Source organism: Lactuca sativa, chromosome 5 (genome assembly GCF_002870075.4).
Source record: "Lactuca sativa cultivar Salinas chromosome 5, Lsat_Salinas_v11, whole genome shotgun sequence".
Taxonomy (NCBI): Eukaryota; Viridiplantae; Streptophyta; class Magnoliopsida; order Asterales; family Asteraceae; genus Lactuca; species Lactuca sativa.
In genome coordinates, this window is record NC_056627.2 from 244522567 (window position 1) to 244594655 (window position 72089).

Genomic DNA, 72089 nt, shown 5'->3' on the forward strand with positions numbered 1-72089 from the left:
ATATAGATCTATACGGGGGTGACACCCCACACCTGAGCTGTTCGCTATAGTTAGACTAGGCCAGTCTAGGGTGACAAACCATACCTTAAACACGTCGGCGTCCGAAAAACGTCATGACAAGCGGATTAGTCATTATCAAGTATGGTTATAACGACTCACTTACAGGAATTAACACCATTATAAAATTTATGGAATACAACATCTGTTGATAACACGGTAACATACACGCACTAGTACTCAGTCTTAGGATTTTGAGATTACAACGTTTTATAAACAGACAACATCGGGTTGTCTGGGATCATTCACTTCATACACTCACAAACATTAACACACATGCATTAATACAAGATCAGACACAAACGTTTCAAACCGTTTTTCAGAAAATATTGGATTTTTTGATGTTTACAAAGTAAAACAAAACATTTTACTCAAACCTGCTTATGAACTCACTAACATTATATATGTTGACCTTTTCAAATTAACCGGTATTCTCAGAAAATTGTTCAGCAAGTTGGTCAGCAACAATACCTGGATATTTTGTTGTGTCTTGTAATCACCATATTTTGGATATTTTGGCATGTAATATTGAAATACAATCCTTGATGTAAGCAATGACAGGTGTAATATTGCATGTTTGATGATGATGATGTTTTGTTTCAATTATACATACTGTGATGACACCACAAAAATGAAGTCACCTAACCCCCCGGACGTTTTCACTTTCTGGTTCGGGTGTGTGAAAGATTGGTATCAGAGCATTGTTTATAGTGAACTGACATATCTAATCATATAAGATATGCAACTATAAATACAATGGGACTAAACTACTCTTAACAAGATAATTAAAATATATACGTAGGTGTGCATTAATACAATAATACTAAAAGTCTCTAGAGGAAATTGAACACCGTGGTTAAACCGAGACATTTATGTTGTCATATTGGGGATAAATAGAGCCTGATCAACTATATTTATTCAAAATACGACCAACATGTGTTTGAGAGTGATCATGCTGGGAAATGAATCTAGAAACTTATCAACGTTGTATCCAAAAAGCTTTTAAGGAACTTAAACATAAACAATTAAAAATACTATAGGAGTATTTGGAATGCTATCTACATACACTCTCGTTACATACTTCTCACCCCTCATGTAGACCCTATGGTCGAATTTCATCATCCAGGAGACCTTTATTTCCCCAACCAGGGGAATGGAGAATGGTTATAGCCGGAACCGGAGGAAGAGCCAGAGGAAGAACCAAAAGAAGAACCCGAAGAAGACCCTGAAGAAGGACCGATAGGACCGGTAGCGGACTCAGATGTGGAGGAGGCTGATGGTAGCGATGCAGATGAATCGGACGCAGAGTCCGAAGTCATTAATCCTCCATACATGGCCAGGGTTCCCCCGTACAGGATGGGTCCCAATGGTCCTACGCCCCCATGGGTACACGAGATCTGGATAAGGAGTCGCCAACAGGGGGTGCGCCCCCCATTCGGTATGAACCAGGACTATTACGAACTAAGTCACGGTGGACCTGCAGATCGAGCCCTGCCAGTAATGGTTAGGAGGACGCGTGACATCGATGAGCAGGCATAGGCAACCGCCGGTCAAATGGTTGCAATGAGAGCTGCGGTTGAGCGTGCGGAAAGGATGAATCATGAGATGGTCAAGCACTACCAGGCGCGATAGGCAGCATTGGAGGCCCGACTTCGGGCCACCGAGCATCACCTGGCCAGACTCTAGGGTGTATCTACCTTGTCGGCAGCACCACCTGACCCTTCTCGCCATGACTAGGATCAGTTTCATCCATTACCACTACTGTTATGATGTCCTTATTGTACTACCGACTTCATGATTAAGTTATTACACTACTCATGGAGTCATTACGCTGTCGGATTTTATTTCCTTCATGTATTGTATGCCTTATAAAGGCAAATTTTCATGTATCAGAATGATTATTACTAATGAAAGCAGTTATATATTTTATCGTGATGTTGTTATCTGATATGTGTTGTATTATTTTTAATTTATGTTGATTGTATGCATTCATTTACACACACAACCGAATCACCAAAACTGGTCTATATACAAGGAATCTTGAAACCAAAATGCACCGAATACTCACCATCTTTCCGTTCCATGATAGAAGATACCTTAAAGACCGATATGCAAAAACCGCAACACACCACCACCACCTCCGCCTCCATCATAAGTTGACTCAGATGCATTTCAAGCAGCAGTTTCAGCTGCTGTTAAAGCAACACTGGCTCACATTCACAATGGGAATAATGGTGGAGGTAACGAGCAAGGAGCTGGAAGTTCAAACTAGGGAATGAACCAAGGACCTACAAAGGTCTGTACCAACATAGAATTAACGAATAGAAAGCCTTGAACCTTCAATGGAATGGGAGGTGTGATAACTCTAAAGCAATGGATGGAAAAGGTTGAATTGGTATTTGAGATTTGCGGATGCCCTAAAGAGTGCAAGGTGAAGTTTGCAGCTTGCACATTTGTCGATGAGGCGTTTTCCTGGTGGAATGGTCATGTGGAGGCCATGACACTCCTAGTTGTGAATGTTATTCCATGGGAGGAGCTTAAGGAAATGTTAATGGTGGAGTACTATCCAAGAGGGGAGATCTAGAAAATGGAGCAGGAACTTTGGAATCTCACAGTTCAGAACTCTGACATCGATGCTTACATCTCGAGGTTTAGTGAACTGTCACTCCTATGTCTAGGCATGATCACTTCTGAAGGAAAGAAGATTGACATATTCATTTGGGGATTAGCCTCTCCAATCCAAGGAAATGTAATAGCAACAAACCCAGAGACGTATAACAGTGCTAAAAGATTAGCCAAGAAGCTCTACGACCATGGTAACAAGAAGGGTGTCAAAACTGCTGAGACCGAGATCAAAAAGGAAGGTGATAACAAGAAAAGCAAGGACAACAAACGAAAAGGGAGAAAAAAACAAGAGTCATCAAAAAAGCAACAAATTGTAGCAGTCAATGCTGCAACAGCTCAGGTTGCCTCAACACCACATACTCTAGTCTCAACTACACAAACCACTACCAGGCAATACTCGGGAACCTTACCCAAGTGTAACAAATGCAGCTTCCACCATCATGGGGAATGCAGAGATATCCACTACACTAATTGCAACCGTAAGGGCCATACTGCTCGATACTTCAGATCTAACCCCAACAGAACCAACAGCCAAACAACAACAACAACAACAACAACAACAACAACAACAACCGTAACAACAATAACAACAAAAATAACGTTAGGGATAGTCATACTTGTTATGGATATGGAGGAACTGGTTATTTCAAAAGAAATTGCCTCAAAGCCAACAACCAAGGAGTAGGAGGATCTGGGAGGGTCCTGACTTTGGGTCAAGGTGAGGTAGTTCAAGACCCGACGGTTGTTACTGGTACGTTCCCACTTAAAAACACTTACACATGCATTTTATTCGATAGTGGAGCTGAGCGGAGCTTCGTTAGTAACAAATTCAAACACTTACTAAATCAACAACCCCAGAAGCTAAACGAAGCCTTCACGGTGGAGATGGCTAATGGGAAAACTGAAACAACCAAAGATGTTTATGTAGGGTGCACATTAACACTAAAAAACCATTAATTTCAAATAGATTTGATACCAGTAAATATTAGGAGTTTTGATATGATAATCGGCATGGAATGGTTAAGCCCTCGCCGTGTTCATATTATGTGCCACGAGAAGGTCGTTCGCCTTCACCTCCCCAATCACGAAACCCTAATAATCTATGGTGATAAACTTGACACCAATCTTCGTCTTATCTCGTGCATCTAGGCACAGAAGTGCATGCACAAGAAAAATTATGCCTTCCTCGCTTATGTTGTGGATAAAGCCAAAGAAGAAGTAAACATTAAAGGCATCCCAGTGGCATGCAACTTCCCAAATGTATTTCCTGAAGACCTTCCAAGAATACCCCCAAAAATACATGGTGAATTTCGAACCGACCTAATACCGGGAGCCACATCAATTGCTAAATCACACTACAGGTTAGCTCCCGCCGAAATGCAGGAGTTATCCAGTCAATTAAGAGATCTTCTGAACAAAGAATTCATCAGGCCAAGCTTCTCACCCTGAGGAGCTCCGGTCTTGTTTGTCAAGAAGAAAGACGGATCCTTCAGAATGTGCATCGACTATCGGGAGTGAAACAAATTCACTATAAAAAATCGATATCTACTCCCTCGGATTGACGATCTATTTGACCAACTTCAAGGAGCTTGTTACTTCTCCAAAATAGATCTAAGATCCAGTTATCATCAGCTCTGAGTCCGACAAGAGGACATTCCAAAAACTGCTTTTCGAACCTGATACAGCCATTACGAATTCGTTATGATTCCCTTCGGTCTAAAAAATGCCCCCGCAACATTTATGGACCTCGTGAATCGAGTCTATCGTCCATTCCTCGATAATTTCGTTATCATCTTCATTGATGATATTCTCACATACTCCCGAAGTAAGGAGGAGCACGGTCAACATCTCCGTCAAATCTTGGAAACTTTATGAGCTGAAAGGCTATATGCGAAACTCTCCAAATGCAAGTTCAGGATTCGTTGTGTAAAATTCTTGGGTTATGTAGTCAGTGAGGAAGGAATTCATGTGGATGCTTCCAAGATCAAGGCCATTGAAGGCTGGGCGATCCCGAAGACGCCAATAGAAATACGACAATTCTTGGGTCTCGTAGGCTACTACCGAAGGTTTATTCAGAACTTCTCCAAGATGGCCAAGCCCCTTACCACTCTGACACAAAAAGGCGTACCCTTCAACTGGATGGACAAGCAAGAAGCTTCCTTCCAAACCTTGAAGCGAGCCCTCTATAGTGCTCCAGTACTATCCTTACCAGAGGGAACTGAAGACTTCGTAGTATATTGCGATGCTTCGAACCAAGCGTTAGGCTGTGTCCTCATGCAGCGTGGAAAGGTGATAGCTTACGTGTACAGGCAATTGAAGACACATGAAGTGAATTACACCACCCATGATCTCAAGTTGGGAGCTGTGGTCTTCGCCCTAAAAAATTGGAGGCACTACCTATATGGTACGAAGTGCACCATCTTCACGGATCACAAAAGCCTCCAGCACATTCTAAACCAAAAGGAGCTGAACATGAGGTAGTCACATGAAGTGAATTAAACCACCCATGATCTTGAGCTGGGAGCTGCGGTCTTCGCGATAAAAAATTGGAGGCACTACCTATATGGTACAAAGTGCACCATCTTCACGGATCACAAAAGCCTCCAACACATTCTAAACCAAAAGGAGTTGAACATGAGGCAGCGAAGGTGGCTTGAGCTACTAAACGATTATGAATGCGAGATCAAGTACCTCGCACGCAAGGCTAACGTGGTAGTCGATGCCCTGAGCAGGAAAGGATACTCAAGTCGCCGGGTGAAGACATTATCGATAACCATCCACTCCCACCTAACCTCACATATCAAGGGATCCCAATAAGAGGAATTGAAGTCGAAGAATGCCACAAATGAAAAGCTGTGTGGAATGGATAAAAACCTTGAAGCCAAAGATGACGGAGCTTACTACTTGATGAATAGAATCTGGGTCCCAAAATTTGGGGGATTTAGAGAGATAGTCATGAACGAGGCTCATAAAACACGATATTTCGTCCATCCAGGTTCAGATAAAATGTACCTGGACATCAAACAACATTATTGGTGGCCAAATATGAAGGCAGAGATCGCCACTTACGTGGACGAGTGTCTCACTTGTGCCAAAGTGAAAGTGGAGTATCAGAAGCCCTCGGGGTTATTACAACATCCAGTGATACCCGAGTGGAAATGGGAAATGATCACCATGGATTTCATAACCAAATTACCTAAGACTATAGGCAGATTGGATGCTATATGGGTGATTGTCGATAGGTTAACCAAATCTGCCCATTTCCTGCCAATAAAGGAATCGTATACGATGGAAAAATTAACACGAATCTATATAAAAGAGATTGTGAGACTTCATGGGGGTACGAGTATCTATTATCTCGGATCAGGATAATAGATTTACTACACAATTCTGGCAGTCGCTCCAGAAGCCAATGGGAACAAAAGTAGATATCAACACTGCTTACCACCCACAAACCGACGACCAAAGTGAACAAACCATTCAAACACTTGAAGATATGCTCCGAGCCTGTGTGATCGATTTTGGAAAATCATGGGATACCCATTTGTCCTTAATTGAGTTCTCATACAACAACAACTATCACACGAGCATAAAGGTTGCTCCTTTGAGGCTTTGTATGGTCGCAAATGCAGATCGCTTCTCTGTTGGGCTGAGGTGGGTGACACCCAGCTGGTAAAAGGACAAACACCAATTGGCACTCATATAGAACCCGACATCATTCAGGAAACGACAGAGAAAATAATCCAAATCAATACACGACTTTAAGCATCGTGTGACTGACAAAAGAGCTATGCTCATAAACGATGAAAGCCTCTGGAATTCCAAGTCGGAGATCGGGTTCTATTGAAGGTCTCTCCTTGGAAAGGGATGATCTTTTTCGGGAAGCGGGGAAAACTAAATCAACGATACATCGGTCCATTCGAGATTCTTGCCCGGATTAGTCTGGTAGCTTATAGGCTGCAGCTACCTGCGGAGCTCAGCAACGTACACCCTATGTTCCACGTCTTGAATCTGAAAAAGTGCTTAGCAGATGAAACACTTGTTGTTCCTCTAGAAGAGATCGAAGTAAACGAGAATATCCTGTTTGTCGAAGAGCCAGTCGAAATAATGGACAGGGAGATGAAGCGTATAAAACAGAGTCACATTCCAATTGTGAAGGTTCGATGGAATGCTAAGCATGGACTAGAATTCACATGGGAACGTGAGGACCAGATGAAGCTAACGTACCCTCACCTATTCTCTCATTCATAGTTTTGTTTTTCAAAAGAACTTCGGGATGAAATTCCGTCTAACGGGGGGATGATGTCACAACTAGCATTTTTTACTAGGAAATTATGTCGTCATATACTCAACTTTTGTGTAACTTGTAATCTAAGATGATGTCATGTACTATGCTCATTCAAAATCAATCAACCATTTGAATCAAAATTCACGTGTGAAGTTCAAAACCCAATTCAATATATCTCATATACTCAACTGTAGGTTCGAAACCCTAAATTCCTACTTCAAAGCCTAATGGACTAAAAACCATTTATTGGGCCTAATGGGCCAATAAACTCACAACTTGGTTATTTGGACTCTAATTGGACCCACTTTCATACAACTATAACCTTTTGGGCTATGTTGTGTCTAAAATATCTCACTTCACTTTTATGGGCCTTATTGGACCTCAAATGACCCACTTCATTCTCATGTGCCTTTATGGGCCGTGAACAACTCTCCTGAACATCATTGGGCCTTGTAATTTCGAGAATATACAACATTAGCCCCACATACTTTTTATTTCTTTCCCTCCCCTCTCCTTCTCGGTTTTGTAAAGATAAATAAATAAATAATCAGAGGATAATTAGGGTCTTTCCACCTAATTATTGTTTAATGGATATCTAAGCACATTACACACCATACAACCATGCATTCCCATATCTCCATGCAATATCAAATCACTCTTTTCCTCTTATTCTAGCCTTGGCCAAGAATCCCAACACTGCCCACACCTATCTCATTTTTCAAACACAAAAATCCTCTCTAACTCTCAAGAAACCTCTCCTTTCCTACAAGATTTTCGTATGTGTTGATCCAATAACATTTCATCCAAAAATCCACTCATCTTGGTAACCTACTTCCATAAGAAAGGTTTAACTTCATGTTTATGTTAAACTTACTTTTCTTAACACATCATTTCATGGTCCATGTTCCTTAGAAACCTCATAAGTTCGAGATCTAGTCAAGAAAGCTTACTAGCACCGAGATCTCTCTATTTTCTTCACCACAACCAAAATCATCAAACCAATGTGAGTTTATATCCCTTATTTTTAGTTTTTACTATGTTTTAGGGGTGAATACAAGTTGTTTTGTGTAGATCTATGTGTATATGCATGATTTTGTGTGTTTTTCATGATATAAGTGTGATTATGTGTTATAAACTTCATGAACTCGAAAATATACATAAATATGATGAAATTTTGGACATAACACTTGATACCACATATTATGCAAAAAAAAAGTTAAAAACATTACAAGATTGTTTAAAAGTAAGAAAATTACATAAGAGGGCCAAAAATGATAAAATAATCAAAAAGTGAAGTCAGTATGCATAACTCATGGTTTTGAAAGGATTGATTTGAATAAATATTAATACTTATATTATTTATGATTTTGTAAGGGCTAAAAGTGTAAACTTTCACAAATGGGCCTCATTTTGGGCTTTCACGGTTTTGGGCTAAATTTGTGAATTTTTGGGCTTTTGTGGACTTAAGTGTCATTTTAAACTAAGTTGAGCCAAAAACGTAAGTTTTCGGTTAAAAAGGGCTGAAAATGTAAATTTGTTAAATCTTGGGCCAAAAAGATAAATTTATTCATAATTGGGCCGAGAATGTCAATTTTCATAAAATTGAGGCCAAAAGTGTTATTTTTGACAAAAGTGGGGTTAAAAATGTTATTTCACACGAATCAAGCCCTTAAATGTAAACTTTTGGTTTTAAAGGATCTAAAGTGTCATTTTTACTAAAAATGTGCCTTAATTGTAAATTTTCGGTTTTAAGGACCAAAAATGTCTTTTTAGAAAAAGTGGGCCTATTATGTCATTTTGGTAAAAAAACTAAGCTTAACAACCAACGTAACAACAACCGGATCAATAACGTGATTTACACTTCTTATTGGGCCTTGAATATAATTTACATGTTTGGTGGGCCTTAGTTGTCCCCTTACATGTTTATTGGGCCTGGAATATACCTTACATGTTTATTGGGCTTTTGTGGTCCATTTACATGCCTGTTGACTTCACATATTCACATACATACTCATTGGGATTTGAAAACGAAATACATACACGAAAAAAATACACACTGTGCCATTTCGTATTCACGTAAATTTAGTTAAGCATCTTGAAAGACACTTCGTTTGGCACCTATCCAGTGTACAACCGTAGCCTGTAGTTATAACCGGAGTCCCCTAAGGGAGAGCGAGAGTTTGCGTATAGATCTATATGGGGGTGAGACCCCACACCTGAGTTGTTCGCTACAGTTTCACTAGGCCAGTCTAGGGTGACAAACCTTACCTTAAGCACGTCGACGTCCGAAAAACGTCATGACAGGCGGATTAGTCATTAGCAAGTATGGTTATAACGACTCACTTAGAAGAATTAACACCATTATAAAATTTACGAAATACAACATCTGTTGATAACACGGTAACTTATACGCACTATTACTCAATCTTAGGATGTTGAGATTACTACGTTTTATAAACAGACAACATCGGGTTGTCTGGGATCATTCACTTCATACACTCACAAACATTAACAAACATGCATTAATACAAGATCGGACACAAACATTTAAAAACTTTTTTTTTCAGAAAATATCAGATTTTCCGGTGTTTACAAAGTAATAAAAAACATTTACTCAAACCTGCTTATGAACTCACCAACATTATATATGTTGACCTTTTCAAATTAATTTGTATTCTCAGAAAATCGTTGAGCAGGTTGGTCAGCAGGAATACCTAGATATTTTGGCATGTAATATTGATATACAATACCTGACGTAAACAATGACAGTTGTAATATTGCATGTGTGATGATGATGATAATGTTTTGTTTCAATTATATACACTGTGATGATATTACAAAAAAGAAGTCACCCAAGCCCCGTACGTTTCCGCCATCTGGTACGGGGGTGTGACAAAAAACACCCGCACATCTCTTGTATGCACTAGTGGGATAAACGATACCTAAACGCTTAGTGTTGTCTTTTGATCGCTGGGGTGTCTTTGCGATTTCTATAACCAAGTTATATGTCGATTACACAAGTTTTTCAAGTTGGATGATTAGATCAGAAATCTTTTGTGATACAGGATACCTAAGAAAGAGATTTCTGAGGCATAGATGGGATCAAACATGTCTAATTAAACTTATTATTAGTGATCCCATAAATCTGGAAAGTATATAGCAAAATATAATTGATAATCGATATCTACCGGGTTGAATTCAAATGGATGGGATAAATGATACCTAACCATTTATTTGTTTTTGCAACCTGAATCCTAGACTTTCATAATTATTGTTTTTGAAATCTAAAAGGGTATTAATTATTAAAGATTAAATATTGAAAATACTAAATGAATTTTGTTAAAATTTTGTAGTTAAATAATCCATTCTCATTATCTTGAATTGTTATTTTCTTTAATGACTAAATGAAACGATAACATTCAATAGACACAACTTCAATGAAATTGTATAAACTTAAAGGTCCTAGTCCTAAACTATTTGCTTTGAGCAATTAAACCTGAACATGATTCCTAGTAAAGATATGACTTTGATGCTTAAGATGCTTTTAACATCAAGCTAGGGATAGTTACTAATGACTTCTAGGATGTCTTGGATAATTTAAACATATATCTGATGATATAAGAGGTCAAGCAATATTCCAATAACTACAATTATATTTTATTTAAATCTAGTTTAAAAATTAAAATAATACAAGGCTAAAAGAGTCACCTAGTGTGATCTAAATGGCCCATGTTTTATAGACTGAACACCTTTAAGCCCATGAAATCTACTAAAGCCCACATAGATGGATCTTGTTTCTTTTGTGAAGAAACTGGACACTGGAAGAGGAGTTACTCCTCTTATTTGGAAAGAAAGTCTAGAAGAGAGTAGTACTTCTAATATATACTATATAGAACTTATACTTTTCATATAACACCACTACTAGAAAAACAGCCTTTTACGACGCTCATTGCGCGTCGTAAAAGGCTCAGACGACGCGCAAATGCATGTCAAGGAAGGCCATGTCATAAAGAGATACGACGCGCTTATGCGCGTCGTCTATAGACGACACGCTTTTACGACGCTCATTTACGACGTGCATTTACGACGCGCGTTTACGACACGCAATGCGTATCAAGGAAGGCCCTGTCATAAAGGAAGACGACACACATTCGTGCGTCGTAACCTTACGACGCGCGTGTTAATGACACGCAATGCATATCATGGAAGCCCCTGTCAAGAAAGGCCATGTCATAATGAAGATGACACACATTTTTGCGTATCATAATTTTAAATGTTTAAAAATAATATTATTTATAGATTTACTAATTTTCAAATTAAATTTGCATTTAATGTCTCATAATAGAAAATAAAATATCATATACAAAAAATACAATCCATTACTTAAAATTTAATTTCATACAAATAATCGTTCATGGAAAGATAAAACAAATCAATAGAAGTTATAACGAAATTTACAAATTAATAGTTCTAATAACCTAATGTGTGCTTCTATGTAAACAAGATTTGTGCTGATTTTTTTAAAACCCTTGTCATCAAATGCTTCATTGGCTATAATAGTTGTCTGAACATCTGAAATTTAATTTTTTTTTTTACATTTTACAAAATTATATTATATATAATAAACTTCTCAACACTTGTTATCAAAAAATTAATTAACTCTCACCAGGGTATTGAATTAGAGCTTGAACTCCACCATTTTTGTCAAAGATTGCTATCTTTAAAACAGACCCAAAAGCAGAAAATAACTGTTTACAACAAAGTGAGAGAAAGAGAGATTAAAAATGAGCACATGGTCAAATATGAAATAACATTCACAGTCAGAAAGGTCAAGTTCTTGAATTGATTTTTTTAGATACTTCTCCTTGATAGCCAAACTATTCTTTTCCATTTAATCTTCATCAGAATTTCCATCTTTACCCTCGTCATTATCCTTTATTACTCTAGGTAAATGTCCATGACTCCATAAGGATCATGCCAAAGCTAGTCAAAGTCATGCTACAGAGTCATGAAAAAAAACAACAATTTAACAACCTACATTACTGAGGAAATAACATGGAGGGGCATTTAGGTATAATCGTCATTGGGTTTAGGATATATGTAATTATATGTAAACTTACTCATGGGGAAGAGCTATCTGCATATATATACATTATTAGATGAAGATTTATAGATTCTTATTAGGCATATAAATGTAAATAAGAACTTATGTGTACGATTACTTGTCTTTTCACTGCGATCTATAAACTCATTGAATTCTTCCACAATATCTGGATATACTCCAAGAAAACTATTTACCTAAAAAAAATAAAAATTTCTTTAATTTATCAAATTAAATCTAAGGATACCACACAAAAAGTCATCTAGAAGTTTTATGGATACATAAACAACGAATGCAGATATCTAGCAATAAAGCAGGAAGGAAATGAAAGTAGGATGCTATAACGGGACAAAAACTACTAGTGAGAGAGAGGGAGAGAAGGAACACCTGGCAAAGGAGGATTTTCATGCTTTAACAATTTGTAAAGTTTTTGTTACATTTTCTTGAAATGTTCTCTTCCCATGTGGATTATGGTACTCATTCAAATACACATTCTGTTTATCTTCAAATCAAAAAAAGTCAAAAGGTCAATAGATAATCAGAAAAAGTCAAAATGAAAAAAAAACTTGTTTTTATTGACTTTTCAATCTCAACCGGTTTCTTATCCCAAGTATCTCCTAAAAATTTATTCACAGAAACCGCATTTTGAGCTACATCACAAGGGCATATTCGTAAATTCAACACCTACACAAAAAAATAATAATAAAGATTTTGATATTTTAATAGTTTAAATGTTTTCTTAAGTCATAATATTCATAGGATATGTAAAATTACTTACCTGCCCTGCTTCATTGTCAATTTGAAACTTTCTAGCAGCCACACCGGATGTTGTGAATTATTTATGGCTTCTTCGAAGCTGTTGGCCTGAAAAAAAAGGTGAAATTACAAAATTAGGCCTCAAGATAATGAATTATGAACATGATCAGTTAAATAAGTATTATATATAGAAAGTATTAATAGAATTGCATGCAAATAAGAACTGGACCAAAGATTTCTTCCTGCATTTAGATAAAAGTTTAAATCTTGTAACATACTTTGTGCAAAAGACGTAAATGCCCTTCCTCATCCTCATAACTGAAAATAACACTAGAAAGCTTATACCTTGTAACACTCCATATCTTCAGTAACACCAGACAAGATTGTGGGCCCAATAGCTGTTTACTTAAGTCTGCTGAATGGGATTAAATGACCATTTTGCCCTTATATCTTAAAGAATTATATGAAGTTGAAAAAAAATACTACAATATCTCTTCCATCAAGCAGTAGTTTAGCTCCACTTTCAACTCCACTTTGGATCAATCTGCACACTCGTTCTTTTGCCTAAAAAATATAAAAACATATTCAAATAAAAAATTAACAAGAATTATGTTTATTACTTTATGTATACATAACATGATAATATTTAAGATTTAAGATTTAAGATTAAATTTATTTGTCGGGTCCAAGTCTTTCAGATACCGAGACACCTCATCGATCTCAACCGTCTTTTCAATCTGAAAAAAGTACAATAAAATATATATTATAGTAAAATATATGTTACAAAATAGAAATACGGAATACCTTCAATAATGCTTGTCTGGCTGCTTTCCTCTCCAGGTCTCTTTTCTATTTTTCTTCTGCAGCACCTTCCGCCTTCACTCGCCTCCAAGCATCTTCATATGCCTTAGCTTCTGCTTGCAGTCGTGCTTTTTCAAAAACGACAACATTTATGTTTTTATATTACTAAAGAAAGAGAAACTTAAAATATTTATAGTATTGGCAAACCTTTCCTTTTTTGGTTTTCATGTTGTTGCGGGTCCTCTTTTATATTACTAAACAAAAGGAATGATATGGAATTGTGTTCGCAAAATGATTTTTCAAAAGTGCAGCCCTGTACAGCTTATCAGGTGACACCTGTCTCTCGTTTTACTTTTCCTTTTCGTTTCTATCCTCTTCCCCTAAATTTCCAAAACTCATCAATCAATCATATTGCTAAAAAGTCAACAAAGAACATTTCTTTTTTCATTTATCTCCTCCAAAATCCAAATCCAATACAATGCTTCTTACCATCATCCTCCTTCTCCTTCTGGATGCTATCTGATTCCATATCATTCCTTTTGTTTGGCTTCTGCATTGGATTTCCTTCACCATCTAAGACCGACTCTAAAAAAATCACAACCAAAAATCTTTCTCATCTACTTAAATATTATTCTTCATTTCATAAAAAAGGACTCACTGTTTTCTGCTGAATGCTTTATGTCTGTCTTGTGATCCGAATTTGTTCCACCAACATTTGTATCCTCATCCTGCTGCTGCATATATATATATATATATATATATATATATATATATATATATATATATATATATATATATATATATATATATAAACCAGCTGTAAAGATTCCACCGAAGACAAAAAGAAAAGCATATCTTGCAATTTCCAGATAATTCATATCATATACTACAAAGATGAAAGTAGGTGACCTGAATAATTTCAAGTATAAGCTTCTGAAAAGTATATAAAATAAGAGTAATTTGTAACAAAGATGAAAGACCTACCAAAAATATTCATTGAAATCATCATAATTCCGCCATGCTGAATGGGCAGCTTTCCTATTATTGTTTCGTTCTGCTTCCTGTGAAAAAGTAAGATTTGTTTAAATATGCGAGTGACAATTTAATTAATAACAAACTCATTACTTTTATTAACAAAAGAGGGGAAAAGATTTATTGACCTTAGAGAGTGTGTTGTAAATTGGTTGAATGACATGTGCCAAAAAGGAAACTGAATTATCTTCACAAATAAAACTCTATGCAGGGCTAGCTTGTCCATGATCCAAAATGGCATTGAATTCCCTGGCCATCTAGGTAATACAAGTATTTATCAGTTTAAACAATCAGGTTAAATCATTGATCAACTAATATAGATAAGAGTAAGACACTTACATGGTGGAATCTATAGTAAATGCATTCTGGAAGAAAACGGACATTTGCAGCTTCACCCCAGATTAAGTAGTATAATGAAACCAAGAAAAGCTTCCTGTCCTTGTTAATGGCTTGTATACTATTGAAAACAACTTTCACAATTAGCATAACATGACAAACGATGATTTTTATTTATAAAAAGTGATAACAGGGGATGGAAGTCACCTGTTCCAAACAAGACGTATACGCAAATATTTTCACCATTTGAAGTAATTATCAAGAAACTTTAGGAACACTTCCGTAATAGCTTTCTCATTTAGTTTCTAAGAAAATTTTGAATGACACGTCAGCAACTTTCCATTAATAATAGTGTATAAACTGTAGATACAAAAAAAATAGACTTACTACATCAGCTTCAGATAGTATGCCAAGTCATGATTGTGCATTTGCTAAAGAGAGAACAATATTCTCACGTTGATTCCTGATATTGTCTTTCTGCATACATAATATCACCATCAGTAAACAAAGCTGAATTGAACTGAAGGAAGAAGGTGAAGCACGAGAAGCTTTTTTGTTGATTTTCAAATGAATGGTGGAGAATATATATATATATATATATATTACAGATTAAACTAGTGTAAACCATTACACAACTGGAAACACAAATTTGTCAAGCTGACAATCATAATATCTTTTTTTCTTTTATTGGGTGGTCATATTGCCTGGATGCTATAAAGGGATAAGTGAAAGATGTTAAGAGGTGCTTATATGCATTACTTGCTCACCAACTATATGTATCTATCGCATTGAAACTCTTGACACTAAAGTCAATCTACTAATCAGCTATGAATATTGGAGATGCCTTTAAAGTTTATAAAGAGATTCTTCATCTAAAGAGCAAAGTAAAACAATGTGATGACAAATCAACAAGAATAATGATTTCTCAGTGGCAACTGTAGAATACTTTGAGATTCAGTTAACCAACTTTTAGATGGTACAAGGATATTGTTAACTCAAACGCAAGATGGGAGAAGAAATACCTCTTTTGTAATATATCTGCCAACTCCATCATGTGCAACATCTTTGCTAAGGATTTCCATTACCTCAACAAGAGCTCTTAATGTGGTAAATACCTTTTTAGTTTCTTGAGATCTCAGTCCCAAACTGAAATTCATATAAATAGTTCTAATGAGACTTTAATTTTCACAAGTGACATTATTGTATTTTTCGTAACTCAAAAAGTGGTATTTTTAGGGCCAAAAGATAGAATGTACTTACCCTCCCATATCAGAACAGAAAGTTCCAGATTCAAGCATTCTTTGTTCCTCTATCCGGATTTCATCAACTCTATGTACTCGTTTGTAGCGCTGATAGAAATCCCACGGGTTTTGAGCATCACGATTACGATCTATTCGCCCTCCATCTTTTTTGGCTAGTTTAAACTACTAGAAAAACAGAGAAATGAATAAGAGAGAGAGAGAGAGAGAGAGAGAGAGAGAGAGAAGCGTATGAATTTGGATATAAAAATCTGGTTTCAAACTCCCAGAAACAGAGAATTTCAATGACGATGATCCATCGGAAGTGGGTTAAAGATACGTAAATCAAACCTTGAATCGAGGGTATAAAAGAAGGTCTCTATTTGTTGCTTTCACTCTGCCTCCATCGTTGTCTTTGATTCGTGCTTTGAAGTCCCGTCAATCTTCTCCACGCACAAATCAGACCCTAAATCGATTAGCCTCATTTATGTTATTTGTATTTATACCACAGTTGCATTTTATTTTACTGAGAAAACCCACCATCACTGAAGGAACCGAAGGAGGTGACACCGACTGATCGAAAGTGGCGGTTACCTTAGTGGACTTAAGGAAGCCGATGAATAGTACCATAGAGAAGCTGGAGCAGTAGAACCGTCCAGAAAGAAAGAGAAACAAAGAGATAGTATCAGAGAAGGGAGATAAGTCGGTGGAGAAGAGCCGAGAAGCATCGATCTGAGACAAATGCAAGGATGAAAATCACGATTATATGTAAGTGGGAAATAAAAGCCCTAGTTGCTGGTCGCGTGATCTTCAGGAATGAACGCGAGCAGAGATGGTCTAGTGATTAGGGTTTCTAGAGAGAAAGGGAAGAGAATGAAGGGAGGTCTTGAAGTCGGGTATTTAAAAATTTTAGAACGTGTGTTTTGAGTAAAAATATAAAGCGACATTAAATGAGAGGACGCCCATTTTACATAAAGTGCCCTCCGTGTTTTTAATTTTTTTTACATGAGACATTAATTTAAGGGCACGTAATAATGCGCGACGTAACTCATTCAATTTTTTTGAAGAGATGACACTTTTTTAATGTCAATCTCTTTTTCGTAACATAAATCTCCGAGTGTCGTGGTTTGCGCGTCGTAAAAGTGTCTTTTTCTTGTAGTGCACTTAGGTAGTTGGTACTTAAACGTTAATATAATATTTTAGCTTTTTGGGAATTGGGTGTTGATATAATGGCACAAAGTTATATGTTGTTGGGGGTAGTGAAATGTTGCTTGACATTCGCGACTGTTTATATCAGTCTAATATGAGTCTTGTGTAAGTAGGAGATTGAAAGGTCTAGTATTATCAACAATCATATTAAAGTGATATTGCTAATTAACATATGAAACTAATTGGTCACACTAGCAACAAGAACTTGATACAATTGATTATTTATTAGAAATTGGTTTTAATAAATATTTAATAAACTCTTATTATTAAATTGGAAATTATTTTTTCTAGGAAATAATAATTTTCATTAGCAAGTTACATTATATATAATTCATATGGTATGAATTAATAAGTGATGAACAACATTTTGGACTAGATAAATTCTTTTGTCTTTTACCAAAAAGTTAAAGTTTATATTTTATAAACTTGGTTTATAAAGTATAAAGCTTTTGTCTTCTTCCTTTTATTATTTTTATAAAATAAGAGTCAAAAGACAATAGTATGGCTTTCATGTTTGTTTAATCAAAAGTAATAAGAAGCATGAGATACATGTAATCTTTAGGGACATGCTTTTTTAAAGTGTAAGTACCTAATGGTTAATGGCTTCACTTTAAGACAAAAAATATATGACGCTTCCATTCTTGAATTGGGTGCTTCATTCTTGCTTCCCAAAACTGTAACCTCCTTAGAGGAGGTTACTCTATCTTTTTTCTTCATCTCTTCATGAAGATTACTTGCATTTTTATGCCTTTTTTAAGTTCATATTGGTTATGAACAAAAAGCTTAAGGGATTAAGAATTTATCGACTAACATCTACATCAAGTCGAGTCATTGTTGGTGTCTCAAAGTTTCCACATTCTTCAACTTCCAAGCTTCCGAGGACCCAAAGAACTACAAAGGTTGTCATTTCTTCACCTATTCTTTGGTTGGTGTTTAATTCTTTCCACAACTTGCAAGGAGATCCTTAGTGCGTATGAAATATTATGTGATGTTCAAAATTTTAAGTCTTCCGTTTCCATATTTTTCTAGTTTATGAAATTATTTTCGAACTAAAACCCAACAATGTGTCGACCATTCAGAACCACCACAAGGCATGGTGAATGATACTTTGTGACTTTTACTTATAATTTTAGTAGATATGGGTATATTTAATTATTGAAGCATAAGTCAAAAATGTGGAGATTAACATAATAGCGTCACCATATCGTGGTCAATGCCTTTCTATGGCGTATTGTCTTGAAAATGCATGTTCTTTGAACAAAAACATGTTTAATAAAGTAGATACATGCAAATGGAATGAAACATATGAAAGCTCGAGGAGTTACAAAAAGAGTCAAAAAGATCGACACAAATAGTAAAGATGAGTTACTTAAGCAATCTAAGCATGAGAGCTCCTTCTTCATCATTCCAAGATCACAAAATCTCCAAACACAAGAAAAAAGCATGGAAAACGGGTTAGGGTTTATCAAAGGCTATTTGGAGGAGATGGAGGATAAAGGTGGAGAAAACCCTAGCCATCACATACTTTAAATAGGGCTCAAGGCCCAGAAATCTAGGGATAAAGAAAATACCATCACCACATTGTGGCCAATTCCTTTCCATTGCGCGTTCTATTGAAAATGCGTGTCCTTTGAACCAAGGATGACACATCGTGGTAACTCCATTACCATCTTGTGGCCAAGACAAAACCTCAAAACTTAAATTTAAAAAATAAACTCCGAAGAAGCATTCCTAGAAATCAGATATTAGAAAAATATTTTCTCAATTTACTTAGCCATTTTCTCATGTAAAGACTCTTTTCTAATCTTATTCTCCCCTTTAACCTCGTAACCCAAAGTACCTATTTACTTTCAAATTCTTCGCATGTTCAATGCCATCAGAAGACTCTCTCTTTATATGTATGTATGTATACACACACACACACACACACACACATATATATATATATATATATATATATATATATATATATATATATATATATATATATATATATATATATATACTGAAAATGGTTTTTTATTAGACATCTACGACTCTATTTACTCCTATGCCATCAAATTGCATACCTTGCATCGGCTTTCACATTTTTGACCCACTTTCAATAATTATAGAGTTTCCATTTTCATCTTTTTTCTCACAAGTTTGGTTTCAAACAACTGCCTTCTTGACCATGTAGTGTTAGGCAAGCTACAAATCCATTATGCTTCTGTTGAGCGAAATAACCTGAGACACACTTGAACAAACGTTAGAACAAGTATGATTGTAGAATTAGTTAATCTCAAAGGATCTAAAAGCTCAACAATAAAAAGTTAATATGTTAGATGGTTAGATAGTTAGTTGCGGAAATATAAAGAAACATAAATGACAGTAGTTGATATATCAAGTAAACATATAAGATGATTTATAACATGGAATGCATTCAAACCAAGTTAGTGAGTGTGATCAATCTTAGTGATAGAGTCACAAGTGACTTGCTCCGAAGAGATGTATTAATCAGTTGTGTTCGAGAGGATTTCAGAGAGTAAGAAAGATATGACTTGAAGATAATTAAGATCTAGAGATAAGTAAGAAGAGATCTGTTTTGATTGATAAAGAGTGAGCTCTATTTATAGAGACTCAGGAAATACAAGTGATTCACTCTCTAAGAGTAGCCATGTAAGACATACTGGACAGTAGAGAGTATTATAGGAAGATAATAAACTAAGTACAAAAAGATGACTGCGGTAGCTTGATGACTTAGGATGTGATTGCTGAAGGAGCATGACTGCAGAGAGGTGTAGACTACGGTAGACAAATTAAGAGGGTCACTTCGTGTATCAACAATTTCCCCCTATGTGACCTCTAATTTTCTTCACTTATAAAGTTTAAGGAACTTGATCAGGATCCACCAAAATTTCCTAACATTCTCCAGCTAGGTGATCCTTCTTAAAATCTCGAACTTAACTTCAGCAGTTGTATGCTTTGATTTTTCCACTGTGGTTCGACAGATTTCAAGTTGTTTCTTTGTGAGGCGGTTCATGGAGGTCACGGAGATGAAGTACTTGACTTGATTAGTCTTCCTTTTGAAGATGAATCCAAGTTCAGGAAAGTTTGTAGCACCAAGGGTTCTTTCCTCATAGCCTTCAGTTGGCATCGGTGCGGGATCAAAAGGAGGTAGATCAATCTTTTTGGCAAGGATTGGGTGGATCTCCACATCGATCTTAGCGAAATCACACATAATTTCTTTCAGATAAGTACTTGCTCTTTCAAATGCTATTGTCATCTTCGGATGCTTTTCACACTTATTTTGGAACACCTTTGCTATCAGGAAGACTTCTTTTGGGTTCATGCAGGGGAAGTCAGCTTGGTGCGGACGTAGTCATGATTCCTTCTTGTGAGTGTGTATTACACAAACTCAGTCTTCATAAATTTTCGCGGCTTGAAGTTCTTGACTGCTAAAGGTCTGTCGTTGGACCAGATCTTCTCAATGGGAGACGCATGCCTTCTCGAACTCCATTGGCAGTCTCTTGTGATCAGGAAGGTTGCGGTCAAACTGCTCAAATACAATGAAGTATTTAGCGTTTGGGGAGATAGGGACATCCCAGTATCCATCCGAAGGAGGTTTAGCATACGTGAGGTATGGTTTGTATTCGTCATCTTGAAGTCTGCGGTGGGGATTGATCCAGGAATTTATCAAGGATTCATCCATCACAGTGTCAAAACCGCATTCTCTCCAAATGAGCTCTGCAAGTTTAGCTGGTTTCCAGTCAGCTTTCTTCTGCTTCGTTACAGGAGAGTCATTTGAACTTGGAGAGGATATGTGCTCCGCAAGATTCTTGAAGTCTGGGGGAGTTTCATGTCTTTCAGGGGAAGGGATGATTTTGTGTTGTGGTGGTGGAGAGTGGTGTTGTGGTGAGGGTTGAGGTGAAGGGACTTTCAGAGAAGCGGTGTTGGAATGATGTTCTTCTTCATATTCTTCTTCTCGATGGTCTTCTTCTTCACTTCCCCCTCTTGAGGAGTTCATACCGGGAGACTCCTCAAGCCATTGTTTAAGGCCATCGACTTTAGCACAAACCTCCTAGAAGTGAGCTTTAAGAACTTCAGCCAGTTGCTGGTTATCAGGAATGGAGGTGTTGAACAGCAGTTAGTGAATCTCCTTTGTTAGTTGGAGAATCTCGGGGCCATGGAAGTTGGATGATAATGAGCATTGAAGTTTGTTGATAGTTGCATGGAGAACTGAAATAGTGGACTCATATGCAGTGTGAGTCTCATCTGTCAGTTTCTGAGACCGAGAATATTGATTCGCAATGGCTGCCTGCAGGTTGTCCTTTATTGCGGATACCTCAGATATAAGGCGCTCTGCAACAGCCATAAACTCCTTTTGATCTGCTTGCCGATTGTTGTCAAGGGACCTTTTCCCCATTTCAACTTTGAGAGAGATTCTCTCAGTAGCCATTCATTCCCTTACTTTCAGTCGTTCAATCCTTTCAATCAAGGACTGTGGCACAGGATTGTCGTCCGCCTGCGGTTGAGTAGAGTTGACTGCAGCTAGGATTTGATCAACCTTGGATTGAAGATTGAAGAATTCTTTTCTAGAAACGGCCATCTGTTTCTTCTTTTTCTTCTCCTTTGGCTTAGAGGTGGAGTGTTGAGAACCACTCGATTCTACTTCTTCAACATACATCATCAGGTCATCATCCAAAGGGCTTGGTTGATTGACCTCTTGAAGATCAACATCGTCAAAACCGAAGGTAGGAGTAAAACTAACTTCGATTTCGGTGCCTGCATCTTGGGAGTCTTGGCAGTTGGAGATGGAGGAGGCTTTGATGGAGCCTGATCAGCAGTTGCCTCTTTAGCCTTGCGCATGGTATCAGCCATGTTGTCTATCATGGCATGAACTTTGCAGAAGCTGGCTATAGTATTGGCATTGTTAATCGCGTCTGCCCAATACTTAGCCACGAAGAGAATTTCTTGTTGTTTCTACTGAATCTGCTTGGTTTGTCTTTCTTTTCGTGCTTAGAATGGCCTACGGAAAGCGGCATATTTCTTGGCTTCGGCTTCATTGGATGGTTGATATTTACTCCATGAGTCATTTAAATCAACATCGTCAATTCCTTGAAAGCGGACCGAGGTGTCCCTCGGGTTCACGGATCCTTGCACATTTGTGCTCACCATGCCTAAACCACCTGTTACTGATGTAAGCAGAGTAGGATTTCCTGAGCTTCCTCGGTCTCCTTGACCTAAAGTCAAATCTAGCCTCGGCTCAGTTCTAGCAAAGGCTGAAGAATCGCCTTGCGGTTGGGATGGTGTTTGGAGTGTTTGGGTGATAGACAAAAGAATGGAGTGCAACTCCTCAGGGGTAAAGAAAAATGAAGACAAGAATCCCTGGAGACCTTAGGGCGGGAGCCTGAGCCATCCTCTTGGGAGTGACCTAGGGGGAGTGTCCATGTTGCGGTGAATCAGACGCACTTCTTATGCCTGAGTGGTATAGGAGGGTTGTTTTGAATGGATGTGCAGCCATCCCAAGGACTACCGGAGCCTGTTAAGAGGCTGAGGTATCAGTCCGGTCACACATATGGCTAGTGGGATCGGTTTTGCATTTCTTGAGGATTGCAATAGGTTGATCATCCTCATCAGAGTCACTGCTAGAGATATGTCTACTTGGTTCGACTATAGTGATCACTGGTGGAGTTTTTCTTTTCTTGGAGGGCTTGGATGGCTTGGAAGCATCCTTTTTAGGAGTTCCTTGTTTCTTGGTGTTGCGGGGGCCATGATGAGCTGAGACTTTATGCTTGCATCTTTGGGATAGAGAAATGTTGGAGAGAGTTGTGGAGGATGGGACTGCGATACTAGTGTGATCAAGAATTGCGGATTGGATTGGAGGAGGTGGGGTAGGAAGGTATGGGGGCAATACCTTCCGTAGCCTCAATGTGATCTGAGACATCAACAGTCTCAAGACCAAGGGTAGTAAAAATGTGGGTGGGCAGTCTTCTTATTGTTCCAAAAAGAGTTTGGTAAGATAAGGGATTGTACCTTTTAAGATCCTTGGTTATGAAGAAGTTGATGTCGTTGCCCATGCTGATTCCTGCATCCGCATGGAGGTCGGAGATGCAGAGAGACCAAAACCTTGCAAAGGTGAGTTTGGTAGGGTTCTCTCGTGGGCTTTCTTTCGGGATGTACTGCAGAAAATCATCCCATAGGATCTGTCCGTAGTTGACATCATGTCCTGTGAAGATGCTCCATACGAGTTCCAGGAGTTTTAGTCCCATGTTGTCTGTGCCTCCGGTTCTGCCAAATAGACTGCGAATAATAAAGTGACAGACGAATTGCCAGACCGCAGACAATTGGTTTTTGTCGTATCCCCCAATTCCCTTGATTTTCTTTTGGTATCCCATTTGGTAAAGTGCAGACAGTATATCCGCCATTGATGGAGTGAAAACCTTGATGGATTGATGAACAAGGAGGTTTATTGCAGTAAGAAATTTTTCCTTGTTCAAGATGACCAGAGTATCGTTGACAAGATTGAGATGCACTTCTTGAAGGTTGTTGAGAGGTCGATAGGCTGAAAAAGCGCACTTGAAGAGGGTTGAGAGAGGAACAACGTTAGTGAACATATCGAAGAGTTCAAACAGTGGGTGATTAGACAAGAACTTGATCATCAGCTTCGTGGGGGCATTATAGACAGAGTGTTCTTCAAACACGGCTCTGAAATTGCTTGAAGCAATTGTTGGTGTGGGATGTTTTGATGCAGAGCCTGAACCAGCGAGATTCACTGATGCAGATTCCTTTGAAGGTTTCTTGGATACACCTGATTTCACAATTGTTGAGATTTTGAAGAAGCTTTGAAGAAGGAAGGTAGAATGCAAGAGAAAGGTTTATGGTTTAGAGAGCGTAAACTTATCTTTGTCGGGAAGAAAGGGGTTTTATAGTGGCTTTAGGGAGTGCGAAACGTTTTTTGCCCTAAGTGAATTTGGGGAAAAATGTTTGGGGGTTTATTTTGAATTAAAAGCACTAATTTCAGCCATAGATTAAGAAAAGAGGGATTAAATCTCAATTTGGGGTTTACCACAAAAAAGGTTTGCATTTAACGAAATGTCAGATTTGTAATCACCTCTGGTGAACGTGTGGTGAGGGTGAGATCAATCCGTTGGGTAAAGGGAAGTTGTAACGGATTTGATGTTTTAGGGTAATAGGAAAAGACAGATTTAAAAAGGATTTGATTTGGAAAATCTTTCTTTTTGTCATCATACCTAAAATAGGTTTGACACGAGGTTTATTCAAAAGAATGATAAAGATGCACAAAGAATGTTTTTCTTTAATGTTTTCTCTATTTAATGAACGATCATTAAATAGTACACCATTTTTTTCAAAAGAATGTAACAGTCTGAAAATCAATTAATGTGACTGCGGATGGACTGATTAGTAATAACAAACAATAATAACCATATGATTGCGGATGGATCATATGACGTCGGATGGATGACTGCAGTAGATGAACTGAGATGAACACTTGGAGCAAAGATTAGTAATAACAAACAATAAGGACCATTGAAGTATAATTATGATATATGGTTGCAGTACGTAGAATATACCAAAACCATCTAACATAAGCAATTTCAATTAGAACCGCAATGGAGACCAAGGATGGTCTGCGGTACCTATCAATTCAAAAAGAATTGTGGGTCCGGATTCATCATTCCTAACATTTGTAAGAAAGTGTTGAGTTTTGTAGAGTCAAGTGCCTATGTAAATACATCAGCAATCTCTTCATGAGAATGAACAAAAATTAGTTCAATGTTACCTTTCAGAATGTGGTCTTTGATGAAATGATACCGTAGTTCAATATGCTTAGTCTTGGAGTGCTGAATAGGATTGTGAGAAATCGCTATGGCACTTTCAGAGTCACAATAGATTGGTATCCGCAACATTCTGTATCCGTAGTCTAGCAGTTGTGTTTTCATCCATAAGACTTGAGAGCAACAGTTGGCTGCGGCCACATATTAAGCTTCTGCGGTAGACAATGATACACAATTTTGTTTCCTTGAGGACCAGCTGACTAGTCTTCCACCCAAAAATTGACATCCACCTGAGGCACTTTTATGATCAAGTTTGCATCCGACATGATCCGCATCGGTAAATGCTTGAAGACTGAAATCATTTCCTGCTGGGTACCATAATCCAAGAGATTTGATTCCTTTTAAGTACCGTAGGATTTGTTTGGTTGCATTCATATGAGACACTTTTGGGTCAGCCTGGTACCTTGCGCATACACCCGTTTCAAAAACTATATTCGGTCGGCTAGCAGTGAAATACATCAGAGAGCCAATGATACCTCTATAAGACTTGTGATCAACAAATTCACCTGATGGATTAGCAGAAATCTTATAACCGAAGGGCATGGGGATCTTAGCCGAAGAACAATTATCCATTGAGTACTTCTTCAATAGTTATGAGGTGTATTTTTCTTGATGAATGAATATCCCTTGAGGGACTTGTTTCACTTGAAGTCCTAGAAAGAAATTATTCTCTCTATTCATGCTTATTTGGAACTTGTTGGTCATGAGCTTAGCAAATTCACTCACCATTCTTTGATCAGTTGAGCCAAAAATGATATCATCCACATATATTTGTACAAGCATTAGATGGTCACCATTTTCTTTTCGAAATAATGTGGGATCAATCACTCCTCTTTTGTAACCTGAAGAGACAAGAAATTCAAATAAAGTCTCACACCAAGCTCTAGGGGCTTGTTTTAGACCGTAGAATGCCTTTTCAAGCTTATAGCAGTGGTCTGGGAATTCAACGCTTTCGAAACCTGGAGGTTGCTGAAGATAAAACTCTTCTTTTAATTCCCCATTGAGAAAAGAACTTTTCACATCCATTTGATGAACCTTGATGTTTTTGTGTGCTATGTATGCTAAGAAGATCTCGATGGCTTCCATTCATGCTACCGGAGCATACGTTTCATGATAGTCAATGCCTTCAAGTTGACTATATGCCGTGGCAACAAGCCTTGCCTTATTTCAGACGACCGCACCAGATTCATCTAACTTATTCTTGAACACCCTTCTTGTGCCAACAACGGTGTGGCCTTGCGGTTTTGGAACGAGTTGCCATACCTTGTTCCTTTTGAATTCTTCCAGTTCTTCTTGCATTGAGGAAATCCAATTTGGTTAGAGTAACGCTTCTTTGATCGATCGAGGTTCAACTGAGGACATGAACGCTGCGTAGTGGCAGTGATCAGATAAGTCCTTGGATGACCGAGTCTGGATTCCTGCGGATGGGTTGCCAATAATTTGAACTGGTGGGTGGTCTCTCGTCCATACATGTAGACGAGGTATCAGATGATTAGCAGCTGTGGTGGAGGGAATGTCGTCAATATCAGAAGACTCTGCAGTTTAAGAGGACAGTTCCCCCTGGACTTGAGAACATCCTGCTGAAGTGTGTTGAACTGGGAAGGCGGGATTAGATTTATCTTGGGTAGATGGCGAAGGTTCCCCCTGGAGTGTAGTAGGGAGTTCGCCTTGAACTTGCGAAGGTTCCCCCTGGATTGCGGATGGGAGTGTGATAATCCTTGAATCTATTCTTGTGTCAATGTTTTCTATGTTTTCATCAACCGAATCCGAAGAAACTTTTGATGGTTGAAACTCTCTGCGGATTGGAGCATCATCTTCTGGTACTAGAACCTCGATGGTTGTTGTATCGTTTGAAGTGGAGTTTTCCCCCTCAACTGGCAAGGTGGAAGTATTTAGTGATACTTCTTCGGATGCTGTAGGACTAGATATATCTGTATGTTGTTGTTGAGCTTCTAGAGACACGAGAACTTCAGATAGCTTGGCTGAATCAATAGGATCAAAGAGATCATCATAGTTTATTTCAAATAGATTTAATGGACCCGAAGAGGTAGGAATATCAATTTCTAGAATTGCAGTGATTTCAGTTGACGGAGCTGAGTTGCGGATGTGATAATCATCAAACTTTACATTGAAGCTTTCAATTATCAACCTTGTGCGTCTAATGAGAACTCGATAAGAAATCTTGTTAGTGGAGTGTCCAAGGAAGATGCCTTCACCAAACTTCGGTGCGAATTTATTGAGGTGATCTCTATTGTTTATTACGAACCATCTACACCCAAAGATATGAAAGAATAGGAGATTTGGCTTGCGGTTGCTGAGTCCTTCATATGGTGTTTTGTTGAGGCATTTGCATACAATGCTTTGATTTTGAACAAAACAGGCTGTGGCCACTGCTTCGGCCCAGAAGTAGAGAGGAAGATTTGCAAAATTGAGCATAGATCTGGCAGCTTCTACTAGAGTGCAATTCCTTTGTTCTACTACGCCATTCTATTGTGGTGTGTAAGGAGCTGAGAAGTTATGTGTAATCCCTTTAGAGACCAAAAAACTATTTAGAAGATGATTAGTAAACTCGGTTCCATTGTCACTTCGGATACGTCTGACTGGTAACTTGATCTGAAGTTCTATTTCCTTGATGAAGTTGATCAACACCTGCGGTGTTTCTGACTTGAGTCGAAGAAAGAAGACCCATGTGAAACGAGTGAAGCCATCCACAATAACCAGTATGTATTTTTTGTGGTGAAGACTGGCTACGATAGATGGACCGTAGAGATCAATGTGTAAAAGTTCCAATGGTTCAGAGATTGTGGAATCAATCACCGTGGGATGACTTGCCTTGAATTACTTTCCACATTCACATGCAGGACAGAGGGTATCATTTCTAAACTTGAGGATTGGAAGACCACTGACTAGTTCTCCTGTGACCAAGATATTAATGTATCTGAAGTTAAGATGAGCGAGCTTGCGGTGCCATAGCCAGCTGACTTCGGATACAGCTTTGGATAAAAAACATAACTGCGGTTTGCCTATTATCAAAGATACATCCAGATGGTACATAGTACCTTCGGATCTGGACTTGATCAGACAAGTGCTTCTATTACTTGTCATTACATAACAAAACTAGTCATTAAATTCAACACGATGGCCTGCTTTACATAGTTGACCAAAACTAATGAGATTGTGTTTAATGCCTTCTACATAAGCAACCTTTTGAATAGAGAAGTTTCCGGTAGTGAGAACACCGTAACCTCGGATTATCCCATTAGCATTGTTCCCAAATGTGACATTTCCACCGTTGCAAATTGGCCTGAAATATCGAAGGTATTCTAACCTTCCTATCATGTGCAAGGAGAAGACACTATCGATTAACCATTCTTCTTCTTGTTCCTCATTGCACAAGGCCTGAAAATTAAACGGTCAGTTTAGGCATCCAAACTAGTTTGGAGTTTGGGAAAACAGACGAGCTTCTGATTGATGCATGAAATGAGGTTGCAGGGACTGGTTTCGTGTTAACTTTTAATCCTAGTCCTGGGTGTTTGTGAGTTTTCGGAGCATAGTGCCCTTTTGAAAAGTTACAAGGTTTCTGAAGAAGGTCAGTTTTGACATGAGAAAACTTTTTCTGACAACTACATTGACACTAACATGCTGAAATTTTGTCTTTAGTTTTGGCTCTTTGTTTGGTCAACGGTCTGAAAGGTGTGGTTGATTTGTGACTGGTCCGAGTTTGGTAAAATTTGACACGAGAGCTGTTGGATTTAGAAAACGTTTGTCATGCAGAAGGTGTTGCATGTGTAGACACTTTGGACCTATTCTTGGCATTTGGTAAAATGCCTTTCCATTTGTTGAAACTTCGAGATGATTTTAAAAGTGTTGGAGTTGGTAACATACCCTTCCATTTTGGATCATCTGAGGAATAGATTTGAAAACCATTGTTTTCAAAAGACCTTACTTTCTTTTGGGTTTTGTCAGATGAATTAGGGATGGATGTTGCAACTGCACATTCCTTTTTGCATGGTTTCTTGATGGGAATGTTTTTTGAAAGATAATGAGCAAAAACAAACTTTTCTGGACTTTTGGATTTTGGAAATCTGATATGTCTTTTGTTTTTAGAAAAACTTTGTCGATTTGTGCCTTGAGATCGAATATCCTCTTTGAAAGCCTTTTGTGCTAAAGTTTTTGGAGATCCACAGTCATTGGTGTTTAACTGCGGTTTCCTGGAAGTCTTTGAAATTTTTTGACACCGAGGGCTTGACTCATAAGAACTTGAAAATTCAGGATTTTGAGAACATTGACCTACATCAAAATTTTCTGTGGGTAGTTCATGGTGAATTGGTTGAAGAGTCACTGAACTTTTGATTGAGGACTTTGGTAAAGAAGACTTAACTACAATAGCATAAGTCTGGGTTGTGGCTGGAATGGGATTTTTCTGAGAATCATGACTGCAGTGAGAGGCAATGCGGTCTAAGGACAATGGTGGAAAGTCCTGTGAGACTGCAAGACTTTCTATGACTATTTCTTCAACAACAATGGATGAGGTCTGAGTATTTGAACTGATTGTGCCACAGATAAGAGGTTGATCACTTGTGTAATCCGACACCTCAGGCACAATTTCCACAATGACACAATAATTACTTAAATTATGAAGCCTACCGAAGTGTGTTCTGATATCTGCAGGAAAAGTCTTGTCATCGACTGGGAAATGAAATTCTCGGTCCGGAGGGACATAATGTCGATCTTTGTTAAACCGGGGTGAGGAATCCTCTGTGGTAGGATATCCATTGGACCAACCCCAATTGTATGTATTGTCCACGGTTCCATTATTAACTAAATTTTCAATAGCTTCACTTTCATTGAACAATTTTTCTATTAAAAGATTTAAACGTACAATCTCACTCTGAGCTAAATCTCTTTGATTCAAAGCTGTTTCTAGTTGGGTTTCACTCAACATTCTTGCATCTTTCTCTAACTCTAAATCTTTTTCTAAGATAGCCATTTTGAGTTTGTTGTTGTCCAGTCGTCCTCTCACATGAAACATCTCTTGGGACGCTATGTTCTTCTCATCTAAGGCTTTGTTGTAGTCTGAAACGATGGAAACACATGTTTCATTAAGATTGTCTATGAAAGGTTGACAGTCATGCATGTTATAGTTTAGAGTTTGGGTCATGAGTTTTACCTGGTCGACGATGCTTAGAGTTCCATCCTTTGCCATGTAGCAGTAGTTACTTTCCAGCTTTGTAGAGCCATCATCATCAGCAGTTCGTAGCATACTGATCTTGCCTTTCCCTTTGATGTTGGTGATGCTTTCTTCTTCATCTCCAGATGACCAAACTTGATGGTCTCTTTTAACATGAGCCACATAAGCCCTAGCCTTTTCCTTTTCTTCCAGTTCTTGAGCCATTCTAAGGTAGAATGCTCTGTCTTTCACAACGTTGGCTTTGTAATCCTTTGCAAAATGATTCTCTTTGTTGCATTTGTGGCATACTACAAGATCACTTTTGTCTTCTGAAGGAGTACCAGAGTCAGAGGTTTGCATAGACTGCGGTGTCTCCTTTGGTTGAGTGTTTTGAGATTGCGGTTGTGGGTGTGAACTTTTAGGATAATGAGAGTGATTGTTTTTTGGGTTGAATTTACGATTGAAAGGAGGTTTATTGAATTGTTGATTCTTGCGAAAAGAGTGAGGTGGTAGTCGGTTGAACTGTTCACTAACTATAGCAATAGCCTTCGGAAATTCTTCTTCATCATCATACTCTGAGTCAGCTTCGTCCGACTGCGGTGTAGTGTCATATGAGGGTGAGTAAGACTGGTTGTGAGGAGCTTGTGCTACAAGAGCAAGTGGTCCTCCGAAGTCAGCACAATCTTTGAGTATGGTGGATTCTTGTGCTTGCAACTCCCCATACAGCTTGTAAAGAGACATGGAATGCATCTTTCTATCTCCTTGAAATATCATCTTAGCAGTAGTCCAATATCTTCCTAACCCATTGAGAAATTGAAGGTTAGCTTCATGGTTACTGCGGATGGTGACGACATTTGATAACTTAGTAACAATCAGATTGAACCTTTTGAAGGAGTCCTCTAAACTTTCACCAGCATGAGCTTTGAAGTTGTTGAATTCTTCGAGTGCAGTTGTGAGCTTCTTATCTTGAGCTTGTTCTGAGCCTTCATACAAGTTCTTGAGAACATCCCAGATCTCTTTTGCTGAATTACAATTTATGATACTATCGAAGTTGTCATGAGCAACTCTACAAGAGATTTCATAAAAAGCAACAACATCATTTTCCATTTTATCAAGATCGTCCTTGGTGGGATGGTTAAAGTCAGGTTGTCCTCCTCCTAATCTGGCTGTGGTGCCATCGGTTTGAACAGGTGTAAGAACAGGGACATGTTGTCCTTCTTCAATAGATCGCCATACATCTCTACCAAGTATCCTTACGTATCTTTCCATTCTTTGAGACCAGTGATGGTATTTATTTGCAACCAGTATTGGAGCTCGATTTGAACCACCAAAACTGTTGGAGACGTTTAGAGAAAGTGCTTCTGCCATTTTGTTTTTTTTTTGTTTAAAATTGAGCTTCAGTGGTATAGAAGGCCCTTTGAAAAATCAGAGTTCCGTTTTTCAAAAAGCAACCACTATGGCTCTGATACCAATTGTTGAGAGAAATAAATTGAGACACACTTGAACAAACGTTGGAACAAGTATGATTGTAGAATTAGTAAATCTCAAAGGATCTAAAAGCTCAACAATAATAAGTTAATATGTTAGATGGTTAGATAGTTAGTTGTAGAAATATAAAGAAACATAAATGACAGCAGTTGATATATCAAGTAATAACATAAGAAGATTCATAACATGGAATGCATTCAAACGAAGTTAGTGAGTGAGATCAATCTTAGTGATAGAGTCACAAGTGACTTGCTCCGAAGAGAAGTATTAATCAGTTGTGTTCGAGAGGATTTCAGAGAGTAAGAAAGATATGACTTGAAGATAATTAAGATCTAGAGATGAGTAAGAAGAGATCTGTTTTGATTGATAAAGAGTGAGCTCTATTTATAGAGACTCAGGAAATACAAGTGATTAACTCTCTAAGAGTACCCATGCAAGGCATACTAGACAATAAAGAGTATTACAGAAAGATAATAAACTAAGTACAGAAAGACGACTGCTGTAGCTCGATGACTTCGGTTGTGATCGCTGAAGGAGCTTGACTGTGGAGAGATGTAGACTGTGAGGATTTGACAAAGGCGCCTTTCAACAGCTTCCCCTATGTTACTTTGACAAAGGCGCCTTTCATAGGACATAATGAAGGATGCGAGGATCTATTGGACCTAACCCTCACTGACATGTGTAGACCGTTTAGATCCTCCACAAGGCATGGTGAACGATACTTTGTGACTTTTACTGACTATTTTAGTAGATATAGGTATATGTAATTAATGAAGCATAAGTAAAAAATCTTGCGATTAACGTAATACTGTCTCCACATCATAGCTAATGCCTTGCCATGTCGTGATGTCTTGCAAATGCCAATTCTTTGAACCAAAACATGCGAAATAACATATATATATATATATATATATATATATATATATATATATATATATATATATATATATATATATATATATATATATATATATATATATATATATATATATATATATATATATATATATATATATATATATATATATATGAAGAAGGAACCAAACATATGAAAGCTTGATGACTACCAAAGAGGCCAAAAGATGCACACAAATAGTAGAGATGAGTTGCTTACGCAACCTATGGACAAGAGCTCCTTCTTCTTTATTCCAAAATCTCAAAATCAACACATATGAGCCAAAATCATGGAAAAGGTGTTAGAGTTTATCAAGGGCTCTTTGGAGGTGATGGATGCGGAAGGTGGAGGAAATCATAGCCATTACATCCTTTAAATAGGGATCAAGTCCCAGAAATCTAAGGATAAACATAATACCGTCACCAAATAGTGGCAATTTCCTTGGCACGTTGTGGTATCTTGAAAATGCACGTTCTTTGAACCAAGCATGACACATCGTGGTCACTCCATTAGCATTTCGTGGCTAAGACAAAACCTCAAAACTTAGATTGAAATAATTAAATGTGAAGGAAGCATTGCTGGAAAATAAATGTTACAAAAATCTTTTCTCAACTCACTTAGCCATTTGCTCATGTAAAGGCACTTTTTTAAGGTTATTCTCCCCTTTAACCTCATAACCCAAAATACCAATTTACTTTCAACTTCTTTGCATGTTTAATGCCATCACAAGAATCTATTTATATATCTATTGGAAATGGTTTTTAATAGACATCTATGACTCTATCTACCCGTATGCAATCACATTGCATACCTAGCATCATCTTTCATGTTTTTGCCCCGCTTTCCATTACGATAATTGTATAGTTACCTTTAACATCATTTTTTTACAAGTTTGGTTTCAAACCAACACATTCTTAAACATATTCTCTTAGGCAAGATACAAATCCAACATGCTTCCCCTATGTTACTCTGACAAAGGCTCCTTTTACAAGAAACAATGAAGGATGCAATGATCGATCTGTTGGACCTATTCCACACGGATGTGTGTGGACCGTTCAGATCCACCACAAGGCATGGTCAATGATACTTTGTGAATTTTACATATTATTTTCGTAGATATGGGTATATCTAATTAATGAAGCATAAGTCAAAAATCTAGGGATTAATATAATACCGTCACCACATCATGGCCTATGCTTTTCCACGTCGTGATGTCTTGATAAGGTGTGTTAGTTGAACCAAAACATGCTAAATAACCGAGATATATGAACAAGGAACCAAACGTATGATAGCTTGAGGAGTTAAAAAAAAGAGTCGAAAAGATGCACACAAATAGTAGAGATGAGATGCTTAAGCAATCTATGCACGAGAGCTTCTTCATCTTCATTCCAAGATCACAAAATCACAAAATCTGAGCCAAAAGCATAAAAAGGGTTAGGTTTATCAAGGGCTCTTTGGAGGAGATGGAGGATGAAGGTGGACGAAACCCTAGCCATCACATCCTTTAAATAGTGTTCAAGGCCAAAAAATCTAGAGATAAACATAGTACCATCACCACATTGTGGCCAATATCTTGCCACATCGTGGTGTCTTGAAATCGCTTGTTCTTTGAACCAAGGATGACACCTCGTGGTCACTCCATTTGTCATCGTGTGGCCAAGAAAAAACCTCAAAAGATAAATTTTAGTAATTAAACTCAGAAGAAGCATTCCTAGAAAACAGATGTTACAAAAGTCTTTCCACAACTCCCTTAGCCATTTTCTCACATAAAGGCTCTTTCTAAGGTTATTCTCCAGTTTAACCTCGTAACCCGAAGTACCAATTTACTTTCAAATTCTTCACATGTTCAATTCCATTACAAGACTCTCTTTATTTATCTACTAAAAATAGTTTTTATTTGACATCTACGACTCTAGCTACTCTTATGCAATACCCTTGCATACCATGCATCAGCTTTCAAGTTTTTGCCCCACTTTCCATAATTATATAATTACCATTTTCATCCTTTTTCTCACAAGTTTGGTTTCAAAAAACCACCTTATTAACCATATACTCTTAGGCAAGATACAAATCCTTTACACTTCCTCTTTCTTACTCTTACAAAGGTGCCTTTCAAATGAAGCAATGAAGGAAGAAATGATCTGGTGATCTATACTTTGTGACTCTTACTGATTATTTTCGTAGATATGGGTATATCTAAGTAACAATCCATAAGTCAAAAATCTAGCTACTAATAAAATATCGTCACTACATTGTGGCCAATGCCTTGCCACGTCTGCGTATCATGCAAATACGCGTTCTTTGAACAAAAACATGCTAAAAAACTAGATAAAGGAAGGAGGAACCAAACGTATGAAAGCTTGAGGACTTCCAAAGAGTCCAAAACATGCACAAAAATAGTAGAGATGAGTTTCTTGTGCAACCTCAGAAGAAGAGCTCCTTTTTCTTCATTCCAAGATCACAAAATTACCATCTATGAGCCAAAATCATGCAAAAGGGGATAGGGTTTATCAAGAGCTCTTTGGAGATGATGGTGGCTGAAGGTGGAGGAAATCCTAGCCATCACATCCTTTAAATAGGTCTCAATACCGTCACCACATTGTGGTTAATTCCTTGCAATGTCGTGGTGTCTTGAAAATGTTTGTTCTTTGAACCAAGGATGACACAATGTGGTCACTCCATTACTATCTTCGTTCCAAGACAAAACCTCAAAACTTAGATTTATGTACTTAAACTCGGAAGAAGCATTCCTAGAAAACAGATATTACAAAAATCTTTTCTCAACTTCCTTATCCATTTTCACACGTAAAGGCTCTTTTCTATGGTTATTCTCTCCTTTAACCACATAACCCAAAATACCAATTTACTTTAGAATTATTTTCATGTTCAATGCAATCACAAGAATCTTTTTATATATCTATTGAAAATTGTTTTTATTAGACATCTATGGCTCAATCTACTCTTATGCAACCATATTGCATACATAGCTTCATTTTTCTTGTTTTTGCCCAGCTTTCCATAACCACAATTATATAGTTACTTTTTTCATCCTTTTGTCAAAAGTTTGCTTTCAAACCAACACCTTCTTAACCATATATTCTTAGGCATGCAAAAAATCCGATACGCGTCCCCTATGCTACTCTGAAAAACGTGGCTTTTATAGGAAACAATGAAGGATGCAAGCATCTGTTGGACCTATTCCTCACTAAGATGTGCAGACCGTTCAAATCCACTACAAGGCATGGTGAATAATACTTTGTGACTTTTACGGACTATTTTAGTAGATATGGGTATATCTAATTAATTAAGCTTAAGTAAAAACTCTACGGATTAACATAATACCGTCACCACATCGTGGCCAATGCTTTGCCACATCGTGGTGTCTTGGAAATGCACAGTCTTTGAACCAAAACATGCAAAATAACACACACACACACACACACACACACACATATATATATATATATATATATATATATATGAAGAAGGAACCCACCGTATGAAAGCTTGAGGACTTACAAGGATTCCAAAAGATGCACACAAATAGTAGAGATAAGTTGCTAACGCAATCTAAGCACAAGAGCACCTTCTTCTTCGGTCCAAGATCACAAAATCACCAAATATGAGCCAAAAACACGCAAAAGAGGATAGGGTTTATTAAGGGCTATTCAGAGGTGATAGAGGGTGAAGGTGGAGGAAACTCTATAAGTCACATCCTTTAAATAGGGCCCAAGGCCTATAAATCTAGGGATAAACATATATGAAGAAAGAACCAAACATATGAATGCTTCAGAACTTCCAAAGAGTCCAAAAGATGCACACAAATGGTAGAGATAAGTTCCTTACTCAATCTAAGCACAAGAGCTCCTTTTTCTTTATTCCAAGATTATAAAATCACCAAATACGAGCCAAAAGCATTCAAAAGGGGATAGAGTTTTCCGAAGGCTCTTTGGAGGTGATGGAGGCTGAAGGTGAAGGAAATCCAAGCTATCACATCCTTTAAACATGGATCAAGTCCCAAAAATCTGGGGATAAAGATAATACCATCAGCAAATCGTGGCCATTCCTTTCCATGTTGCGGTGTCTTGAAAATAGGTGTTCTTTGAGTGACACATCGTGGTCACTCCATTACCATCTCACGACCAAGACAAAACCTCAAAAATTAGACTTAAATAATTAAACTTAAAAGTCAAATTCTTGGAAAACAGATGTTATAAAAACCTTTTCTCAACCAATTAGCCATTTTCTCACATAAAGGCCTTTTCCAAGGTTATTCTCCCCTTTAACCTCATAACCAAAAATTCCATTTTACTTTCAAATTCTTTTCATGTTCAATGCAATCACAAGATTCTCCTTATTTATCAAATTGAAATGGTTTTTATTAGACATCTACGACTCTATCCACTTTTATGCAATCACATTGCATACCTAGCATCATCTTTCATGTTTTTTCCCCGATTTTCATAACTATAATCATATAGTTACCTTTTTCATCCTTTATTTTTCTCACAAGTTCACTTTCTTAACCATATAGTCTTAGGCAAGTTAAAATCCATTATGCTTCCTTTATGTTACTTTGACAAAGGCACCTTTTATAGGAAGCAATAAAGGATGCGTGGATCTGTTGGACCTAATCCTCACTGATGTTTGTGGACTGTTCAAATCCACCACAAGGCCTGGTGAATGATACTTTGTCACTTTTACTGATTATTTTTGTAGATATTTGTATACCTAATTAACAAAGCATAAGTCAAAAATATAGTGATTAATATAATACCATCACCACATTATTGCCAATCCCTTTCCACATCGTGGCATCTTGCAAATGCTCGTTCTTTGAACCAAAACATGCTAATTAACCTGGATATACGAAGAAGCAACTAGGATATGAAATCTTGTGGACTTCCAAAGAGTCCAAAACATGCACACAAATAGTAGGGATGAGTTGCTTACGCAACCTAAGCATAAGAGCTCCTTCTTCTACATTGCAAGACCACAAAATCACAAAATATGAGGCACATGCATGGAAAAGGGGTTATGTTTATCAAGGGCTCTTTGGAGAAGATGGTGGTTGAAGGTGGAGGAAGCCCTAGCCATCACATCCTTTAAATAAGTATCAAGGCCCAGAAATCTCGGGATTAGCATAATACCATCATCACAGCGTGGCCAATTCCTTGGCACGTCATGGTGTCTTGAAAATGTGAGTTCTTTGAACCAAGGATGACACATCGTGCTTACTCCATTACCATCTCATGGCCAAGACAAAACCTCAAAATAAAAATTTAAGTAATTAAACTCGAAAGAAGCATTCCTGAAAATAGATATTACAAAATTCTTTTCTCAACCTCCTTAGCCATTTTACCACATAAAGGATATTTTCTAAGGTTATTCTCCACTTTAAACACATAAGCCAAACTACTAATTTACATTCCAATTATTGGCATGTGAAACTCCATCACAATACTCTCTTTATATATCTATTGAAAATGGTTTTATTTGTCATCTACGACTCGATCTATTCTTATGCAATCACATTTCATACCAATCATCATCTTTAATGTTATTACCCCGATTTCCATAACCATAATTATATAGTTACCTTTTTCATCCTTTTGTCAAAAGGCTGGTTTCAAGCCAACACCTTCTTAACCATATACTATTAAGAAAGATACAAATATGATATGCTTCCACTATGCTATTCTGATAAAGGCGCCTTTTACAGGAAATAATGAGGATATAAGGATCTGTTGGACCTAATCTTCGCTGATGTGTGTGGTCTGTTCAAATCCACCACAAGGCATGGTGAATGATACTTTGTGATTTTTATTTTTTATTTCAGTAGATATGGGTATATCTAATTAATGAAGCATAAATCAAAAATCTCGCTATTAACATAATACCATTCACCGCATCGTGGCCAATGGCTAGCCACATTGTAATGTCTTGGAAATACGCGGTCTTTTGAAAAAAAAACATGCTAAAAAACCTAGATATATGAAGAAGGAAACAATGATATGAAAGATTGAGTACTTTCAAGGAGTCCAAAAGATGAACAAAACAGTAGAGATGAGTTGCTAACGCAATCTAAGCATAAGAGCTCATTCTTCTTCATTCCAGGATCACAAAATAACCAAATATGAGACAAAAATAAGCAAAAGCAGATAGGCTTTATCAAGGGTTCTTTGGAGGTGATAGAGGCTGAAGGTGGAGGAAAACCTATCCATCACATCCTTTATATAGGGCTTAAGGCCCAAAAATCTAGGCATAAACATAATACCATCACCAAGTCGTGGCCAATGGCTTACCAAGTCGTATTGTCTTGAAAAAGCTAGTTATTTGAACCAAAACATGCTAAATAACGTAGATATATGGTGAAGGAACCAAAAATATGAAAGCTTGAGGACTTCCAAAGAGTCCAAAAAATGCACACATATAGTAGAGATGAGTTGCTTATGAAATCTAAGCACAATAATTCTTTCTTCTTCATTCCAAGATCACAGAATCTGCAAATATGAGCTAAAATCATGCAAAAGGGGTTAGGGTATATCAAGAGATGTTTGGAGGTGATGGAGGATGAATGTGGAGGAACACCTGGCCATTACATCCTTTAAATAGGGCTCAAATCCCAGAAATCTAGGTATAAACATTATATCATTACCAAATCGTGGCCAATTCCTTGCCATGTCGTGGTGTCTTGAAAATGTGCATTCTTTGAACCAACGATGAAACATCATGGTCACTCCATTAACATCTTGTGGCCAAGACAAAACATCAAAACTTAGTTTTAAGTAATTAAACTCAAAAGAAGTTTTCTTGGAAAATAGATATTGTAAAATTATTTTCTCAACTTCCTTAGCCATTTTCCCACATAAAGGATCTTTTCTAAGATTATTCTCCCTTTTAAACTCATAAGCAAAAATACCAATTTACTTTCCAGATATTGTGATGTTCAATTCCATCACAAGACTCTCTTTATATATCTATTGAAAATGTTTTTTATTAGACATTTACGACTCTATCTATTCTTATGCAATCACATTGCATACTTATCATCATCTTTCATGTTTTTCCCCGATGTCCATAACCATAATTATATAGTTACCTTTTTCATCCTTTTGTCAAAAGTTTGGTTTCAAAGAAACACCTTCTTAACCATATACTCTTAGGCCAGATACAAATATGATACGCATCCCCTATGTTACACTAATAAAGGCGCCTTTTACATGAAACAATGAAGGAAGCAAGGATCTGTTGGACCTAATCTTCAATGATGTGTCTGGACCATTCAAATCCACCACAAGGCCTAGTGAATGATACTTTTGGAGTTTTAATGATTATTTTAGTATTTATGGGTATATCTAATTAATGAAGCAAAAGTAAATAATCTACGTATTAGCATAATACCGTCACCACATCGTGGCAAACGCCTTGCCACATTATGGTGTCTTGGAAATTCGTAGTCTTTGAACCCAAACATGCTAAATAACCTAGATATATGAAGAAGGAACCAAAGATATGAAAGCTTGAGGACTTTCAAGGAGTCTAAAAGTTGAACATAAATAGTAGAGATGAGTTACGAATGCAATCTAAGCACAAGAGCTCCTTCTTCTTCATTCTAAGATCAGAAAATCACCAAATATGAGACAAAAACACGCAAAAGTGGATAGGGTTTATCAAGGGATCTTTGGAGGTGATAAAGGCTGAAGGTGGATGAAACCCTATCCATCACATCCTTTAAATATAGCTCAAGGCCCATAAATCTAGGGATAAACATAATACCATCACCATATCGTGGCCAGTGTCTTGACATGTTGTGTTGTCTTGCAAACGCGAGTTGTTTGAACCAAAACATGCTAAATAACGTAGATATATGGAGAAGGAACCTAACATATGAAAGTTTGAGGACTTCCAACTAGTCCAAACGATGCACATAGATAGTAGAGATAAGATGCTTATCAATCTAAGCACCATAAATCCTTCTTCTTTATTCCAAGATCACAAAATCACCAAATATGAGCCAAAAACATGCAAAAGGGGTTAGGGTTTATCAAGGGATCTTTGGAGGTGATGGATGTTGAACGTGGAGTAAATCCTAGCCATCTCATGCTTTAAATAGGAATCAAGTCCCATAAATCTAGGGATAAACATTAAACCGTTAACAAATCATGGCGAATTCCTTGCCACGTCGTGGTGTCTTGAAAATGTGCGGTCTGTGAACCAAGAATGACACATTGCGGTCACTCCATTACCATCTCATTGTCAAGAAAAAAGCTATAAACTTAGACATAAGTAATTAAACTTAGAAGAAGCATTCCTAAAAAAGAGATGTTACAAAAATCTTTCCTAACTTCCTTATCCATATTCTTACGTAAAGGCTCTTTTCTAAGGTTATTCTCCCCTTTAACTTGATAACCCAAATAAACATTTTACTTTCAAATTCTATGCATGTTCAATGCAATCACAAGACTCTCCTTATATATCTATTGTAAATGGTTTTTATTATTAATCTACGACTCTATTTTCTCTTATGCAATCACATTACATACGTATCATCATTTTGTGTTTTTACCTTGCTATCCTTAACCATAATTATATAGTTACCTCTTTCATCCTTTTTCTCCTAAGTTTAGGTTTAAACCAACAACTTTTTAACCATATACTATTAGGAAAGCTACAAATCCATTACACATCCCCTATGTCACTCTGACAAAGGCGCTTTTTACAGGAAACGATGAAGAATACAAGGATCTGTTGGACCTAATCCTCACTGATGTGTGTGGACCGTTCAGATCCACCACAAGGCATGGAGAAATATACTTTGTGACTTTTATTGATTATTTTAGTAGATACGGATACATCTAATTAATGAAGCATAAGTCAAAAATTTGGCGATTAACATAATACCATCACCATATCGTGCCGAATGCCTTGCCACGTCGTGGTGTCTTGCAAATGTTCCTTCTTTGAACCAAAACATGCTAATTCACCTAGATAAATTAAGAAGCAACCAAAAATATGAAAGCTTGAGGACTTCCAAAGAGTCCAAAGATGCACCCAAATTGTTGAGACGGGTTGCTTATGCAACCTAAACAGAAGAGGTCCTTCTTCCTCATTCCAAGATCACAAAATCAAAAAGTATGAGCCAAAAGCATGAATCAAGCCCTCTTTAGAGATGATGGTGGATGATGGTTGAGGAATAATTTAGTAGATTCAGGTGCATCTAGTTAACAAATCATAAGTAAAAAAATATAGCGATTAACCGAATATTGTCACCACATTGTGGGCAATGCCTTTCCACATCGTGGTGTCTTGCAAATGCGCATTCGTTGAGCTAAAACATGCTAAATCGCCTAGATATATGAAGAAAGAACCAAAAATATGAAATCTTGAGGACTTCCAAGGAGTCCAAAAGATGCACACAAATAGTACAGATGAGTTGCCTAAGCAACCTAAGCAGAAGAGCTCCTTCTTCTTTATTCCAAGATGACAAAATCACCATATATGAGCCTAAAGCATGCAAAAAGGGTTAGAGTTTATCAAGCGCTCTTTGGAGATGATGGTGGTGGAAGGTGGAGGAAAACCTAGCCATCATATCCTTTAAATAGGGCTCAAGGCCCAAAAATCTAGGGATAAATATAATATCATCACCACATGGTGGCCAATTCCTTGCCACGTCGTGGTGTCTAGAAAGTGTGCATATGTTTGAACCAAGGATGACACATCGTGGTCTCTTCATTACCATCGTGTGGCCAAGACAAAATATCAAAACTTACATTTAAGTAACTAAACTCGTAAGAAGCATTCTTGGAAAACAGAAGTTACAAAAATCTTTTCTCAACTTCCTTATCCATTTTCTCATGTAAAGGCTCTTTTCTAAGATTATTCTCCCCTTCAACCTCATAACCCAAAATACAAATTTACTTTAAAATTCCTTGTATGTTCAATTGCATCATAAGACTCTCTTTATATGTCTATTGAAAACGGTTTTTATAAGATGTCTACGACTCTATCTACTCTTATGCAATTACATTGCATACCTAACATCATCTTTCATGTTTTTGCCCCGGTTTCCATAATCATAATTATATAGTTATATTTTTCATCTTTTTGTCAAAATCCAATATGATTCCCCTATGGTACTTTGATAAAGGTGCCTTTTACCAGAATCAATGAAGGATGCAAGGATCCATTGGACCTAATCCTCACTGATGTGTGCGGGCCATTTAGATCCACCTCAAGGCATGGTGAACGATACTTTGTCACTTTTTCTGATTATTTTAGTACATATGGGTATATCTAATTAATGAAAAATAAGCAAAATTCATGGTATTAACATAATACCTTCACCACATCATTGCTAATGCTTTTCCATGTCTTGGTGTCTTGCAAACGCTTGTTCTTTGAACCAAAAGATGCTAAATAACCTTCATATATGAAGAAGGAACCAAGAATATGAAAGCTTGAGGACTTGTAAAGAGTCTAAATGAGGCACACAAATAGTAAAGCTGAGCCGCTTATGCAATACAAGCACCAGAGTTCCTTGTTCTTCATTACAAGATCAAAAAACACCTAATATGAGCCAAAACCATGCAAAAGGGGTTACTATTTATGAAGCACTCTTTAGATGTGACGGAGGCCGACATTCGAGGAAACCCTAGCCATCACAACCTTTTAATTTGACTCAAGGCCCAAAAATCTAGGGATAAACATAATACCGACCCCACGTCGTAGCCAAATCCTTGCCACGTCGTGGTGTCTTGAAAATTGCATTCTTTGAACCAAGTATGCCACAAATTGGTCACTCCATTACCATCTCTTGGCCAAGATAAAACCTTAAAACTAGGATTTAAATAATTAAACTTGGAAGAAGCATTCCTGGAAAACATATTTTACAAAAAAACTTTTCTTTACTTCCTTTCTCATTTTCTCAAGAAATGTCTATTTTCTAAGGTTATTCTCCTCTTAAACCTCATAACCCAAAATACGAATTCACTTTCTAATTCTTTTCTTGTTAATTGTCATCATAAAACTATCTTTATATATATACTGAATATGGTTTTATTCGACATCTACGACTTTGTCAACTCTTATGCAATCACCTTGCAAATAGAGCTTCTTCTTTCATGTTCTCGCCCCACTTTCCATAAACATAATTATATAATTACGTTTTCATCCTTTTTCTCGCAAGTTTGGTTTCAAACCAACTTGCTAACCATATACTCTTAGGAAAGCTACAAATCCAATACGCTTCCCCTATGCTACTCTGAAATGCACCTTTTACCTGAAACAATGAAGGATTTAAGGATGTGTTGAACCGAATCCACACTGATATGTGTGGACCATTCAGATCCACCACAAGGTTTGGTGAATGATACTTTGTGACTTTTAATGATTATTTTAGTATATATGTGTATATCTAATTAACTAATCATAAGTCAAAAATCTACAACGTCATGGTGTCTTGCAAAGGCACAGTTATAGAACCAAAACAAGCTAAATAAACTACATATATGAAGAAGGAACAAAAAATATGAAATCTTGAGGACTTTTAAAGATTCCAAAAGATGCACACAAATAGTAGAGATGAGTTTCTTACACAATCTAAGCACAAGAGTTCCTTCTTCTTTATTACAAGATAAAAAAAATCACCGAATATGAGCCAAAATCATGCAAAAAGGGTTAGGGTTTATCAAAGGCTCTTTGTAGAACATGGAGGTTAAAGGTGGAGGAAACCCTATCCATCACATCCTTTAATTTGGGCTCAAGGCCCATAAATCTAAGGATAAACATAATACCGTCACAAAATCGTGGCCAGTTCCTTGCCACATCGTGGTGTCTTGAAAATGGTCGTTATTTAAACCAAGGATGACACATCGTGGTCATTACATTACCATCTCGTGGCAACGACAAAAACTCAAAAATTAGATTTAAATAATTAAACTCAAGAGAAGCATTCCTAGGATGTTAGAAAGGTTGACATATCATTATCCTTTATAAGATCTCGTGGACAAGACAAAACCTCACTCCATAGTATCTCGTCACCATATTTTGGCCAATTCGTTTCCACATCGTGGTGTCTTGAAAATGCATGTCATTTGAACCGAAGATGGCATATCGTGGTCACTCCATCGCCATCTCGTGGCCAAGATAAAACCTCCATAATTAGATTTAAAAAATTGAACTCGGTAGAGGCAATTCTGGAAAACAGATGTTACAAAAATCTTTTTTTTAACTTCCTCAATCATTTTCTCACGTAAAGGCTCCTTTGTAAGGTTATTCTCCCTTTAACCTCATAACCCAAAATACCAATTTACTTTCTAATTCATTTCATCTTAAATATCATCACAATACTCTCATTATATATCTACTAAAAGTGTGTTTTATTAGACATCTACGATTCTGTCTAGTCTTATGCAATCACATTGCATACCTGGCTTCATCTTTCATGTTTTGGCCCTTCTTTCCAAAACCATAATTATATAGTTACCTTTTTTTATCCTTTTGTGACAAGTTTTTTTTCAAACAAACACATTCTTCACGATATACTCTAAAGAAAGTTACAAATCGAATACATTTCCCCTATGTTACTCTGACAAAGATGCAATGACCTGTTGGACCTAATCCTAACTGATGTGTGGAGACTGTTCAGATCCACCACAAGGCGTGGTGTACGATACTTTGTGACTTTATTTATTATTTTATTAGATATGGGTATGTCTAATTAGCGAAGCATAAGTCAAAAATCTAGAGAATAACATAATACCGTCATCACATCATGGCAAATGTCTTGCCACATCGTGGTGTCTTGCAAATGTGCATTATTTGATCCAAAACATGCTAAATAACCTAGATACATGAAGAAGGAACCAAACATATGAAAGCTAGAGGACTTCCAAAGAGTCCCGAAGATGCACACAAATAGTATAGATGAGTTGCTTACACAATCTAAGCACAAGAGCTCCTTCTTCTTCGTTCCAAGATCACAAAATCATAAAATATAAGCCAAAAGCATGAAAGAGGGGTTAGGGTTTATCAAGGGCTCTTTGGAGGTGATGGAAGTTGAAGGTGGAGGAAACCCTACCCATCACATCCTTTATACAGGGATCAAGACCCATAAATCTAGGGATAAACATATCACCGTAAAAAAACTCATGGCCAATTCCTTGCCACGTTGTGGTGTCGTGAAAATGCGTGTTCTTTGAACCAAGGATAACGCATTGTGGTAACTGCATTACCATTTCATGGCCATAACAAACCTAAAAACTTAGATTTAAATAATTAAACTCAGAAGAAGAATTCCTAGGATGTTACAAAGGATGGGATATCATCATCCTTTTTAAGATCTTGTGGCAAAAAAAAAAAAACCTCACTCCATACCATCTTTTCACCACATTGTGGCCAATTCTTTGCTATGTCGTGGTGTCTTGAAAATGCATGTCGTTTGAACCAAGGATGGCATATCATGGTCACTCCGTTACCATCTTGTGGACAAGACAAAACCTCAAAGCTTATATTTAAATAATTGAACTCAGAAGAAGCAATCTTAGAAAACAGATGTTACAAAAATCTTTTTACGACATTATCAACCGTTTTCTTACATAAAGGATCCTTGGTAAGGTTATTCTCCCTTTAACCTCATAACCCAAAATACCAATGTACTTTATAGTTTTTTTAATGTTTAATTCCAACACAATAATCACATTATATAACTACTAAAACCGGTTATTATTAGACATCTACGATTCTATCTACTCTTATGCAATCACATTGCATACATGGCTTCAACTTTCATGTTTTGGCCTTTCTTTTCAAAACCATAATTATATAGTTACCTTTTTGATCCTTTTAACACAAGTGTTTTTTTTAAAAAAAATACCTTCTTAACCATATACTCTAAGGCGAGCTATAAATCGGACACGCTTGCCCTATGCTACTTTGACAAAGTCGCCTTTTATAGGAAACATGAAAGATGCAATGATCTGTTGGACCTAATCCTGACTGATGTGTGTGCACCGTTCAGATCCACCATAAGGCATGGTGAACAATACATTGTGAATTTTACTGATTATTTTAGTAGATATAGGTATACCTAATTAATTAAGCATAAGTGATCAACAATCTTGAGATTAACATAATCTTGTCACCAGAACGCGGCAAATGCCTTGCCACATTGTCGTATCTTGCAAATGCGCATTACTTGAACCAAAACATGCTAAATAACCTGGATATATGCAGAAGGAACCAAACATATGAAAGCTTGAGGACTTCCAAAGTGTCCAGAAGATGAACACAAATAGTAGAGATGAGTTGCTTACACAATCTAAGCACAAGAGATCCTTCTTCTTCATTTCAAGTTCACAAAATCATAAAATATAAGCCAAAACCATGCAAAACGGGTTAGGGTTTATCAAGGGCTCTTTGGAGGTAATGGAAGCTGAAGGTCGCGGAAACCATATCCATCACATCCTTCAAATAGGGCTCAAGGCCCATAAATCTAGGGATAAACATATCATCTTCAAGAAACTCAAGGCCAATTCCTTGCCACGTCGTGGTGTCTTGAAAAATGCACATTCTTTGAACCAAGGATGACACATCCTAGTCACTCCATTACCATCTCGTGGCCAAGACAAAACCTCAAAACTTAGATTTAAATAATTAATCTTAGAAAAAGGATTCCTAGAAAATAGATGTTACCAAAATCTTTTCTCAACTCCCTTAGTCATTTTCTCATGTAAAGCCTCTTTTCCAAATGTTATTTTCTCCTTTAACCCCATAACCCCAAATACCCCATTTACTTTCAAATTCTTTGCATGTTTAATGCCATCACAAGACTCTCTTTATATTTCTATTAAAAATGGTTTTTATTAAACCCACACGACTCTATTTACTCTTATGCAATAACATTACATACCTAACATCATCTTTCATGTTTTTGACCCTCTTTCCATAACCATAATTATATAGTTAAATTTTTTGTCCTTTTTCTCACAATTTTGGTTTCAAACATATGTATTATTAACCCTATACTCTTACGCAAGATACAAACCCAACATGCTTCCCTTATGTTACTCTAGCAAAGCCACCTGCTATAGGAAACAATGAAGGATGCGAGGATATGTTGGATGTAATCCTCCCTGATGTGTGCAGACCCTTCATATCCAACATAGGGCATGGTGAAGGATACTTTGAGACTTTTACTAATTATTTTAATAGATACGTGTATATCTAATTAGCGAAGCATAAGTCAAAAATGAAGCGATAAATGTAAAATCGTCACCACATTGTGGCTAATGCCTTGCCACATCGTGGTGTCTTGCAAATGCACGTTCTTTGACAAAAACATGCAATATAACCTACATATATGAAGAAGGAACCAAACATATGAAAACTTGAGGACTTACAAAGAGTCCAAAAGATGCACATAGATAGTAGAGATTAGTTGCTTACGCAATCTAAGCACAAGAGCTCCTTCTTCTTCATTCTATCCATCATATCCTTTAAATAGGGCTCATGGCCCAAAAATCGAGGTTACATTATACCGTCACCACGTCGTGGCCAATTCTTTGCCACGTCCTAGTGTCTTAAAAATGCATGTTCTTTGAACCAAGGATGACATCTCGTGATCACTCCATTAACATCTCGTGGCAAATACAAAACCTCAAAAATTAAATTTATATGATTGAAATCAGAATAAGCATTCCTGGAAAATAAATGTTATAAAAATGTTGTTTCTACTTCTTTAGCCATTTTCTCATGTAAAGGCTCTTTTCTAACGTTATTCTCTCCTTTGATATCATAACCTAAAATCCCAATTTACTTGCTAATTCCTTTCATGTTCAATTCCATGACAATTTTCTCTTTATATATCTACTAAAAATGGTTATTATTAGACACCTATGACTCTATCTACTCGTATGCAATTAGATTGCATACCTGGCATCATCTTTCATGTTTTTGCCCAACTTTCCATAACCATAATTATATTGTACCTTATTCATCCTTTTTCTCACCAGTTTGGATTCAAACTAACACCTTCTTAACGATATACTCTCAGGCAAGCTACAAATCAAATACGTTTTCTCTATGCTACTGTGATGAAGGCGACTTTTGAAGGAAACACTGAAGGATGCAAGGATTTGCTAGACCTAATCCTCACCGATATGTGTGGACTGTTCAGATCCACCACAAGCCGTGGTGAATGATACTTTTTGACTTTTACTGATTATTTTTGTAGATATGGGTATATCTAATTAATGACACATAAGTCAAAAATCTAGGGATTAACATAATACCGTCACCACATCGTGGACAATGCAAGGCCTTATCGTTGTGTCTTGCAAATGCACGTTATTTGAAGAAAAAATAATGCTAAAGATACACACAAATAGTAGAGATGAGTTTCTTACACAATCTAACCACAAAAGCTCCTTCTTCTTCATTCCAAGATCAGAAAATCCCCAAATAATAGCCAAAACCATGAAAAATGGTTTAGGGTTTATCTAGGGATCTTTAGAAGTGATGGAGGCTGAAGGTGGAGGAAACCTTAGCCATCACAGCCTTTAATTAATAAGTCTCAAGGCCCATAAATTTAGGGATAAACAAAATACCATCACCACATCTTGGGCAATTCCTTGCCAAGTCATGGTGTCTTGGAAATGTGTGTTCTTTGAACCAAGGATACCACATCGTGGTCACCCTGTTACCATCTCATGGCCAAGACCAAACCTCTAAACATAGATTTAAATAATTAAACTCGGAAGAAGCATTCTTGGAAAAGAGATGTTACAAAAATCATTTCTCAACTTCCTTAGCGATTTTCTCATGTAATGGTTGTTTTCTAAGATAATTCCCCCTTTAACCTCATAACCCAAAATACCAATTTACTTTCCAATTGTTTGCATGTTCAATTCCATCACAAGACTCTCTCTCTCTCTCTTTATATATATATATATATATATATATATATATATATATATATATATATATATATATATATATATACACAAACACACACACACACACTAAAAATCGTTGTTATTGGACATCATCTTTTATGTTTTTGTCACGCTTTCCATATACTTAATTATATAGTTACCTTTTACATCCTTTTTCTTACAAGTTTGGTTTAAAATCAATACCTTCTTAACCATATACTCTTAGGCCAGCTACAATCCAGTATGCTTCCCATATGCTACTCTGACAAAGGTGCCTTTTACAGGAAATAATGAAAGATAGAAGGATATGTTGGACCAAATCCTCACTGATATGTGTAGACCGTTCAGATCCACCAAAAATAATGGTGAACAATACTTTGTGACTTTTATTGATTGTTTTAGCAGATATTGGTATGTCTAATTAATGAAGGATAAGTCAAAATTCAAGGGATTAACATAATACCATCACCACATCATGGCCAATGCTTTGCCACGTCATGGTGTCTTGCAAATGAATGTTCTTTGAACCAAAACATGCAAAATATCCTAGATATATAAATAAATAACCAAACATATGAAAGCTTGAGGACTTAAGTAGCATCCAAAATAATAGATATGAGTTGCTTCTGCAAGATAAGCACAAGAGCTCCTTCTTCTTCATTCCAAGATCACAAAATCAACACATATAAGCCAAAAGCATGAAAAATGGGTTAGGGTTTATGAAGGGCTCTTTCGACGTGATGGAAGCTGAAGGTGGAAGAAACCCTATCTATCACATCCTTTAAATAGGGTTCATGGCCCAGAAATCTAGGGATCAACATAATAACATCACCAGATCGTGGTCAATTCCTTGCCACGTCGTGGTGTCTTGCAAATGCACGTTCTTTGAATCAAGGATGCCATACCGTAGTACCTCCGTTACCATCTCGTGACCGAGACAAAAACTCAAAACATAGATTTAAATAATTAAACTCAAAAGAAGCATTCCTGAAAAATATATGTTACAAAAATCTTTCCTAAACTTCCTTAGCGATTTTCTCACAAAATGACTTTTTTTCTAAGGTTATTCTCCCCTTAAAACTCATAACCCAAAATAGCAATATACTTTCTAATTCTTTGCATGTTCAATGCATTACAAGTCTCTCTCTATATATTTATTGACAGTGCTTGTTATTAGCCATCTACGACTCTAATGACTCTTATGCAATCACATTGCATACCTAGCTTCATCCTTCATGTTTTTGACCGGATTTGCATAACCATAATTATATAATTATCTTTTTCATCCTTTTTTCTTACAAGTGTGGTTTCAAACCAACACCTTCTGAACCATCTACTCTTAGGCAAGCTACAAACCCAATATGCTTCTCTTATGCTACTCTGACAAAGGCTCCTTTTATAGGAAACAATGAAGGATACAAGGATATTTTGGATCTAATCCTCATTGATGTGTGGGGACCATTCAAATCCACCACAAGGCATGTTGAACGATACTTTGTGACTTTTATTGATTCTTTTAGTAGATATGGGTATATCTATTTAATGAAGAATAAGTAGAAAACCTTTTGATTGTTCAAAGAATTCCATAAGGAAGTTGAAAGCAAACTTGGAAAATCAATCAAGATGCTCCAATTTGATAGGGTGGAGAATACTTGCGTCTTGAATTCATCGATCATTTGAAGGATTATGGAATTGTCTCAGAATTTTCTCATCCAGGAACACTGCAACTTAATGTTGTTTCTGAGAGAATAAAATAATTACTATTGGACATGGAGCAATCTATGATAACTTGAGTTATGATTCCAATAAGTTTAAGATGTTACACTTTAGAAATAACAAGTAATATTAAGCCTCCTAACAACTAAGAAATTCACTAAGACACCATCCGAAATGTTGAATGGGAAACCTCCTAGTCTTGAAAATTTAAAAGTTTGGGGTTGTGATATATTTGTTCTTGTAGAGGCCAAACAAAGAAGACAATCCTACTAATCCTTTCATGAAGCAATTATCAAAAGACAAAGATGATGGTTATGTTATGACTATTGGCATGAAACTTGATAATGATATGATGTAATTTTGTAATTGTTAGTTTAAATTTTTAGAAACATATATCAGTATGAATTGTATCTATTTTGGTGATTATTTATGTTGGATTTGGGGTTGTGATTATGCCTGTTGAATGGGAAACCTCCATTTTGAAACATTTAAATTCCAAACCTTAGAGTTTTAAAAGTTAAAATTCAACTCATATACTTTATAATATTATAAGTTTATTAATATATATATATATATATATATATATATATATATATATATATATATATATATATGGGGAGAGGATCAAATGAGAACACCTAAAAGGCTGAGAACGCGAGAACAATTTTAGACCAATCAATATATAAGGGTATACTAGTAATTGTATATTTTAATTAAATTAAAATAAAATAAAATTCAATCAAATTCCCTTAAATTTAGGATCAGTTACCAAAAAAGAAATAAATTCTTTTCTCTTATTTCACGTTTTTTTTTTCTTTTTTTTTGTGTGTGTGTTCAAAAAAAGGAATAGAAATTGAACACCAAATTAGTACATTTGTATTCATAAATGATTTTTTTTTCAAAAAACCTGATACTACTCCAATCACAAATAAATACACGTCAATTTACAAGTAATCCAATTTCTTTTTTTAATCAGTTGAAAATAAAAAAGATTGCAAAAATTATCATTTCTCCACAAAAAGAATAGCTCTAATCATAAATAAATATACTCATTAACACATGCTCACACTGTTATTCACAAATGAATACACTGCTATTAACAAATAAGTACCTTGTTATTCAGAATTGAATAAATGAATACCTCTAATCATAAATAAATACATTCATTCAATGTTATTCACAAATGAATATACTGCTATTCACACATGAATGCACTGCTATTCATTCACTATTATTCACACATGAATGCACTACTATTCACAGATAAATACAAATTTACATTCTTCTATTTCCTCTCACACTCCTTTATTTATGTCCTGTCTTCGAGGTGCAACAAAAACATCCCCACTAGAGGTGTTTGCTAGTGGTTTCCGGCTAGCCAAGGGCAACAACCCCTTCCATTTTCTCCCACTGTTTTATGACACGCCTAGCAACCCAAATATCCCCTGTTGTCGTTTTCTTTCTGCTTCCTCCCCCTCTCATCGACAGTAACTGGAACAAGAAAATGAAGTGGTGAAGAGGTTGCCATAATAGCCCCTGCCACTCCACTACTGCGATGAACCAACAAATCGGTGGAGGTGCTCCATATTGTTCTTTCTTCGCTCCTGAAACAATTTCATACTTCATCATTTCGTGTTCTTGATAGAAAACCCCAAAATCAGAATTAAATACAATTAACAATCAATTAAATGAAGCAAATTTAGTAAATGAAGATACTGAACAAAATACAATATACATATGAATTTGTATAATTGTAATTATATTCATAAATGAATACACTTTTGATGATGTAAATCAATAGAACGAAAATTAGATGAAAAGGTTGAAGGGAGTGTAAGGTTACCTTTGAGCTTAATGGAAAGGGGTTTTTTTTCCCAATTTTAGTAGTTGGGGAGGGTGAACCGAAAGCCGATGTCATATCGATGAAGGCATGTGGGATCTTATTGCTCAAATGGGAAGATATATCGAGTATACAGAAGCTGATTAGGCAGTCATATCCTTCAACATGAAAAACATGGAACTTCTATACATAACCAATTGCTCTAAACCCAATTCATGGAAAAGGATTACAGTGTTAAAAAGTGCATTCAATACAGGGCAGAATAGAGTAGTTACACTTGAGAAGAATTACAAAACCCTAAGAATAAAATACTCAAGTGGGAGAACACTGCACACTGTTTTGCCCTGTAAATCTGTAACTATTTCCACTTGGTTTAATCCTTTGAACTAATATCTAAGGATATTAAATACCATAATTACTGAACCTAGGTCATGCTACAACATTAGTAAAGATAGACGAGTAAATGAACATCACAGTTGACCAAGTAGATATAATTTCACAACTTGGCTCCCTGAGAATGTAATTGAAGATCCAGCAAAGCTTCGGTATAACTTCTATGTCATGAAATCGTCGAAATTAACAGATATAGGGTTTCGGATACCTGGCGGATCATCGATCTTCGGTGGATATAATTTCACAACTTGGCTCCCTAGCGCCGATCTTCGCTGGACTTTCTTCTTCTGAAGCGAAAGACGATGTCGGATCGTCGATGATTGCCGTGGAACTAGAATCCAATGTCACTGATTTGATACGTGGATTCAAACCTGAAGTTGGAGTAAGACGGTAGTGGAGCGATCGACGGGAAGAGAGGAAAGAAAAAGGACCCGAATTCATTAAGAGAGGTGCTTATTTTGAAACCCTAGAGAGAGATTGGTGGAGATAAAATACGGGATTATGAAAGGAAAGAGGAGAGAGGGTGAGAAATTGTAGGAAATAGGTAATTTTGCAATTCCTATTATGCCCTTTTGTCAATTTAAAAGTTACACTTTAATGCCCGTAGTTTTAGAATTTATCATAAATCGTCCATTTAATAGGACATTAATTCTCCCTCATTAAAAGTATAATGATAAATATAAAGTAACCAAAATTTTATTAAATTCCCAATCTTAGTTACTTTAGGAAAATGTGAAAATGGTCTAATCAATGAAATTGCACTTTGCACCTTGTTAAGTCGTTTGTGGAGCGTGTGTGGTTAACCGGCACACTAATCAGGGACAGACAATGTGTGGAAAAGGGTAACTTGATGTTAATCATAGATCAATGGAGCGTGTGTGGTTATTTGGCACATTGATTAGGCGATCTATAACATTGGGTGTACCAAGCTAATTTGCATGGTTATTCACACCTTTTTTGTGATCCTCGACGTCACAGTCACAAACTTGAAGGACACAATCAAGATTTAAACATGCCATTGAAAAGTTCAATGAATCTCAATGATCTAGGAATTTCAAACCAATTAAAACTTAATAATCTATTTCGTTTTTCATGGTGGAAATTGGTAAATCATCATTTACCTACCTTCAAATATTTTACAATTGGATTACGACATCCCTCTTCGCAATTGTAAAATATTATGTTGGGTCCTAGCCTTAATATTTCGTTTTGGGTGTTATATTAAGGATTTAAATCAACTAACTTGAATTTCTCCCTTTATAGATGTCTAGGTCAGACAACTATGGTCTTCCTGAATCTGTTGGAAACGGATTTCTACATGAAGATGATATTCCAAAATATAGTACTTCACTTCCTCCACCACCTCCATTTATTCTCCCTAACCCACAAGTTCAATGACTTGAAAAGTTCAAGGTCACTCAATCCCTATTGGCTCGCAAACAACTAGATGGAAGATTTGTGTGTGCACATGTCTTGGAGATGAAGCCACACATTGATAGGCTGAGAATGTTAAGAGTCGTTGTGTCGAGCAATTTGACTGTTGACTTGGTTCGTCAGTCACTTCCTGAGTCGTATAGTCAGTTTGTTAAAGACTACTATATGACAGACGACGCCATGTCCCTTATCGATCTTACATATTTGCTAATTGCTGTTGAATCTGCAATGATTTGGCGCACTTGTAAAGCAAATTTGATTAGAAGATCTACTTCCCAAACTTCCATGGACATTGACAATGGAAACATTAGAAGTCCAGAAAAGATTTATCTTTCCAAGGGAAAGGGAAAGGCTAAGTCTGAAATTGTCCCATGTACCATTCCCAAAGAGTCCATTTCTTTCTATTGCCAAGAGAAGGGGCATTTGTTGCGAAGCTACCATGTCTACCTGAAGGATCATAAGAATGGTAAAGTCAAAAAAGTTTTGATGTTTTGTAGGATCAAAGGAAGCTTAAAGTAAAGGCATGAAGAGTCTGATCGTGAAGAGATGGATTTCGATCGCATGGTTCGATGATCGGATTTTTGAGCTGCTGCTTAAGAGTTATGATAGATTGCTTAGAAGTTTGTAATAACATAGTTTTCATTTGTAATTGCATCGTAAGGAAAACTTTTCCGCAATTATATAAATAAAGAAATTTTTTTATCTTATTTTATATTTCCTTGCAATGGCATATGTGAAAAATGATATTTGTATTTTTAGCAAATTGGATTTGAATCTTTCGTTTGTGGTAGTTTCTAAATTTACCAAATAAGGAATGATTCTCATAACCTAAGTTTCAGTTGGACAGAAACTTGGAATCCTGCAACTTGTATTGTATGATGAATGATAACCTTCATCTTTGGGAAATTAAGACTAATTCCTTATTCACATGTTTATGTGAGTCAAGTGAAGGACTAGATGATCGGGTACACTTGGTTGTATGATGGTTAGGTCCACCACAAAGAACAATAACACTATTCGTCATGATTTACTAAAGTTTAGTAAATATGGTTATGTTTACAAGATTAAGTATAATTCTTAATCATTGAAAAAGTCTCAATGTATAGCAGAACGAATAAGAAGAATCAAAGTTGGCAGAAAGATAAAAGTTTCTCCAATCTGAAAAGATGGGAGAGTACTTGAGTGTCGTGTTTTATAATCTTCTTGAAGATTATGAAAACTATATCACAATTTGATCCTCTAAGGACATCTTAGTGCATTTTTTTGGCTAAGGAAAGGAATAAGGAATTGTTGAAATGGTTAAATCAATTAAGATGAATCATACTTCGTTCCAAAATCAAATCTTAAAGTCGTCCTCTAAGATTGTATATTGAGTGACATGTCAACAAATGTAGAGTAAAATGTTTTCTACTCTTGTACATTTGAAATTGGTAAGTTGTAATGTTTTGGATAAAACAAAGATCTACTAAGACCGATTGTCAATAGTGTTTATCCTGATACAAAATCGCACTAACTCTTGAATATTTTTTGTCAAGTAATGTTTGTTGACAGAGAGAAACTTATATGTCAAGAGGTCAGTGGGAGTCTTAAATATCTTAAAAGGTTTTAAGAACTAATCAAGAGTAAACATATTGTTAATCCCTAGCACACGACTTTAGGTTTACAACCTATAGTGTTGACATATTCTTGTTTCTGTGCCCATGCCAGTTAAAGGTTGACTATATAGTTGAGTTCTATGAGTTCTCAATTTCACGAATAATAACTTGGAAGACATGGTAGGCTCTTGTGCTGCCAGATGGCAAAGAATTAAGATTGGATAGGTTTAGTCCATATGAGTTTGTATTTGTCACTAACCTTGTTTTAAGATTATGGTTTTGACAAATTCACATGGATACGAACACATACACCATAAAAATCTAATTGTCATAAGGTTTCTCTCCAATTCATGAAAAAGATTGTGAGGAAACGCTTTAACTAAGTAGATCTTATGGGGATAGCATTTGTAATATTTGCATTCTCAAATTCGATTATGCCTACTACATCCCTCTTCATAGTTCGAATTATGAGAAATGGAAAAAGGTCTAAAGATTCATAACTTATTGTTGTAAGTTCTGAAATAGTTTAGACACACATGTGAGCTATCTAACGAAAGGTGTATGAGTTTTAGAAGCCAATAAAAATAGTTATCGAAGTGTCTTGTATCATAAATCTGAACTTTGGTAAGAAAGTCAACAAGTATTGATTTATAGAAGTCCAGCTTATTTCTGGGTACATCTCAAAGCTAGTGGGAGCATAAGTGTTATGCTAGTAAGATAATAATTATTATGTTAGTGGGAGCATAATTATTATAAATGTTGCAAGTTAGCAATGTTAATTATAGAAAACAAAGGTTTCAATTCGCAAAGTTGCAGGGTTTGGAAAAGTTGTTTTGCTATAATTAAGGGAGAGGAAGTTATACTTCATTTTTCAATTCTAAAAGCTTAGATTGAGATTTTTTCAAATTTAGTCAAAAGACATATATAATGTTTTGTTAAAAAGATTCGACATAAGGATATTCTAATATATGGAAATGTTAATTGCATTCTCGAAATTTGATTATGATTACGGAATCCCTCTTCATAGTTCCAATTGTGAGAACATAGCAAATAAAAATATTATAGCAAAAGACTGATCAAGTATCATGTCTTTATGTAAGACATTATGAATCGTGTCCTATATACATCGAATGTTGGGCCGATTGCATATGCTATAATATTCATGTGTTCTAATTTTCCAAATGCCTAGGGCATTATGAGGGAAAAAGGACTAGAACTAAATATGACTAAAGTGGTTAAACAAGTGTCAGGGACAATCTAAGGTTCACTAAGAATTGGTTGCTTATGGATAGTTGGAAGTGTAGTAATGAATGGTCCATATTGATATAATTTTGAATAGATAGGATTTTGTTATGAATGGATATTCATATGGCATTTATGGAAAAGTTTCCATAAGTGGAGTTGGATATCAAGAATATATGACTAAGTTAGAAACTTTTATGCAAATAAGGATGTTCAAAGGAATGTCCTTTGAATTTGAGACATCATCTCCATGGAATTGTCTCGTAACAATCTCCAAAGGAATGCACAAAAGGAATCTTTTCATAATAGTTTAGAACTAACACATTCTAATAAAGGAAAGAATTTGGTATTCTTACAATTAAAGATTTGGAATTGTGCAATGAGTTTAATTGGAAATCAAATTGATTTATTTCACAAAGTAAGGACCATAGGTAAACATAGTGTGCATGCTTGGAGGATGGGATAACTATTGTTTTAATTCAATTATTAAGTTGATCAATCGAAAGATTATACAATGAATAATGAGTAATCAATATGGTGATTAAATAAAAGGTGTTTTATTTACGCTCACAAGTTTTGGGGCCATATAGGAATAGTATTATTCTTGTGTTTCACTTTCATGTTTTAACTTCCCGAATAATAAGAATTATTCAAACTATCCACAGTCGATCATACATTGGAAGTAAGTATGAAAGAAGACTGTCATGAAGTGGCTTGTAGATTGTCGAAGGCGTTAGGCATAGCAACAGTTTGATTCACCATTCATGAGTACTTCTCAAATAAGATTTGAGTATTGGATCAACCCGCGCTCACTTGAATCACTTCATGGAATTTATCACGAGTGATCGTGAGACGATAATATCATATAAGTCTTCAAACCTAGATATAAGAGTTGTTGACTGTGAATTAGTTGTGCATTGATGATATGAAAATGCATTAGTAACTTGATGTTATAAAACGTATCGTTGAGCATTATTTAATGAGTAGTTAGTACAACAATATAATGTCAAACTTTATCTCTTCCCTTTTATCCTAAGAGGACTAAAAGCAATATCATGGGCCACTCGATGATTATGTTTTCAGTTAAGTATCAGGCCCGGTCAGAACTAAATTGATGTGTTTAGATATGTTCTATGTCAGACGAATCGGAAATCGGGAAACAAACAGCTAGACAATAAGTATGACATTGTTCCATGTATTTTTCCAGCTGATATCTTGAGAACAGAGGATTATATGATCCCTTATCTAAAGGATGTGTCACTGACTGGGTCAGAGTTGACAGCAACTTTTGAAAGCTTACGATTGCTAAGTCGGATCCTAGAGGATTATAACTGAGATGTACTTGACCTGATTGTAGCATGGTTATTTTTAGGTTGCCTTCACCAGTGCAATTTGATAGAATGGATTATGAGAATAATGTTATTTATGGTTTATTAACATATTACAAGTATAATATATCAATATGAAATCATATTATTTAATTAGTATTGATCAAGAATTAATTTTGTGGTCAAAAGAGAATAATTAAATATATGGGTATTGATTATGTAAATCAATGATTCTTGTAGTACGAGCCAATGATCCATGATTATGTAGATGGGATAAACTAATCCATGGATAGTCCATGAAGGTTAAATCCATGGAGCATGAGAATGTGGAAAGTCATGGGTCATTAGGGTTTACAAAGTGTAACTCTAGCATGTGTAACACTATAAATAAGCCCCTCCTAGTGACAAAATCAGTTGCCACTTACTTTTGAAGAGGGTGAAGTTGATTTTGTGCTAGTAACATATTCTCTCAAGCCTCCACTTTCATTTTGGTGTTTGTGAACCAATAGAGGCATCACACTTGAGGTGCTCAAGCTTTCAAATGTCAAGAACTCTACCCTACTCAAGAGGTAAGCATCCAAACTAAGTTTTTATTATATAGCTTCAATTGTATGGTAGTTAGGGTGAATGCTTTGGAAAAAAAAATTCATGTATAATTAGAGAAAACATAGATCCAAAGCATTTAGGGTTGCATGTGCACCATAGGAGTGTTATAGTGCTCAAAACCCAATAATTTCGTGGTGACTTAATAAAGTGATTCTGGTGCTACAAATTTTAATCATTTATTATTGTTTCACTTTTGCACGTGTTGAATCCACATCCAAAATATTAAAATTAATTATATCCAATTATCTGTAGTTGGTCACACTCTAGGAAGTGAATGAGTGATTTAAGACTGTGATGAGTATTAGTATCTTGTCAATATGGATTCGACATTGTATACTGATTGTGCTAAGACTCATGAGTATTTAAAAATAGAGATTTAAGTATTGGAGCAAGCTCCACATATATATTAAGTCATAAATCACATCACAAGTGATTCTAAGATGATAATATCTTTTATTCTTAAAGCAAAGATACATATGGGGTTTCGTTTGCAAAATTTGCCATGTATTGGTGTGCTTAAACGATATTTGTAACTAGTAGTCATAAAAGGTATGTCCATGTGTTGTCTGACAAGAAACAAAAACTCTGTAGTCAAATTTTATTAGTGCATTTTCATAAATACGAAGTGATATCTATGGTCCCTTCGCTAATTTGGTGCTAATATCTTAATTTCTTGGTCAAGCCCTAACTAAATCGATGTGTTCAATTTAGAAGTCAGAGGAGATCTTCAAAAATTGTTATCAGGAAATAGAATTTTAAACATTGGGATTGACCCTTATCCATGCCTCATTTTCATACATATATCTAGCACAAATGAATAACTTATCACTTATGTAAGGACAAAATTTTGAATACGATTAGAGTTTGGCAGTTGCATTGGATGAATCCTATTGGTCTTATGGATGTATAGACCTTTAAAGTTAATGACTTGTTCAAGTGGGAGACTTTTTAAAATAGTGCCCAAGGTCATTGAATTTTTGGTAATATTTCTAATAATAATAGGGTCTTATTGGTTGGACTCATAACACAATTAGCAATAAGGAAATGAAGAAGAATAAGTTATTAATTTATTAATAAATTAATTGAAAATTATTTTGAAATTAATTTGAATATTCCAGAAGCCTCCTAGAAGAAAGCTAGGGACAATTTTGAGTATCTTTAGATAAGGATAAGGGACGTTTTGAATAATGTAAGGGTTATCCTTATGTATTTGAATTGTTTAAGGATTAATTTGCTGCATATAAATAGATTGCTGGGGATCAAACCCTTGATGTTGATTCCGTGTCTGAAAACCATCCACCCTCCTCATAGCTCTCCTATTATAAAAAATCAGAGGGTTAGGGATTTTTGAATTGATCTCCAAAAGGGTCCTTCAACCATTTCAAGAGTTGGCAGTTACAAGGTCTCATTCAATGAAACAAAAGGTTAGTCTTTTATCATTCTTTAGTTTGATTTTAAAGTAGGTTGCTATAAGTAGTAAAACCTAGATCCTAGGGTACATATACACATAGGTCGGGATTAGTTTGTTTATTCCATTGTGCTAATCTTATGTGTATCGATGTAAGGAAATGGAGGTCGACGAACTCAACGAAGAACAAGAAAGGTTGAGAACGTTTTGATTAAGTCGTTTGTCTAGTAGTTGTCTACATTGTCTCGTATGGATATAAATAGTGGCCATACATTTGATTGTCACCTCTTACACAAAATTACATATACTTCAAACATATTATTCTTAAAGCATCTTAGAGTACTTATGCTTTTCAGAAATTTACTTCTAAGATGGTATGGGTATGTTCATCCATGATGATCTTGAGGAGAATTCAAGCTACACAAGGATTTACATCAAGACTAGCTTTGCTTCGATTATTTCAAAAAAGCTAGAAGTTTAAAATAAAGGAATTCACTTTGATGTTTGTGTACGAGAAATTTATCGTTGGGTCCCCACTACCATGAAAGAAGAAAGTAAGTGGATGAAGATACACAAGGGCTTATCAAAGCTATGATGGTTCTGAAAAAGGAAGAAGATAGTGAGCATAAAGATGATTTGGAAGATGAAGTTGATTATTAAGATGACATTTCAGATACTTTAAAACAACATGAACAGGAACAAGTAAACATATTTTTTTCTAAAATTAAGAAAGATAAGGTCACTGAAATATTGAACCACGTCTTGAATAATGCTAATGTGTAGAGTAAAAATGACATTCCACCAGTTGTGGTACTTTTGCAGCATAAGCATGCTCATATTCCCATTATAATATATTTGAGAGCCTCAATGTATGATGTTTATGTCTGAGGCTAAGGTATCCATGGTGGCCAATGTTGTTGTCAACAATGACTAGAAAATTTACAGTCTATGAAAAAATATCCCGCAGGATTTGAGTTCACGCCGGGATTATGGTAAAGTTATGAAACAAAGGTAGATCCATTTTCATGGATACATTCTATTATTCTAAGGCAAGACCTAAAACTTCTTTCCAGTCTTCAGGGTCATCATCTAAAATGTGTAACCGATATAAGTTTTTGAAATAACTGCTATATATAGAGGATCGATTAATATAAATTTTAATCCGAAAATAGAGGTTTGAAATATGATGAGCTATGACATTAAAGGGTGAAACAAAGGTTGACAGGAAATTTTTGAGTGGAATGGGTGATATTGATAGTTTCATGCTCTCTTTAATTGCCGAGGACGTTGGTTCAATTAAGAATCGTGGTTAGATAAAAAATGACAGTATATTGGAAGTGGTGTGCTTGAATACTTGTTAAATGATATGTTTATTTAGGAAGCGACGTTTGTTTTTACCATCATAAGAAATTGAATTATTGGATTTCTTATATTATTTTCATGAATTCGTTTGATTGGGTACCGTTAATCTTAAGCGGCTCAGCAGTATCCGGTGTTGCCCTCCTTCCTTGAGGTTGAAGGCTCAAGTCCCGTCGTAAACATAAATGGATTTAAGGTGTAGTTTAAGATTGGTTATGTTTGCCGTTTAAAAAAAAAAGTTGTGATAGCCAATCTTGGCTTTTATTTGGTTTTAGTTGTCTTATTTTTTGCAATTTTACTTTCTAGCTTCTTCAAAGATTAAATAAAATTCAACCGTTAAAACAATTAAACCAAATTAAAGGCTAAACACCACCTTCACATGAATAGAAGACTATCATCCATACAATCGAAGAGATTATTAAAAAGTACATACTACATTATATCTAGACCAACGGTATCAGATGTTGTTATCATTCTTAGAGGTCAAATGTTCATGTTTTCGTTTGTTACACAAGTGGTGTTAGGAGTTTAAGACTATTAAACTTATAATTAAAAAAAAAAAAAAACTATGTTTTCGCTTATATACACGCAACATAGTTGAAAAGAACCTTTTTCCAGTGTTTTAAAAACCGTTTTGAACTGGCCGATTGAACCAGAAACTAGAGATGATAACGGTTCAACAACAACCAATTTTAATCTACGTTATAAAATGGATTGAAGTGAACGGTTTCTTTAAATACTAGGTGGAACCAATGAGATAAAACTAGTCAAAAATTGTTTGAAGCGGTTTATTGGGTTTACATAGTTGGATTTCACTTAGCCTATTAAAAAACAACATATTTCAATAAAACATTGAATAGCTCGATGGATAATATTATTCGGACCGTACACAATTTGAAGTAGACCGGCGATTGAATCAATTGAGTCAACGGTCGTACCAATTGAAATGAGAACGGATTATTAGATTGGTTCAACTAAAAACCGGTATTTAAAAACATTTTCTTTTTCACCTATGGACAAATTTATCTGATATTTATTAAACATTTTTATTTTAATTTTGTTATCAAAAATTGGTTGTGGTATAGTTTTTGCTTGTTTACCCGTTATGTTCAAGAAAGTTGCCAATTTGATATATGGTTATAAAAGTAGTTGTTATTACAAAAATGTTTAAAAGAAAATAACAAGAATATGGAGTTTAGAAAAAGAAAGGAATATTCATATCCTAGCTGATAAAGGATATTCTTATGTAGGATGAACAAGATATGAGGAGGATTCCACAATGGGCATTGGTGGTCGGTTGAAAATGAGATCAATAGATACACACAAATGTCCTTTGTCTTTCATCGACTACAATAAAACAACTTTTACTTTACCCAAACTTTTGTTACTCTACACTACAAATCTATTTCAGAAAGGCTTGAATAAACACAGTAGAAGCGATGCTGATCGTTCGTTTTGTGACATATTTTTAGTCCTTTTTGACATTATATATGTATAATATATTCATATAACGAATGGTTCCCAAGATGTTCAATCGCTTTAAAATTGTATAAGTTCTTCGTTACTAAATTTTAAACGAGTTGGACTTTTTGTCAATCATTCGATATACATTTAAGAAAATGCTAAAACTAAAAATAAAAGGCCCAAAATATTAAAAATATGTCACAAAACGAACGATCAACATCACTTTGTTACTTACATCTAGGTGACAAAAATTAATAGGTTAAGTTGATAAAACATAACTTTACATTCTAGTTCAAATCATTGTATATTTGACACAAAAAATATAATTAAAAGACATAATTATTTAAAACTCTGTCTTCCTCAAAAGCTGTGGGTACCTGATTATCGATTTCCTGAAAATACAAATAATTTTGAAAAGAGTGTTAACAATTTAGTTGATGACTTCATAAACATATTTGTATTTAAATCTGTAATTTTTTCCTTTGAAGAATGTAAACATGTTTTTCCCCATATTTGTGTTCTGAAATAGCATGGTATAGTTTTAAATTCATATAAAACTATAAAAAGTAAGTTTTATCTATATTAGAATAATATTCTGTATTTATATTTGTATGAAGTTGTAAATATCTAGATTCACCATCTATAGTTTTATTTATATAAAACTATGTGAAGTTTTTTTTACTTATTCTTACACTAAATGTATTATTCAATACCAAATTATGAGTTATCATAACCATGCTTGATGACCTAAGCCTCGCATGAAACACGACGTTCTTTGGACGTCGAAATATGAGATGACAATTGTCGCCGCAGGTCTACCGACCTAGCTGTTGCAAGCAGCTCTGGTGCGGAATTGTTAGTCCCGTATAAATCTATACACAAATGTCATGCTCTCCTTCAAGGAGACTGTGGTTATATTTTTCAGGACTTTTGTTTTATACTTAAATAAGTATTTCAAGTGTGTCTCACAAATTCTATATTGATAGTTACATGTATAATAATGAAAAATAGATTTGTAATAGATATTTTGTAAATATCTCATAAATTATATTTATTATAATTTATATGGTTGGTTTCGTAAGTTATCCTGAATATGAAAAGAAATATGTAAGTTCCATCAACTGTATTGATAAGTATGCATGCCTCATAAACTATACCTATTATAGTTTATATGTTTGTTTTTACATTAAATCCTGAACTGGTAAAATAGTTTGTTTATTTTAGTAAAAATAACAATCGTAAACTATTTGAATTTTTTTTGTTATTTATACAAGATTTCCTTGTATTTTACTTGTATCCCCCCCCCCCCCCCCCCCCCCCCCCCAAAAAAAAAAAACATTATAAAAATAGTGAAAATATAGGGGTATAAACCAAGGTTGTAAAAATCATTTGACGGTAGCTCGACGGTCGACTGGTGTTAAAGGATTAATCATTCTAGTCGGGGATTAATCGAGGATTAATCGGAGACCATAGATTATTAATAAAATATTAAAATTAATTAAATATTAATATATCTTAAGAAAAAAACAAGTATAGAAAATAAGAAAAATTGTAATTTGGAAATTTGGAAATACGAAAATATGAACATTTTGGTATAATATTTGAAATTTTGAAATTTTGAAAATTTTAGAGTAAAAAAAGAAAGTTGGTTTTTTGAAATTATTAAAAAAAATTTGACCTTTTTTTGACTTTTTTGACTTTTGTTGGCCGATTAATCCCGCCAAGACCGATTAATCCCGCCAAACCCGATTAATCATAAATTTCCGATTAATGCGCTAATCCTCGACGGTTGGAGAACGCCAAGCGATTAATCCACGATTAATCGCCGATTAATCCCGATTTCTGCAACCATGGTATAAACTCACTTGATAGGTGGTGATTCGGGCAGCGTTACGTTTCTTAGAAAGGAGTTTTCTTGATGAAATTGAGAGTTTTTGATGAAAAGTCGGCTTCATGCGGGCAGTGTTTCAGCTTAAAATTGAGGACTTCGGGGCTTGCTTCAGTTGGTAAGGAGGTTCCCGGGATTTCGAATGTTTAGAAAGGCTTAAAGGAGTGTTTAAGTGGAGAGAGGATTTTGAAAATTCTAAACAAAACCCCGAGGCCTCGCATCCTATTTATAGGAGGGGTCTGGTCCTCGATACGTTGGACGTAATATTCATGTACGATGGGCGTACGACTGAAAACCGCATTACGTTAGGTGTAGGTCTTGTATGCGGCGCGTACTAGTTTGTGTCTTATCCGATATTCAGATGTGGCGAGGCTACGAGGTACGCGTCGAGGCTAGTCCCATTACGTTGGGCATAATCTTTTCGTACGCTGCGCGTAGTGGCTACCTAGCTTCGGACGTGTTGATTGAGCGAGATACGTGTCGCTTGCGAAAATAAAAGCTACGTGGTCAATCCAAGGCATTGCTTCCGAGTACGCGGGGCGTACTTCTCTTTTTCCAAACTACAAAAATTCATATCTTTTACATAAGAACTCCATTTCGACGTTCTTATATCCATATGTAGGCGAGACCATGATCTATAAATTTCGTTTTGACTCTGTCGGCTAATTTTAACTTTATTTTTAATGTTATATTTTTAACAGGTCGGGACAGGAAAAGTTCAAAGTTCATAACTTCTTCATCCGACGTCCGTTTTTGTCTGTCTTTTTACTGTTGTATTTCTTTTGATAAGATCTCCGATTCTTGTTTTGGTTGTTTTGGCCAAAAGTTGTTCGAACTAAATTTCGAGTTTTCGGTTGTGTACTGCTATGTCGAAACTTAGAAAAATCATAACCTCTTCATACGAAGTCAGATTTAGACGTTCTTTTTATGGACACTCTCAGTTTAACGTATACTATAACTTTCAGTTAGATAGTTAAATCTAAAACGCATTTTATTGAAAAAATTCACTTTTTACATAAACAGTGTTTTGCCGGTTTTGTCATGGATTTTCGATACGTCATTACTTCTTTGTTATAACTCGGATATGGCCGTTCTTTATATTTTTGGAATCCTTGACACAATTTCTACCAATATATTCATCCCAAACAAGTTTATTTAACACTTCATTTTTAGGGGTGATTCTGTAAATGCACATAGTATACAAAATTTTCTCTTTATTATTTTAAAAAGAACTAAAATTGATATATACTATTACATTGATTCGAAATAACGGGTTGTTACATTATCCTCCCGTTAGAGAGAATTTCATCCCGAAATTATTTCTAAAGTGGTCCACATGGACTAGGGAAAAGATGTGGATATTTTTGTTTCATCTGATCTTCCCGTTTCCATGTGAATCCCGGTCCTCGTTTGGCATTCCAGCGAACCTTCACTATTGGTATACGACTTTGTTTTGTTACTTTGATTTCTCTATCCATGACTTCCACTTGTTCTTCTACGAAGTGTAGACTTTCCTTTAGTTCAATTTCATTGAGTGGAATTACAAGAGTCTAATCAGACAAACACTTCTTGAGATTTGATACGTGAAAAGTGGGATGAATGTTACTGAGTTCATGCGGTAGTTTGAGTTTATAAGCAACCGGACCAATTCTAGCAAGAATTTCAAATGGTCTAATGTACCTTCAACCTAGTTTTCCACTTTTGCCAAAACGTATCGTTCCTTTCCAAGGTGAGACCTTTAACAGAACGCGGTCACCAACCTGGAATTCCAAGGGTTTTTGTCGTTTATCCGCATAACTCTTCTGTCTATCACGAGAAGCTTTCAATCATTCCCGGATTTGTATAATCTTTTTTGTGGTTTCTCGAATGATCTCGGGACCGGTTAAAGTACTATCGGTTACTTGGTTCTTGGCTAGTTGCGTATCGCGCACTTCAGCCCAGCACGAACGAGATCTGCACTTACGGTCGTAGAGAGCTTCAAAGGGTGTAACTTTGATGCTAGTGTGATAGCTATTGTTGTAGGAGAATTCAACTAGTGGTAAATGGGTTTCCCAAGCTTTACCAATATCTATCAGACAAGCTCTTAAAATGTCTTCTAGCGTTTGTATGGTTCTCTCGCTTTGCCCATCGGTCTAAGGATGGTATGCTATACTCATGTCAAGATTGGTTCCTAAGGACTTTTGCAATGATTGCCAAAACCGGGAGGTAAATCTACTATCTCGGTCAGAGATAATAGATATTGGCACACCATGCAATCGTACCATCTCTTTAAGGTACGTCCTTGTTAACTTCTCTATTTTATCAGTTTCTTATATTGGCAGGAAGTGTGCGAATTTGGTTAATCTATCGACAATAACCCAAATGGTGTCATGACCACCCATTGTCCTGGGTAACTTGGTTATGAAATCCATTGTAATCCGCTCCCACTTCCACTAAGGTATTTCTGGCTATTGAAGTAAACCTGAGGGCTTTTGATATTCTACTTTGACTTTGGCGCAAGTTAGACACTTGCCCACAAAAGTAGTTATCCCAGCTTTCATGTTTGGCCACCAATAGAGTTTCTTTAGGTCCAGATACATCTTGTCTGAACCCGGATGAATGGAGCATCAAGTTTTATGAGATTCGTTCATGACAACATCTCTATAGCCACCAAACTTCGGTGTATAGATTCGATTTATGAAATAACGTACTCCATCACCCTTGATTTCCAAGTTCTTTTCCATTCCCCTTAAGGCTTCACCTGTCATGTTCTCAGGTTTCATGGTTTCCAGTTGAGCCTTCTTGATTTTTGGGAATAGGTGGGAATGAATGGTCATGGTCAGAGACTTTACTCGACGGCCCGAGCACTCTTTCCGACTAAGGGCATCTACTACCACATTGGCCTTGTCGGGGTGATAGCGAATCTCACATTCGTAATCATTTAGTAGCTCTACCCATCGTCGTTGTCTCATGCTAAGTTCTTTCTGATCAAAGATGTGTTGGAGGCTTTTGTGATCAGTAAAGACTTTTCATTTTGTACCATATAGGTAATGCCTCCGGATCTTAAAAAAAAACCATTGCTCCTAGTTCGAGATCGTACGTAGTATAGTTGACTTCGTGGTTCTTAAGCTGTCTCAAGGCATAGGATATAACCTTTCCTCGTTGCATCAGAACGTAACCTAGCCCTTTCTTGGACGCATCGCAATATACTACAAAATCTTCTGTCCATTCTGGGAGGGACAAGATCGGTGCGTTGCAAAGGGCTTCTTTTAATGTCTGGAAAGCAGTTTCTTGTTTCTCCTCCCATTTGAATATCACACCTTTGTGGGTCAAGGTGGTGAGTGGCTTCGCGATCTTTAAAAAGTTCTAAATGAATCTCCTATAGTAGCCAGCGAGACCTAGAAACTGACGAATTTATGTTGGCGTTCGTGGGGTCGCCCAACTTTCGATAGCCTTGATCTTGGAGGGGTCAACATGTATCCCATCCTTGCTGAATACACGACCTAGGAACTCTACCTTTCGAATCCAGAATTCACATTTTGAGAAATTCACATACAATTTCTCTGCCCTTAAGGTTTCCAAGACTTGTTGCAAGAGTTGGCTGTGTTCTTCCGTACTCTGAGAATAGAATAGTATATCGTCAATGAAGACTATACTGAACTTGTCTAAGTAAGGTCGACATAATCGATCTTTCTAGTCCATGAATAATGTGGGTGCATCCGTTAGACCAAAGGGCATTACTACAAATTCGTAGTGACCATAGCGAGTTCTAAAAGCAATATTTGGAATGTCGGTCTCCTGGACTCGTAGCTTATGGTATCCATATCTCAGGTCAATCTTGGAGAAGAAACTAGCTCCTTAGAGTTGATCGAAGAGGTCATCTATCCGTGGTAGAGGGTATCGGTTTTTAACGGTAAGTTTGCTTAATTCCCTATAGTCTATACACATGCGAAACAATCCATCCTTCTTTTTCGCGAACATAACTGGTGCTCCCTAAGGTGGGAAGCTTGGTCTAATAAAGCTCATATTGAGAAGTTTGTTCAATTCACTAGAGGAACTCCTGAGAGATCTACAGGAAATACATCAGGGAAATCACAGACTTTAGGAATATCCTTGATGTTTTTCACTTCTTGTGTTTTATCAACCATGTAAGCTAATAAGTCACAGTAATCCTTGCGAAGATACTTCTTGGCCTTGACACAAGAACTGATTTGGAGATTTGCACTAGGTTTGTCGCCATAGATAACAAGGGATTTACCATTTGGTACATTGAGGCGAACATCCTTTTTCTAACATAGAATATCAGCATGATGAGGACTTAACTAGTCCACACCGATGATGATGTTAAAGGTTTTTATAGAGACTGGCATAAAGTCTATTTGAAAAGAATAACTATTTAAAGTATGTGTACACCCTATGTATATATGGTTTGTGCTCTTGGTCTTGCCATTAGCCATCTCTACAATGAACATGTCTTTTAGGGATTGGGGATTTTATTTTAGTAGATGTTTAAATTCATGGCTCACGAAACTTTTCTCCGCACCACTATCAAAAAGAATGCATGCATAACAATTGTTGAGAAGAAATGTATCGGTAGCCATGGTAGGATCTACCATCGCTTCTTCATGGCCAATTGCTAAAACTCTCCCTATACCCCTAGTATTCTTCATCATTGGGCAGTTTCTCTTGTTATGCCCGATTTCGTCACACTCATAACAAGGTTGACTAACTCCAGTGGTAGGAACTTGAGACATAGGTTGCGCTGTTGCTTTATAGAAGCGGGCAGTATGCCCCTTCTTGTTGTAGTTTCTCCAGTGCATTTCCTTGCAAACTCTCTTGTGATGGAAGGTGCACTTATCGCACTTTGGCAAATTCCAACATATTGACTCAAGGTTGCTGGAGTAGCAAAATTGTGGTAGATGTAGGAGTAGAAACGGCAGTTGGAACTAGGGATGAGAATTTGACCCGAAAACCCGAACCGAACCGAACCGAAAACTGAACCGAACCAAACCGAATTAGACCCAAATAAGCAATTCGATTCGGTTTTCGGGTATCTTTATAAGGCTTATTCGATTTTCGAGTTATTCGGTCCGGGTTACCCGAATAAGGTCTTATTCGATCCATAAGGACCGAACCGAATATGAAAAGTCACATTTTTCCCCTTGCACGATTGCTTATTCGGTCTTGTGTTCTATCCATCGTTACCCAAATTACCCACGTAATGTTTAATATTTAACTTATATACTTATAGATAGATTTTTGGGTGTTTTGGATGTTTAATGTTTAGTGTTTAATATGTTGCTTAATAACTATATCTTAAGATTGTGGTGGTTGGATTTTACATTTTATATATCAAAAATACTTAATCCATGTTATTCGTGTTTATCATAAGCTACAAAAGTCATACAAAATACAATATTTATTATCACATTGTAAATGTTATTTGGGTTATTCGGGTTAGTCGGGTTATTCGACTCCTTAATCATCTTGTACATGTTATTTGGATTATTCGGGCCAGAACTGAACCAAACCGAATAATACCCGAACCGAATTGAACCCGTATTGTTTATCTGGTTTGGTTTTCGGTTCATACAATTACCCTTATTCGGTTTTCAGTTTATTCGGGTTCGTGTCGGTCCGATTCGGTTCCGACCCGAATAACATCCGTAGTTGGAACAGTAGTAGTGTGTACTGCCACAGTTTGTTGCTTCTTAGATGGTTCCTATGATGACTTCCCCTTTCGTTTATTCCAAAATTTCTTTTTACCTCCTCCTTCTTTGTGATTATTAGGAACAACTGGTATGGAATCTTGAATAACTCCATGATCTATTAATGTCTGTGCCAAGCGTTTGGCACAATCAAAGGTATGGGGATTGGCAGCTAGAACATTCCCTTGAGTCGGGGGAGTTAATCCACATATATACCTTTCCACCTTCTTGCTCTCCGGGGTGACCATCCCGGAACATAGTAGAGCCAGGTCACTGAACCTAGCAGTGTAAGAAATGATATCGGACCCCTTCATCTTTAGACCCTAGAGTTCTTGTTCCAGCTTTTGCATTTTGCCCCTCG